Source organism: Apium graveolens, chromosome 9, assembly GCF_009905375.1.
Source record: "Apium graveolens cultivar Ventura chromosome 9, ASM990537v1, whole genome shotgun sequence".
In the NCBI taxonomy this organism is placed as follows: Eukaryota; Viridiplantae; Streptophyta; class Magnoliopsida; order Apiales; family Apiaceae; genus Apium; species Apium graveolens.
Genome location: NC_133655.1, coordinates 247,425,741 through 247,497,829, shown reverse-complemented (window position 1 = coordinate 247,497,829; position 72,089 = coordinate 247,425,741). Strand labels below are relative to the sequence as shown.

At 36.7% G+C, this 72,089-nt stretch overlaps 1 protein-coding gene and 1 non-coding gene across 2 annotated transcripts; one reads left to right on the top strand and one right to left on the bottom strand.

Annotated features, from left to right (window-relative positions):
- Nucleotides 1–55,197: 55,197 nt before the first annotated feature.
- Nucleotides 55,198–55,935, bottom strand: LOC141686122 (uncharacterized). The gene has a single exon (XM_074491177.1). It carries the CDS (start codon nucleotides 55,933–55,935, stop codon nucleotides 55,198–55,200), a length of 738 nt encoding a protein of 245 aa, XP_074347278.1.
- Nucleotides 55,936–70,622: 14,687 nt separating this feature from the next.
- On the top strand, nucleotides 70,623–70,727 carry LOC141688563 (small nucleolar RNA R71). Its single transcript, XR_012561997.1, has one exon. It is a non-coding gene; the product is annotated as a small nucleolar RNA R71 (small nucleolar RNA).
- Nucleotides 70,728–72,089: the final 1,362 nt, after the last annotated feature.

Genomic DNA, 72,089 nt, shown 5'->3' with positions numbered 1-72,089 from the left:
TTATTGAATGATCTGAGGTTTCAATATACCTATGATGTTGTGATATTCGCCTTACACTTTCTCATCAATCCTATCTTACAAACTCCTTATCGGATCTGTTAACCCTAATTCGCACTCAACTCAATTTATCCTGAATATGCCTAGGGTCTTTCCTATCTTGTATGACCTATCATTCCTATCTTACTCTCCCCTATTCTTATTTCAGTGACCAATAACTTGCAGCTCTGATGCCAAACTGTAACACCTCAAATCCGGGGTCAAGATTTGGTGTCACAAAACAATCTTTACATAAAATAAAAGAATATTCAATTAACCCCTTTTATCCGGATCGTTTACAGGTTATGGTATGAAACAAGAATCTAATCTTCTACAACTCTCAACAATTACAATACAAATGTAAATACCTTTGAACTAATGCTCTTGTCACATTCTTCTAACACCTTCAACCTCTCACAGCGGAAATTTCTCTAACTTCTGCTGACTATCAAAGCTATTCATTTTTATTTTCATCTGTTTCTGGCAGAAATAAGAATTGACAAAACAAGAGTGAGCCAAGAATGTCCAGCAAGTATATAATTTGAGTTTCAAACATTAATAACAAAAGAAAACTTCCGGACAAAATCTCAAAACAATTTTAAACAATTCGATTTTTAATGAGTGGAGCGAATAAACGTTGGATGTCACCAGCCTTTAACTAAAATCCAAAAATGACAAGTGATTTCCCAATTCATCTCCTGAATCAGGGTTTTGTCCGGTTTGGAATCATAAAACCTTTTAAAAGAGAATGCCGCTAATAGAGATCAACAACAAATTAGACTGGACACTAGTTCCAACATATGCACTATAACCTGCTGATCAGTCAGGATACAGTGCAGATCTATACCCAACTGCATAGACCCAACCAACATAAGGAGTACTCACGCAACTATGGCCTATTAATTAAAGGTCTAAGTAAAACCCAGCCCGTATTGTAACCATCCAGTCCGTGGAGTATTTTGATGTCAAATCATTTTGAAGTCAAAACATCCCAATCCAGGATTCGCAAATAACCCGAAAGAATGGGTATTTGCTCAAGAGAACAATCGAATTATCAGAACAAGAATAAATGAACATGCATAATATGAGTAATTGCAGTGAAATGTAAAACAGTTAACTATTCGGAACTTAGAATATGAGCGAATAATAATTGCAGTATTTAAAAGATAATTCATGAATACTTGCAGTATTTAAAGAAAATTTAGGAATACTTGCAGTATATAAAAGAATGTTCTGGAATACTTGCCTCAATAAGCTTTAACCGTTATTACTGGTTGACTTTGGTTCAACTTTGATCGTTTGGCTTTATCGTCAACCTACTATCCTATTCTCGATACAATCCCAATATTCAGACCCTTCGGTTGGAACTTCATTGATCTTGATGTCTAATCTCTAGATCATTCCTAGTCCGATGTCACGTCTCGGGTCTTCCGTCTAAAACCGGAGAGAGACAAGGGCGGCAAAGCAGAGGGAAAGAAATTAGGGAAGAGAAAGAGGGAGGGGAGAGGAGTCGCGAGAGAGAGACTGTGAGAGAGATTGAGAAGGAGAGAGACACCGAGAGAGAATGGAGAGATTAGAGAGATAGAGACGAGAGAGAGATTGCTGTGAGATGAGAGAGAAACGAGAGATGAGGGTCAAGAAACAATCTGATAAGAATTGTAATATTTATCTGCTTCTTCTCGATTATTATCTGTATCTGTCACCGTAAATTAATACCGTAATGAATAAATTACGGGAAAAATAACCCGACAATTCACAAGAATAATCTTAAAATTTTTGAAATAATTTAAAACTAATAATATACAATTCTCGAATTTTTTTTTAAATCATTTTTCGAATGCGCTGCAAACCCGCATTTTGCAAATTAACGAACTGATGTGCGGGTAAATAAAGTCCAGAAAATTTCCGAAACAATTCTAAAATTCTCGAAATATTTAAAAGTTAATAAAATAAAATTTTCCTGATTTTTGAAATATCTTGGAATTAAATATTGATTTTACAATTAAATGGAGTTAGAAAATCATTTTAAAATTAAATAATAAATAAAGTATTGATTTCTAAATTTTATAAATCCCTAAAAATAATAAATAAAATTATAGAACAACAAAAATAATTTTAGAAACAATTTTAGCATTTTTAGGAATAAATATTCAATAAAAATAGCTTTTTAAAATGAATTAAATGCATATAGCTCCATAATTAATTATAAAATTAATCTTCGCGTTCAACAAATCACAAACAATTAATACCACAACGACACATGGCTGAAAAAACCATTACATATTTTATTTATTTAATATTTTAATAATTATATTTACATATCGATCCGAAAATGGGTTACTTAGCCACTAAGTAACTAAAAGACGATACGATTTTAATACCAGAATTGGATAAGTATCAAAACAGAGACTCTTATAAAATACTTTATACGAAAATCAGGTAATAATATCTCGCCTTTTGGAAATACGGATTTTTTTATCGATCTATAGAATGATTTGCATATCGAAAACTTCACGCCGGGATCCGTACAGATCAAACCATACCCCGGATCGAAAAAGTCAAAACATGAAAAGTGTTCAGAATTATCAGATTAGGTTAGGAAGGAGTTTTCGGAAGAGTTCCGGGTTGAAAAAACGCAAAAACGATTGAAGTGGGACGATTTCTGATTCTGTAAGGATAATCATTATTAATTTTATAAATTCTTATAAAATCATATAATAATCCAAAAATTACCAGAAAAATACCAAAATTATCTAGATTTAATTCTGGGTAATTGGAAATTAAAATATCTCAATTTTATCAGAAATAAACATCCAAATATTATTATCCATCATCAAATAATTCACCAAAATTCACACAAAACTCACATAATAATTATTTATTGATAAAAATAATTACATAATATTTCTCAGGCGTTACACGAACCACATATCAAAATGAAGCTCGTAACATGAAATATCTAATCATGGCAATGGTCAAAACCTAACAGTGAGTTCACGGGTCCTGATGTTAAGAACAAAAGTAGTCTAAGGTAAATCGGGCATTACGACGGCTATGTTTACGCGATTACCAAAATTTATACCACTCCAATCAATCCACAAATCAACCAACAATCATTACTACAACCAAACTCCATCCATACTTTACTACAACAGCCCTAACATCTCAAGATTTCCAATTTATACTACTCTCAATCATGAACTAAAAGCTATACTTAAATTCATTAACCAATAATCAAGATTTACAACTTCAAACTTATTACACATCCAACCCACACTCTAATTATACAAGAATCATGCTTCTCATGAACCATACCAAACATTAAAACTCTAAATATACAAAAGTAGGGCTAGGGTATGAGATTATACCTTCCTTGGTGAGTAAAAGTAACTAATGAGCTTGGAATCACCCTTGAAAATCCTTACCAAAGCTATATCTAAACAAAAACACAAGATCAAAATTTTTAAGATCTTGAAAACACTATTCACCCTCTTCTTCCATGAATTATTGGAAGAGATTGTGAAGGAAATGGAAGCTTAGATTCATAGGATAGCTATATCTTTGCTTAAGAAACCTTGGATAATTACCTCACAAATTATTAAAGCTTGGAACTTGAATTTGGATTTTTTTCTTCTTGGAAAAGAGAAGAAGCCGAGAGCTTCTTGCTTGGAAATGAAAAGTCAACTTGTGTTTTTGTGTTATGAATTGTTTTGGCTTGGTTGCTTCCTTTTGTTGTTAATTAAATTGTTACCATGGTAAAAATTGTGTGGCTTACAATCAACCAACAAATCCTTCCCATTTTGTCATGCTTATGTCATCCACTTATGTCATCTTGTTACACTTGTCTTCCTCTTGTTGGTGTGATGACATCATCACCCAATAACCTCCTTGATTAACTCCTAATTACTTAGCTAATGAACCCTGATCTGTTATACGGTTCGCTTAACTTTTGTTCTCGTTTATCGTTTGAGGGATCATACCCGGGATTTTATTACTTGGGTTCCCTTAACTTTTCTCAATACATTATATTCCTTTTATGATCCTCTCTTATAATCCTTGAATTTATACCTTTTTTATCCTGTTACCTTATACTCAATTCTTTCTGTATCTTGTGGATTTTCGGGAAAAATCAAAGTGTTCGAATTTGGATTCTGACGATCTTTAAATACACTTATATACCATATAGAGTACTAATAAGATCTCAGAATAACAATAAAAGAACCCCTACATAGTGTGGCATGAAAAGTCTTCTTATTCAACATAATCAGCAAAATCACTATTCATAAGGGTTACAAAAAGTCCAAAATTTTGGGGTTATTACATTGAGGATTTCAATGATCATGATCAGCTGAGATTTGAGAATGAAACTTTATATTCTGATTCTGTAAATTCTGATAGTCTAAATCCTGATACTGCAAACTCTGATGGGTTAAACTTTGATGTTATTAAAACTGTGGTGACTTCGCCAAAGAAAAATGCACCTGTGCAGGGGGAGCATATTGAAGATCCAACCACATCTCAAGAAGCATCAGAACCTAGAACAGGCTCTTCAAGTTCTGATTCATCAAGTTCTGATGGGCCAAGTTCTGATAATTCTGGAAACTCAAATTCTGAAGGATCCAACTCAGAGAGCATAATTTCAGGGGGGAGCATCAGAAAATGTTGATGGAGACAGCATGGATCATGGGGGAGCTTCCAGTTCTAGAAATAATCTTCCATCTGCAAGGAAGTGGACTAAAGCACATACACCTGACTTGATTATTGGAGATCCTGAAGCAGGTTTAAGAACTAGAACAACAACATCAAATGAATGTCTCTATCACTCTTTTCTTTCTTAGGATGAACCAAAGAAAGTGGAAGAAGCTCTTCAAGATGCTGATTGGGTGCAAGCAATTCAGGAAGAGTTAAATGAATTTGAAAGAAATAAAGTCTGGACCCTAGTTCCAAGACCAAAGAACAGATTTGTTGTTGGTACAAAGTGGGTGTTCAGAAACAAAACTGATAGTGATGGCATAATTACATGAAATAAAGCAAGGCTGGTTGCAAAAGGATACTCTCAACAGGAGGGAATTGATTATGATGAAACATTTGCACCAGTTTCTAGATTGGAAGCCATAAGGATATTTTTGGCTTATGCTGCTCAGAAAAAGTTTACAGTCATTCAAATGGATGTAAAAAGTGTTTTTCTTAATGGAGAATTGGAAGAAGAAGTATATGTTGAACAACCTCCAGGTTTTGTAGATTCAAAATTTCCTAATCATGTCTACAGACTTGATAAAGCACTTTATGGCCTTAAGCAAGCTCCAAGAGCATGGTATGAGACATTACCTCAGTTTCTTCTAGAAAGTGGATTTAACAGAGGGACTATTGATAAAACCTTATTCTATCTCAACCATGGAAAGGACTTACTTTTGGTGCAGATATATGTTGATGATATCATTTTTGGTTCTACAAATGACAGACTTTGTAAAAGGTTTGCCAAGCTAATGCAGTCAAGATATCAAATGAGTATGATGGGAGAACTTAGCTATTTTCTGGGCCTTCAAGTCAAGCAGAATGAAGAAGGAACTTTTATTTGTCAATCTAAGTACACCAGAAATTTGTTGAAGAAATTTGGAATGCAAGACTGTTCAAGTGCATCCACTCTTATGGCCACTGCAACAAAATTGGATAAGGATATTGGTACATTAGTAGATATTACTGATTATAGAGGTATGATTGGCTCATTACTCTATCTAACTGCAAGTAGACCTGATATCATGTATGATACCTGTCTTTGTGCAAGATTTCAAGCAGATCCAAGAGAACCTCACTTAACAGCTGTGAAAAGAATTTTCAAGTACCTTAAGGGTACAGCTGATTTGGGATTGTGGTATCCTAGGGAATTAGACTTTAAGCTAATAGGTTACTCAGATGCAGATTTTGCAGGGTGCAAAATTGACAGGAAAAGCACAAGTGGAAGCTGCCAATTTCTTGGAGGCAGATTAGTTTCTTGGTTTAGCAAGAAACAAAAGTCAATTTCCACATCAACTACAGAGGCAGAGTATATTGTTGCAGGAAGCTGTTGTGCACAGATTCTTTGGATGAGGAATCAGCTATTGGATTATGGGTTAGAATTTTCTAAAATCCCTATTTACTGTGATAATCAAAGTGCTATTTCTATGACAGGTAATCCAGTTCAACACTCAATGACAAAGCACATCAGCATTATGTACCACTTCATAAGGGAGCATGTGATGGAAGGTACAGTGGAATTGCATTTTGTTCCAACAGATCAACAACTAGCAGATATCTTCACAAAACCACTATATGAAGCTACTTTTACAAGATTGGTAAATGAACTTGAAATGGTTTCAGGTTCTTTCTCTAAATTTGCTTAGTTTATGTTCTGATACATCAAACTTTATGATCAGTATTTACAGATATTACTATCTTTATGTAATTTGTACTTAAATTGAAATTTACCTAAGTGCTGATTGTTGTCTGATGTGAATTTCTAAACTCTGATAGTGATATGAATATTTCTGTGACTATTCAATCCAATGAGGATAACTCTGCTAGATGCTGACCTAGTAGTCTTTACTATACTAAAGATCCCATGTTTGAAGTAATTGTTTATGTGAAAATCTTTTAACACAAGCAAATTCTGATATTGAGCTTGGTTAGGTTTACTTTGTGTATCTTATTACTAAGTCAAAAACTAGAATAGTGCTTCTTATCTGTTAAGTTCTGATATTGGTAAATCTTATGGATGTACTAAGTGCTGATAAGCCTCACTTATCAAAAGAAAAAGAAAAGAAATAAATATCAGGTACTCCTTTGAGATCTAGAGAAAAATATATGTGGAAGGGAAGACCCAAGTGCATTGCTAGTATTAAGTAATATGCATTAGAAAAGCAAAATAAAATTTTCTTGTTGACTTTTCACATTCTCTGATTACTGGAGAAATACTCTGATAACCACATAAATTCTGATAAGCAGTCGTGACTCACTTACACTGAGAAGCCACTGTAAAAAGGAATTTCAAAAGATGCATAAAATGAGCACAAAACAGTTGAGGTGGACTCATGCATGAACTCATTCTAGAGTAGACTTCAGACTAATGACAGATTTTAAGCAAAGTTCTTAGTTATGTCATATTTCTAAGATGTACTGAAGTGAATCAGACTTTACTCTTTGTCTGATATTTAGCTTAATGCACACACTTACACTCCATATGAATGATGAAAATTACTGTGGTGATCAATGTTGTTTTAGATGAATAGTTTAAGTGTCAGTTGCATAAATACTGAGGACAAGTTCTGATGGAAGTTCTGATGATTAAGTTCTGTTGAAACCATATCAGTATTTGTGTGAAGAATTACAGAAATAAACATTCACTTTTTGAGTTAAGAAGCCATATTCTGATGACTTTTAAATTCTGATAATAATCAAGTTTTGATGCTTACGTGGCAATATTTATTTCCTTGATTTATTTTTAAGTCAATACTTGAACGGTTATATTTTATCAGAATATTGGTTTATGCGAGATAAAGACAGTAATAATCATTTGTTTAGTGGGAACAATTTTTTTTTTGAAAAACTGCATGTGCATAGTAATCATTACTTATTTCCCGTGCCCATTAACTACTGTCTTAACTGATGCATGCCTGACAGGTGTAACGTCTGTTCTCAATAACTGTTGTAACGTGGGGTGTCTATGTAAAAGAGATAAAAAAATTTCAAATCTTTTATTTATATTTCTATTCTATTTACTTTCTCTCTTTTTCTTACTCTCTCATATCTTCTGACGGTTTACAATACAGACATTTTATCAAACACTTTTCAAGCATTCTTCTTATCTATTTTCAATGGCAACCAAGGATATAATCTTTAATGGAGCAAAGTTCGTCCCCAACAACTATGCTGCCATTCTCACTAAGAGTGAAGCTCCTTCGGAACTTCATTTTGTATAAGATTTCTTAACTCATAGTGAGATTGGGTATGCTCTGACTCAACCTCAATCTATTTCTGGAAAACAAGTGCTGACGTTCTAGCGAACTGGGTTATATGATGATGGTGGTGTTGCTAGTTCTCCAAGCATAATTTTCACATCAGGCGATGTCGAGTATGTGGTTACCAAATTGACTGTTCGAAAAGCTCTCCATTTACCTGAAGACTGTACATTCTCAACAGTGGAGGAGCCTGTTTTACAGTAGTTTATGGCCAATTTGGGCTATGAGCAAAGTCTGGGAAAGCTGGGTCAATTGAAAAGATCACATATCAGAAAGGAATGGACTTATTTATTTGACTGCATCACCATGGCATTCACAAATAAATGCTCCAACTTTGATGCTATTCCCATTCTGAGTCAGCAAATCGGGTACGCTGTTATAAATCAAACTAATTTTGATTATGCAAGCGTTGTGCTAGGTTTTATAGGGGATAGGATGACAGAAGATAGGAATGTAGTATATTTTGCAAGATTCTGTCAGCTTATATATAGTTATTGTTGTGCTGAAGAACCCCAACTTTTCAGTGACTTAATTTCACCCTTTAAGTTTGCAAAAAGGGCCTTTAATGACCTGTTAAACTCTGATACCAAGAGAAGAGTGCTGAGACCTTTACAAATCCCTCAATCAGTAAAACAAGTCTTGGTAAATGCTGATCCAGAAACCTATACAATTGTATATCCTGATGTCCAACCCACCAACCTACAACAGCCATCAGTACCTACTCCTGTGACTCAACAACCACTCACATCAGATCATGCCAATCAACCATCAGCATCTATAGTGAAGCCTTCTTCTTCTAGAGCAAAGAGTACAAAGATTGTACCTTAGATACAACAAAAGAGAAGGATGATGATTCTGAGAGATGAATCAGAAGATGAGGCCCAGGTTCATATCAGAACATGTTGCTAAAGCAGCTGGGAAGTGTCTCCTTAGAAAATAAAGGAAACTGGGAGTTCTAGGCCCCTCAAAAGGCTTAGAAAGAGAAATTTTGATGACAAAGCTCCCAAAGTCTCTCCACCCTTGAAGAGATGGAAGAAACAAAGAGCTACCAGGGACACAGCTGAGTCAGATTCAGAGGATGTGGAAGCAGCAGCTAAGGAAGGGGATCAGGAATCTCTGATCCCAAAGGAGCCAATTGTGATTGAATCCCTTCCATCTACACAACCAGAATTTGCTGAAACCACTGCATCTACACCTCCACGGTCACCAATTCAAGCTGAAGACACTGCTCAAGACAGAGTGCTTACACCTCCTGTGTCTCCTATCCTTGAACAAGTACATGCTGAAGACCCAGGTACGAGTGCTGAAATAAAAGCCTGAGGTTCTGTACTTGGAAGCTCCAACCATTCCTCAACAAATACCACCAACAACACCAATTTTAGATGCTGATTTCAATGCAAATATTCCAACAACACCTCCTCTGAATCTAGATGATGAAGATCAGATATTAGGTGAGCATCAAAATTTGGATGTTGACCAGAACTTAGAGGATGATTTTAAAACCTCTATAGCCTCACACACTATCATTTTATCAGAGGAAGCTGATTCTGCAGGCTCTGTATGTTCTGATGCTGCAAATGTTGACACTACTGGTGAAGCTGCTATAAATGAAAATGCTGGCAGCTGGTCCTTCAGGACATGCACCTCTACTAGCAGTTAATAAAGCTGATTTGATTAAAAAGTTTGTGAGAGGGGATGCAGCAGTACCTTGGAGTGAAACTCCAAGAGGATGAGAATGGATCAAGGAGTGGAACAAAGTTGATTTTGTTCCTACTGTAAATATTCTTGCTGAGCACCTGACTAAATCTGATGAGATGCTGGTGAATGATGATTTCAAAGCACAGCTCAGAGTTACTACATTGAGTATAAGGCACCTTCAAGGTCAACACTCAATAACTCAAGCCAAGGTGAAGAAAATTCAAGGAACCCTAATTCAGCAAGACATGAATGTTAAACTGGATAAGAACAGGTTTTTTAAGCCTATCTTTAACAGAGTTGAGGCTATTGAGAAAGCTCAGGAGAAACAACAAGCTCTGATTGATGAAGTACTAAAGAATCAAGCTTCTCAACAAGTTCAACTAAATGAAATCCAATCTTCGGTGGAATTACTTCTCTCTCTCCTATTACCTGATGATGCCAAAAAGGGGGAGAAAGTGATTAAGTCCAAATGCAAATATGATTTAGCATTGAAGAAAAAGGATGATGGAAATGATGACCAGGGAAACTCTGAAAGGGGTAGAAGTCATGGTCAAGGCAAAGGCTCTTCATCTAGGAAAGCAGGAACTTCTACACAGAGATCAAGCTCTGATGCTGATAGAAGAAAAAGTTCTGATAAGCAAGTTCTGACTAAGTCTGATGTTCTGATACAGGGTGAAAGTCAAGAATTACAGAAGTTTATACAGACACTGAAGCTTAAGGGGAAGGAAACATCAGTATACTATCAAGACCCCAAGTTACAGAAGCTGGATGAAGAAATTTCAAAAAGACTATTTCTCAAAGACAATCCAGGAATGGACTTTGAAAGTTTGAAGAAAGAAGAAGCCAGATTTACAGCAGAAAATGACAAATTCAAGTCTAAAGCTTCTATTACTATAAAGAAACCTCCAAAGCCTAAGGGCATTGTGATTAAAGAGAAGACAAACTCTGAGGTAACCAAATCTGAATCCAAATCCAAATCACAAGTAGAGGTAGATCTAAGATTCAAGGGCAAAGCCAAAGTTGATGAACCTGTAAAGCTTTATATGCCAATTATGGATCTGGAAGTAAATTCTGATGAAGATACTAGTCTGATTTTGAAGAAGAAGATTATTCAAACAACCTCTGATAGAGCTCATGTTGTTCAAGATCAGGACTTAGTAAATTCTGATATGACAATGAAGCAAGCAACCTCTGACAGAGCTCAAGTTGGCTTGATATCAGAAGATAAAGAAAAGGAAACCTCTGACATTGCTCATGTTAAACCTTCAAAAATTCTACTACCTGGGTTTACTAAAGCTCAACAATCTACTCAACCTTTGAAGACTACATCAAGTGGTTTTGAAGCAAGAGTTATTCGAGGAAAGGAAGCTAGAGACAAATCAGGATTGGGTAGTTCTAAAGAAAAGAGAGTAAATAATACTACCTCTGATCCAACTTCTTTGAGTGAACCATGAGTGGGAACAACTCCTGAAAGATTGAATCAACTGGAGTCTGTACAAATGGTTTACCACTCTGTGCTAAAAGAAGATATCATGTTATACTTCTTGACAGATGGGAGGGAATTCTAGATTACAAAGAATGCTATTCGTTTGAAGTACTTTGAAGAATTGCAACATGTGCTATTTCTAATTCAAGTAAAAAAAAGGTCAACAGATGGTGCTGTCAGTTACTTAAAATCTGATATTCAAAGGCAGAAGAAACTTTACTCTGTAAAGTCACAGGCCATACTATCCTAAGTACAGAGCTCACAATGGTGATATAGTTGAGATGAAGCCTAATACCGCCAAAATCATCACTACATTTCTTGGTATTAAAGGTCTTGAATTCAATCTAGAGTCTGATAAAGCCTATGTCATCAGACTGGATCAGGATTAAGGAAAGCAAAAATAAATGATCTCAGGGCTGCTATCTTTCAAACAGGTGAAGATACAGTTGAACTTAAAGATGCAAAAAGGAGGATGCAGAATGAACTTGAATATGCTGAGAGAAGTCTATTGAAGAACTATCTCAGAACAACTCTTGACATTAAAGAGATTACACACTGAAGCCAAGTCAAGAACTACAGCTGATAAATTTTGAAGGATATATAGGCTAAAGCTGATATCAGACTTTAAGGATAGTAAAAGCTACAAGGACTGTGAGTTGTGGTTACTTAGTCAAATTCTCATATGCATTTGTACTTCTATATTATGCTAATTTACAAGTTGTATATTATGCTAATTTACAAGTTGGGGGAGATTGTTAAATATATTTGTGATGTCATGTCTAATAGTAATTTGTGTTTAGTTTTCAGATCTTAACTAACAGGACAAATCAGGACTTAACTGGATATCAGTACTTATACTGAATTCAGAACTTAAGATATCAGAACTTAAGTTATCAGAACTTAAGATATCAGAAGATATTTATCAGGAGATAATATCAGGACTTAAGAAGACGTTCAGATAAGTAAGGCGGCTGATTGAAGGAAAGAAGATTAAGACAAACACAAGAAGAGATATGCATGGAGAAGAATTCTATAAAGAATAGAATACTTGGAGGAAAAGATAACTAGTTGATATATTTTAGGATGTAGACTTATGTTCTATATCGATTAGAAGATTATCTTGTAACTGTGTGTCTATATAAACACAGCATAGGGCTTACACTATAAGTGTTATCATAATCGAGAATATTATTAATTATAACCCTAACAGCTCTCGTAATATTTGTTCATCACTGAGAGAGAACGGTTCCATTGTAATATTGTTTTATCAATAAGATTATTCTATGTTTCATATTTGTGTTCTTAATTCGATTTGATTGTAGTATACACTGTATTCAACCCCCTTCTACAGTGTGTGTGACCTAACACAAAAGCAAAATCTCTTTACATACATCTATTCCCAATATAAATACTAATGACAAATTTATCATGATTACTCAAAAAGAATAAGACAAATTTGTAACAATTAAAATCACAAAAGAAATGATGTTACCGTCCTTTTTAAGTAAAATTATGTTTTGTCTATCACGAGCCGAGATAAATTTTGCAATCTAAAATCAAGAATTTTAATCATGATTCTCCCCCTCAGCATTTGCATTAATGGATTTAATAGCAAAATCTAGAATCTATTCACCATTGATCAATCTGTCAGAAATTGACAAAGCATTAGTAATGTAATTACAACACTAGTTCCATGCAAGGCTCCCCATGTAATAGTGCTGTCAGTTCCTGATTGAATAGATTTACGTTGCTCCCCTTCAAATTGTGCATTATTACAAACTTGACATATGATCATCAGGATTTGCCTTCTTTCTTGATTTAAACTTTTTATCCACAAGTACAACCTTTTCATGAGCGCATTCTTTTCCAACTTTTATCTACTGATACTTTGGTTATCAAACAAGTTTTATGACCATCAGTATTTGCATAAAGTTTAGCTTCATAAATATTTCCATGTCTGTAAGCTTTGAAAACAATCTTCTTTATGATCTTATGAACTACTTCACAGTGAGTATCATAGAACACAACATAGAAACCTCTATCAGTAATTTGACTGATGCTCAACAAATTTTGCTTCAGTCCATCTACCAGAGCTACGTTTGAGATGATGACATTTCCAATAATTATATTGCCATATCCCAATGTTATTCTTACATTTCCATCACCATAGGAAATCGTTGGGCCAGCCTTCTCCTCATATTCTGATAACATGGATTTAGTTTCAGTCATATATGCTGACCAGCCACTGTCCAAGATAAACACATTCTTCTTGTTTCCCTATAATCAGAAATATGGAAATCAGTTAGAATTTTTAGGAACCCACACTTTTTGGGTCCTTTTGGACATCTTATATACTTTTTCAGTAGACGAATTTTTATCAGGATTTAATCCATTAGGAATTGCTCCATCAGGATTGATCTTGGCAGTTTTAACTCTATAAGATGTATGCACATTCAGTTTAGCAGTTCTATTTAAAACAATAATTTTATTGAATTTTGGTAAAGGATCATAATTATTGTGATACATACTATGATAATATTTATAACTGTAAATATAATGCCAATTGTTACCACAATGGGAACAAGGGTTCTATGGTTTGTAAAGTACTGATCTACCACTAATATAAGACTCGGGATTCTTAGTGACTTTCTTTTTAGGCTTCCTGCAATCAATAGCAATATGATTAGTATTATCACAGTTAAAATAAGCTTTCTTAGGAGCATCAAGAATGTACTTATAGCTGCTTTCCTTATTTATCCCTTATTTTTCATTTCTACCTCTCTTAGTCATAGATTTCGGAGTCCTAGAAGTTAACTCACAAATTTTCTTGTCTATCTGACTTTTAGAAATGAGTTCTATATTTTTTTTCTTTTCTTAGCTTGTATTTTAGGCTATTCTTTCCTTTTTATCAGAGACTCTAGGTTCAGCTTTCTTTTCATCATAATTCTTAGAGGTAGAACCAACTTCATAGACAGACTTCACTCCATTTTCATCAGTTCTTAGAAACTTAACAGGAGTAGTGTTATTAAAAACCTTATTGATATTTCTATCAGTAAATTTATTATAACCTAGAAATTCTTTCCAATTTTTATCACTGATGAAACTATAAACTTTTCTTTCTGAAGTCATCCATGTTCTAAATATTTCTCTTTCTTTCTCAAGAACTTTCTCTAGTCTGGCATATTGGATGTTTATCTGAGTTTCATTATGTTGTGCTTTCTTACATGCTTTTTCATTCTAATGCATGCATACTAACTCAGCTTCTAGGAAATCATTTCATTTTCTAAGCTTCTTATTATCAGTAATTAAATTATTACATTCAATAGTCTAACTTTTAAAAGTGACATGCAGGGAGTATAAGAAAGTTTTCAGTTCAGATAGATTATTAATATCAAAAGGGAATATAGCTGAAGGTACCTTATCAGTTCCTGAAGCATCCTCTCTATGAGTTGCCATGAGTGCATATCATTCATCATCATTATCAGTTACTGATGAGTCCATCCAGTCCTTGTTGGAGTTTGTTGTGACCAAAGCTTTACCAGTTGACTTGGGGCACTCACTAGCCAGATGTCCCCTTTCATTGCAGTTATAACAAGTCACCTTTGTTTTGTCAAACTTCCTTCCCTTGGTGTACTGCCCATCACTCTTTCTGAACTTGCCTTTGCCATCTCCAGAGAACTTTCTGTTAAAACCACCTTTTCTTTGTGGTTTTGCAAACCTCATCCTTCTAAAGCCTTTAACCAGCATTGTAGCCATTTCAACAACTTGAGGATCATCCAGATCAATCTCAGAATCCTCGTCAGTATTTATGTCAGGATCTAATGATTCATCGGTATCTGACTCTTCCATAATTTTCCTTCTTTTGGACCTCTCACTCATCTTTTATTTTCCTTTATGAGTCTCAACATTAAGAGCCACGGCCTTCATCTTCTGACCCTTTTTATTCTTCCTTTACTGGATCTCCATGTCATGAGTTTTTAGCATCCCATACACTTCATCCAGAGTCTTAAATCAAGATCATATTGATGTTTGATGTTTGAGGCTTGAGTATCCCAATCTTATGGAAGAGCTCTCATAAGCTTGGTGTTTGATTCTTCTTTATCATACTCTTTTCCAACCAATGATAGATCACTCAAGAGTGTCAGAAATCTATCATAGATGTCAGTAATTGACTCATCATCCTTGGCATCAAATTGCTCATATTCTTGCACAAGAACAGCTTTTCTTTTCTTCTTTATTGCCATTATACCTTGGCACTATATCTCCTAAACATCACATATCTCTTTTACAGTCTTGCAGGCAATCACCCTGTTGACATCATATTATCCAAACTATTGTGCAGAATATTCCTGACCTTTGCATCTTTAAGCATTGAAGCCTTTTCAGCCTCTGACCATTCTGATTTTTAACATCTGGTGTCAGGGGCACAAACTTCATAGGATAGGAAGGTCCAACTTTGATAATGTCAACATATGCATCATCAATAGCTTCTAGAAACATCAACACCTTTGCTTTCCATGTAGAGTAATTAGCTTTCTTTAGGATGGGAATTTTTATGCTTTCATACTTACTTCCACATATTGACCTTTCCAAATTAACAGTTAATTTGACCGCTATGATACCACTTGTTTCTCGGTAAAGTAATTGTCTAGGGGGGTGGATTCAATTACTAAACAAATCGATGTATTACAGAAGTAAAATAAGCACCTATGAATTAAATAACAGTTTATATTAATATTTTAATAAACTGTTACAAAACTCTCTCAAGAACAATATTCTTAAAAGTTGCTAGGTTATCGAATACTCGAGTTAAACACCACTTATAAAGTATTAACTTATTCTGTGTTTATATACTACACAGCTACAATCAATCCCTATCAATTACAAGATATGTTACAGTATAACTCATCTACTTTCTATACATATCTAAATCAACTACGATCCTATAAATCAGCACCTCCTGATTTATCTCGCAGAATTAACTTATCCACTCAGATCCTGACAATCTTCTTATCCTGGCGGCATGACATATCCTGACTATCAAACAAATCCTAATTGGCTTAACATATCCTGATTCCTCTTGTTAGATATATTTGATAATGTCATGTCTAATATTATTTATGTTTAGTTTTTCAGATCTTACTTAAACAGGACAAATCAGTACTTAACTGAAATCAACACTTATACAGAAGTCAGAACTTAAGTCATCAGTACTAAAGGTTCAGGAGATATTTATCAGAAGATAATATCAGGACTTAAAGGAAATATTCAGATAAGGAAAGCAGCTGATTTACAGGAAGAGAAGATCTAGACAAACGTAAGAAGAGATATGCATGAAGAAGGAATTCTGTGAAGAATGGAATACTTGGAAGAAAAGATATTTGATTGATATATTTTAGGAAGCAGAATTATATTCCATATCAATTAGCGATTATCTTGTAACTGTGTAGTATATAAACACAGACATAGGGTTTACACTATAAGTGTTATCATTATCGAGAAGATTATTCATTGTAACCCTAACAGCTCTCGTGATATTTGTTCATCACTGAGAGAGGACAGTTCCATACTGTAACAAAGTTTATTGTTTTGAATAAAGTTTGTTTTCTGTTACTTGAGTTATTAGAGTTCGATTTGATTGTGTTATACACTGTATTCACCCCCTCTATACTGTGTGTGACCTAACAAGTGGTATCAGAGCCTATCTGTTAACACACAAACAGTTTAAGATCCAAAAATAATCATGTCTAAAGTGGAAACTCCAACTAAGCCCACCAAAACTGAAGAACCTCCAAAGACACAAATCCATAGCCGATATGAGGCTATTAGAGTTCCCATATTGAGACCATCTGAATATCCCATATGGAAGGTGAGGATGACCATAATTCTGGAAGCTACAGATCCAGAATATCTTGATAGAATCAAGGAAGGGCCTCACAAACCAACCAAGCTCACTGTTGCAGTTGCAGGTGAAGCAGCAAAGTCAGTACCAAAGGAGAAGAGTGACTACATTGCTGAAGATATCGCATCAATTTCTAAGGATGCTAAGGTACGACACTTACTGCATAGTGCCATTGATAATGTAATGTCAAACAGGGTAATAAACTGCAAGACTGCAAAGGAGATATGGGATGCCTTGGTAACAAGATGTCAGGGAACTGATAAGATTAAGAAGAACATGAAGACAATACTCACTCAAGAGTATGAACACTTTCACTCAAAGGATAATGAGTCATTGACTGATTTATATGATAGATTTGTCAAACTCTTGAATGATTTGTCACTGGTTGATAAGGAGTATGATCTTGAAGATTCAAACCTTAAATTCTTGTTGGCTCTTCCTGAAAGCTGGGATTTGAAGGCAACAATAATAAGAGACAACTATAATCTTGATGAAATGACTCTTGATGAAATTTATGGGATGCTCAAGACTCATGAACTTGAGATGGAACAAAGAAGCAAGAGTAAAGGAGGAAAGTCAAGGATATTTTCTCTTAAGGCTGAAGAAGAATCCCCCAAGGCAGCTACCTCAAGGAAAGGCAAGGGTAAAGCTCTCTTCACAAAGTCTGATACTGAGTCATCAAGTTCTGATAGTGATGATGACTCAGAATCTGAAAGCTTACCAGAGACGGATGCTGATGAAGAGATGATGAAGCTGTGTGCCCTTATGATAAAAGGAATCACAAAGATTGCATACAGGAAGTTCAGGAAGGGAAAGAAGTTTTCCAGGAAAGGTGTAAGTTCTGATAAGAAGAATTTCAGAAAATATGAGGGAAAAGGAGGAAAGTCTGACAGAGGAGATTATACAAATGTCAAATGCTACAACTGTGGTGAGAAAGGCCACATATCTCCTGATTGCAATAAAGTGAAGAGTGACAATGGCAAGGCTCTTGTCACAAAGAACAAAAGCTGGACAGACACCTCAGATTCTGAAAGTGAGGAGAATTATGCATTGATGGCAAATGCTGATATGGCAAGTGTTGAAAGCAGTTCTGAAGCTGCTGAGTTAAAGGGCAACAGGAAAAACATCCTAGTTCTGGACAGTGGATGTTCAGGACATATGACTGAAAATAAAGCCCTGCTATCAGACTTTGTGGAGAAGGCTGGCCCAAGTGTTTCTTATGGAGATGGCAATATTGGAAAAACATTGGGATATGGCAATATCAATCTTGGGAATGTCATCATTAAAGAAGTAGCTCTAGTCTCAAGACTTAAACCCAATCTGCTGAGTGTTAGTCAAATCTGTGACAGAGGTTATCATGTGGATTTCTTTGAAGAACACTGTGAAGTTGTAAGTAAATCTACAGGCAAAGTTTTTCTGAAAGGATACAGGTGTGGTAACATTTATGAAGCCAAGCTTTCAACAAGTACTGATGGTTCTGCAATCTGTCTGATGAGTAGAGCATCAATTGAAGAAAGCTGGAATTGGCACAAGAAACTCTCTAATTTAAATTTCAACAATATAAATGAATTAGTCAAGAAAGATCTTGTGAGAGGACTTCCAAAGTCAGTATTTGCTCCTGATGGCCTTTGTGATTCTTGTCAGAAGGCTAAACAAAGGAAATCCTCATTCAAGAGCAAGACTGAATCATCAATTCTTGAGCCTTATCACCTACTACATGTTGATCTATTTGGTCCAGTAAATGTCATGTCTATTGCAAAGAAGAAATATGTTATGGTCATAGTGGATGAGTTCACCAGATACACATGGGTGTATTTCTTGCACACAAAAAGTGAAACTGCATCTATCTTTATTGATCATATCAGGCAACTGGATAAATTGGTCAAAGATTCTGTGAAGATAATAAGAAGTGATAATGGTACTGAATTTAAGAATTTGATAATGGAAGAGTTCTGCAAAAACCATGGAATCAAGCAGGAATTTTCTGCTCCTGGAACTCCACAGCAAAATGGAGTTGTTGAAAGAAAGAATAGAACTCTCATTGAAGCTGCATGTACAATGCTTGATGAAGCAAAGCTTCCAACCTATTTATGGGCTGAAGCTGTGCAGACTGCTTGTTTTACTCAGAATGCAACACTCATTAACAAGCAAGGAAAGACATCATATGAGATGGTGAAGAAAAAGAAGCTAAATCTGAAGTATTTTCATATATTTGGATGCAAATGTTTTGTTCTTAAGACACGCCCTGAACAGCTATCCAAATTTGATCTAAAAGCTGATGAAGGAATCTTTGTTGGATATCCACTTTCTACAAAAGCCTTCAGAGTCTATAACTTGAGAACAAGAGTGGTCATGGAATCTATCAATGTCTCTTTTGATGATAAGAAGATTACTGGACTTGAAGATTTCAATGATCATGATAAGCTGAGATTTGAAAATGAAGACTTAAATTCTGATACTGAAAATCCTGACAGTCTAAATCCTGATACTACAAACTCTGATGGATTAAACTCTGATGTTATTGAAACTGTGGTGACTACGTCAAAGGAAGATGCACCTATGCAGGGGGGCATAATCAAGATACAACCACATCTCAAGAAGCATCAGAACATACATCTGGCTCTTCAAGTTCTCATTCGTCAAGTTCTGATAAGCCAAGTTCTGATAATTCTGAAAACTTAAATTCTGAAGAATCCAACTCAGAGAGCATATGTAATATCCGGGATATATCGTGTAATTATTTTTTCTATTATATAATTATTATGTGTGTTCAGTATCTATTCTGTGAGCTAATTGTTAAGTGTTATCTGTACTTGAATATTCAAAAATAATATTAATTGAGTATTTTAATTTTTATATGTCCAAAATAAAATATAGATAATTGTCATATCTTCCTAATTATTTTTATGTTGGTTTATGGATTTATAAGAATCATATGAAATTTCTAAAATCTTTTTCCGGGTAATTAAAATCTATTTTATAAAAACGGGAACCAACCGACGTCAACCGTTGTTACGTTTTTGGAACCCGAAACTCTTTCGAGAACTCCTTCCTAACCTAATTGTAATATTCCGAGCATATTCCATGTTTCGACTTTTTCGATCCGGCGTACGGTTTGTCCTGCGCAGGTCCCGGCGCAACATTTTCGATACAATATTCGTTTCGGTAAATCAATAAAACCCGTATTTTCGATAAACGGGAGCTTTTTATTAAACTATCACAGTTATCACTTCGTAATACGTGTAACCAGGCGCTGAGACCAAGACCGCAATACAAATTGTACTGATTTGGATAATTATCCCGAAAACCGATACCGTTTGGATCAGTTTTTATAAATAAACGTACCTTTTTATATCCGGAATGATCCAACGGGATACAAATTTTCCGTAATTATAAATAGCCTTTTACCGTATTTTATTTCGTAGCAAAATCATTTGCAGATAGTTAATTATATAATTTTTAGAGAAAAGCCCTAATTTCCTAAAACTGTTCTAAGAATCAAACAACAAAACGAAGGCGTTACCGATCTCTGTTTTCAAAGCTTGAGTAACCAAAACGAGGGATTTGAAGTGTTCTATCAGATTCTGAGCTTTGTTTCACTGCAGAAATCAAGAAGAGGCAAGACGTAGGAAAGGGAAACAGGTAGTTGAGGAGTAAAACGGTTGTGATTGGAAGCGAGTGCAGTGTAGTAAGCTAATACCAGGCAAGTGTTCTGAACTTTCTCGAGATATTGTAGTACTTGATAATCCTGTGATATTGCAAGTGCTTTGAAGCACAGAAACCTAAATCCTGATTTCAGTTATTGTCCTTGAGCCATGAATCATATTCTTTCTAATCCATTGATTATTGTATACCCAAACAAGAACCACAAATCTACGATACTACTCTACAAATACATACAAACTAAATACCAAACACTGAAATGAACTATTATATACTCAACCCATGGTATCTTATACTTTGAAAGACCGAATCCTTGAAACCTTGAAACGTTGATTCCTTTGTTATCCAATTCTTTCATTACCCAGCATCCAAGCTTTTAAATTGCCTTATTGATCCTTACAAGGATTGAAACCCTTTCATTGTTAAACATTTATTGTTGTTAATGATTTCGGTTATTGTTTATTATTGCATACTCTGTTATTATGTTAGAATTGGATTGTTTTTATAAAATTATGGACCAGATTCGTGGTCAGACCATATAATGGTCAAGTTAGGCCAATGTGTGCCTTGGATCCAGTAGTTAGAGCAATGCTGTGTGCCTTGCTCGGGGTTAGTGCGTGACTGATCAGCAGCCTAACCTTGGTTTTTAAATTAAAAGTATAATATCCAATTCTAAATCATAATCCATTGTTCACTTGATATCATAACCATATTCACGTGATGATCATTATTCTCAGTTTTGTCATTGTGACTTGCTGAGCTAGTTAGCTCATTTGTGCGATGTTGTTTATATTATTTCCAGTTAAAAAGGAACCAGTTGGTAAAGAGGATCCCCAGTCCAGCGCGAGAGCTAGGGGTTCAGGTTGAGAAAGCTGAGCTAGTAGGCTTCTTTTGGAATAATTTAAGTTTGTAAAAGTTTGTAATAATGTTTAATACTCTGTTTGAATTTGAAATAGTTGGGATTTGAACGGTTTGTAATATATTAGTGTGTTTGGCTTGTGTGCATACTTTAACCTGTTGCGGTCCGTGGTGGTTGGTAAGTAGGGTCATTGCATATATTATTATTATCTTTATTATTGTTATAAGCAGGTTATAATTAAGGTGTGTGTGTGGACCCCAAACTTCTGACCCGGGTTTGGAGGGCGCCACATCATAGTTTCAGGTGGAGCATCAGAAAATGTTGATGAAGATAGCATGGATCATGGGGGAGCATCAAGTTCTAGAGAAAACCTTCCATCGGCAAGGAAGTGGACTAAATCACATACACCTGACTTAATAATTAGAAATCCTGATGCAGGTGTCAGAACTAGAACAGCTACTTCAAGTGAATGTCTCTACAATTCTTTTCTTTCTTAGACTGAACGAAAGAAAGTGGAAGAAGCTCTTCAAGATGCTGATTGGGTGCAAGCAATGCAGGAAGAGTTAAATGAATTTGAAAGAAACAAAGTCTGGACCCAAGTGCCAAGACCAAAGAATAGGTCTGTTGTTGGTACAAAGTGGGTATTCAGAAACAAAACTGATAGTGATGGCATAATTACAAGGAACAAGGCAAGGTTGGTTGCAAAAGGATATTCTCAACAGGAGGGAATTGATTATGATGAAACATTTGCACCAGTTGCTAGATTGGAAGCCATAAGGATATTTTTGGCTTATGCTGCTCACAAAAAGTTTACTGTCTTTCAAATGGATGTGAAAAGTGCTTTTCTCAATGGAGAATTGGAGGAGGAAGTATATGTTGAACAACCTCCAGGCTTTGTAGATCCCAAATATCCTAATCATGTCTACAGGCTTGATAAAGCACTTTATGGCCTTAAGCAAGCTCTAAGAGCATGGTATGAGATATTAGCTCAGTTTCTTCTGGAAAGTGGATTTAACAGAGGAACTATAGACAAAACACTGTTCTACCTCAACCATGGAAAGGACTTACTTCTGGTTCAGAAATATGTTGATGATATCATCTTTGGTTCTACAAATGACAGACTTTGCAAGAAGTTTGCCAAACTGATGCAGTCAAGATATCAAATGAGTATGATGGGGGAACTTAGCTATTTTCTGGGCCTTCAAGTCAAGCAGAATGAAGAAGGCACTTTTATTTGTCAAACTAAGTACACCAGAAATTTGCTGAAGAAATTTGGAATACAAGATTATTCAAGTGCATCCACTCCCATGGCCACTGCAACAAAACTGGATAAGGATACTGGTAAATCAGTAGATATTACTGATTATAGAGGTATGATTGGCTCTCTACTCTATCTAACTGCTAGTAGACCTGATATCATGTATGCTACCTATCTTTGTGCAAGATTTTAAGCAGATCCAAGAGAACCTCACTTAACAGCTGTGAAAAGAATTTTCAAGTATCTTAAAGGAACAGCTGATCTGGGATTGTGGTATCCCAGAGGATCAGATTTTAAACTAATAGGTTACTCAGATGCAGATTTTCCAGGTTGCAAAATTGACAGGAAAAGCACAAGTGGAAGCTGCCAATTTCTTGGAGGCAGATTGGTTTCTTGGTTTAGCAAGAAACAAAAGTCAATTTCCACATCAATTGCAGAAGCAGAGTACATTGCTGCAGGAAGTTGTTGTGCACAGATTCTTTGGATGAAGAATCAGTTACTGGATTATGGGTTAACATATTTTAAAATCCCTATTTACTGTGATAATCAAAGTGCTATTGCTATGACAGGTAATCCAGTTCAACACTCAAAGACAAAGCATATCAGTAGTAGGTACCATTTCATAAGGGAACATGTGGATGAAGGTACAGTGGAATTGCACTTTGTTCCAACAGATCAACAACTAGCAGATATCTTCACAAAACCACTATGTGAAGCTACTTTTACAAGATTGGTAAATGAACTTGGAATGGTTTCAGGTTCTTTCTCTAAATTTGATTAGCTCTTGTTCTGATGCATCAGACTTTATGATCAGTATTTACAGAAATTACTCTCTTTGTATTACGTGCTTGATTGAAAATTGTTTAAGTACTGATTGTTGTCTGATGTGAATTTCTAAACTCTGATAGTGATATGACTGTTTTTGTGACTATTTAATCCTATGAGGATAACTATGCAAGATGCTGACCTAGTAGTCTTTAATATACTAGAGATCCCACATTAGAAGTAATTATTTATGTAGAAATATATTGACACAAGCAAATTCTGATATTGAGCTTAGTTAAGTTTACTTTGTCTATAAGTCAAAAACTAGAATAATGCTTCTCATCTGTTAATTACTGATGTTAGTAAATCTGTTGAATGTACTAAGTGCTGATAAACCTCACTTATCAAAAGAAAAAGGAAAAGAAACAAGGAATAAAAATCAGGTACTCCTTTGAGATCTAGAGTAAAAATGTGGAAGGTACGACCCAAGTGCATTGTTGGTATTAAGTAATATGCATCAGAAAAAGCAAAAATAAATATTTTTCTTGGTGACTTTTCACACTCTATGATTACTGGAGAAATACTTTGATAATAGCATAAATTCTGATAAGCAGTCGTAACTCACTTACACTGAGAAGCCACTGTAAAATGGAATTTCAAAATATGGATAAAATAAGCACAACAACAGTTGAGGTAGACTCATGCATGAACTCATTCAAAAGTAGGCTTCAGAATAATGACAGATTTTAAGTAAAGTTCTAAGTTATGCCTTATTTCTAAGATATACTGAAGTGAATCAGACTTTACTCTTTGTCTGATATTTTGCTTAATGCACACATTTACACTCCATATGAATGATGAAAATTACTGTGGCGTTCAATGTTGTTTTAGATGAACCGTTTATGTGTCAAATTGCATAAATTCTGAGGACAAGTTCTAATGGAAGTTCTGATGATTAAGTTCTGAAGAATCAACATCATAATTTGTGTGAAGAATTACGGAGATAGGCATTCACTTTTTGAGTTAAGAAATCATGTTCTGATGACTGTTAAGTTCTGATATAAGTCTAAGTGCTGATATTAAATTCTTATTCTTTACTTGACTTATTTGTGGTTAAAATCTGCAACAGTCTTATTTTAATTTAGAATATGTTTGGGTGGAATATTAACAGTTAATATAATTAGGGTTAGTGGAACACGTCCATGCACAGTAATATTTACTTGTTTCTTGTGCGCATTAAACCCTGTTTTACACTTCTAATGACTGTTTTTCTTCTTTCCAGTCTAGGGAGACGAGGTAGAATTATTTATACCTGTCTGCATTAAATTATCCTCGCGTCTCCTGGCATTCTATTGCCTATATAAATCATCACCTCACATCAGCCTACACATCATTTCTTTTCTCACATACTCACTCTCTTTTCCTTCATACCAACACAATCATGGTTAACTACAATAAGTTTTTAAACTATGAGACCTTCAACATGGAGTTGAGCTGTGATGACTGGCAGCAGGAATGGCACGTAACTGTCATTCCTGATGAGATTTGGGACTCGGTTCCCCAGGAGGTTCTCACATACCTCCTGTTCTTTTACATGGACTACCATCGTCATCTGGAGCGATTGGAAGAAGAAAGGCTGGAAGCTCTTCACCAACAAGAGCGAATCATTCGACTCGCTATTCTCTTTGTAGAGAGTCGGAAGAAGAAATAATTTGTTTTCTTCTTCCTGTTTTTCTTCATCGTCAGCTTTGTCCGGCTTCTTAGCCAAGGACAAAACCTGTTGATGTTAGGTTTAGTAGCTTAGGACAGTCTTGTAATGTTCTGATATAAATTTCAATTTCATGAATGTATTCTCTTAATATATTAATGGAATTTTATAATTTTGCAAGATTTTGTCTCTGAGATGTTTTGCAATTCTACTGCATTGTTAAATCCTGATATATCCATATTCTGATGACCATTTTAATTGCTGATATAAATTAAGTCCTGATTCTAAAATATCGGTAATTGTTTACTTGATTTATTTTTTGGTCATTCTCACACTTTATATTTTTCCAGAAAATGGGTTTTGCAGTAAAAATGATTAAAAAAAGAGTGGGAACAGTTTAAATTTTGAATTAAAACTGACTTACCTCAATTAATGGGATTCCTTGGTAAGTGGAACGGTTTTTTCCTTGAAAATTGTATGTGATAAGTAATGATTACTGTTTTCCTGTGCCCATTAACTATTCATTATTGCTGCATGTCTGATAGGTGTCCAACGGTTATTTTTTTTAACCATGTATAAGTAAGAGAGAGAGAAGATTATACAATCTTTTATTTACTTTTACACTTTATCTCTCTTTCTTTACTTTTACTCTCTCTCATCTGACGTTGGTTTTCCTACAGACATTTTATCAAATACCTTACAGGCAACCTTAATTCTCAGCTTTTTCTCATGGCACTTAAGGATTTGATCATAGATGGAGCCAAGTTCGTTCCCAACAACTATGCTGCAATCCTAAATCATGATGAAGCTCCATCTGAGTTGCATTTTATGTAAGATCTTCTTGCACACAGTGAAATTGGGTATGCATTAACCCAGCCTTCAGTCTTTTCAAGCCAACAAGTTCTGACATTTTGGCGGACTGGGCATTTTGATAATGGTGGTGCAACTGGTACTCCCAGTATTATTTTGAAGTCAATGATGATGAGCATGTGGTAACTCCTGGAACAGTTCACAAGGCATTACATTTACCAGAAGGCTGCATTTTCTCAACACCGCAGGAACCAGCTCTACAGCAGCTCATGGCCAATTTGGGGTATGAGCAGAGTTTGGCTAAGCTTGGACAGTTGAAACGAGCACATATCAGAAAGGAATGGAGTTTTTTCTTCGACTGCATCACTAAAGCCATCGGGAATAAGTGTTCCAACTTTGATGCCATTCCAATAATGAGTCAGCACATCGGGTATGCTATAATTAACCAAACTCATTTTGATTTTTCAAGTGCTGTGCTAGGTTTTATAAGGGATATGATGACAGAGGATAGGAATATTGTCTACTTTGCTAGACTCTATCAGCTTATATATAATTTATGTTGTGCTGATGAACCCCAACCTACCACTGACTTATTTCCACCCTTTAAACTTGCAAAACGGGCTTTTAATGACATGGTAAATGCTGACCTTAAGAAAATGGTGGTTAGACCTTTACAGATTCCTCAGTCTGTAAAACAGATCCTGGTAAATGTTGATCCTCAAACCTATAGATCTGTTTATCCTGATGTTCAACCTACCACCACATCCTAAACACCACACCAACCATCAGAACATACCACACATACATCTATACCTCAACCCTCTCTCAGAACATATCTCAAAACTTATCTCACACCTTCACAGACAACTCAACCTTCATCCTCAGCACCTACTGTGAAGCCTTCATCTTCCAAGCCCAAGAGGACAAAGACTGTTCCTCAGACACCACAGAAGATAAGGATGATTGTTCTGAGAGATGAGTCAGACAGTGAGGAATAGGTTTCTGCATCAGAACCTGTTGTTAAAGAAGCAGAGAAGGTCCCTTCTTAGAAGGATTCTGGAATTGGGCAATCTAAGCTTCTCAAAAGGCTTAGAAGAATGAATTCTGCTGAACTTCCCAAGGAATCCCCACCTTCAAAGAGATACAAGAAACAGAGAGCTAAAAGGCCAGCTTCAGATGATAAGGAAGCAGCAGCTAAGGAAGGAGATCAGGAATCTCTGATCTCAAAAGAACCAGAATTTGCTGAAGCTACTGCATCTCCCTCTTCATTGTCCCCAATTCAGGAAGCTGCTACAGATAAGGCAAACACACCATCTATGTCTCCTGTACATGAAACTGTATCTCCTGTAGACCCAGGCACAAGTGCTGAAATTGATATTCACAACCTGGTTATGCCTGAGGTTCTCTACTTAGAAGGTCCAACAATAATTAATCTGTCAACAACACCTTTTCCTGATGCTACTCAAACTCCAGAATTATCTACAACACCTTCTCTGCATCTAGATGTTGATGATCAGAATATAGGTGAGCATCAGGATATGGCTGTTGATCAGAACTTGGAAACAGATCAGCACTTAGAGGATGATGTTGAAGCCTCAATTGCTTCGCATATTGTTATTTTATCAGAAGATGCTGATTCTGTCAATTCTGATGCTTCAAATGCTGATGATACTGGTGATGCTGCTATTAATACAGATGCTGATGAAGCTGGTCCTTCAGGACATGCATCTCAACAAACTATTCATAAATCTGAACTAGTTAAGAAGTTTGTTACAAGAGCAGCACCAGTACCTTGGAGTGAAACTCCTAGAGGACAGGAGTGGACTAAGGAATGGAACTCGGTTACCTTTGTTCCATCTGAAAAGATTCTTGCTGAGCACTTGGCAAAAGCTGATGAAATGTTAATTAATGATGATTTCAAGACACAGCTTCGAGTCACTGCATTGAGTACTAGACATCTTCAAGGTCTCCATTGAACAACTCATGCAGAGTTACATAAAATTCAGGAAGAATTGCTCAAGCAAGAAATGACTCAGAAAATTGATAAGAAAAAATTCTTCCAACCTACCTTTGACAGAGTTGCTTACATTGAGAAGACCCAAGAGAAGCAACAGTCTCAGATTGATGATATTTTGAAAAATCAAGCTTCTCAGCAATCTCAACTCGATGAAATGCAAGCCTCAGTGGAATTGCTTGTCTCTCTTCTCTTACCTGCTGATGCCAAAAAGGGGGAGAAAGTAATTAAGTCCAAATGCAAAACAGTTAAGACACTGAAGGGGAAGGATAATGAAAAAGATGACCAGGGAAACTCTTGAATGGGTGGAGGTCATGGTCAAGGTAGAAGTTTCTCATCAAGAAGAGCTGAAATTACAAGTCACAGGACAAGTTCTGATGCTGGAAAAAGAATTACTTCTGCTACTGGTTAAAGGATAAGTTCTGATGAACTTTTGGATCTTGATGAAGAAATATCAAGACAGTTATTTCTGAAAGAAAATCCAGGAATGGACTTGGAAAGTGTGATGGAAGAAGAAGCTAGACTTAAGTCAGAAAAAGTCAATTCTAAATCTGAAGCTTCTGTTAGTAAAAAGAAACTTCCAAAGGCCAAAGGCATTGTGATAAAAGAAAGAATAAATCCTGAAGCAACCAAGGCTAAATCACAATTGCAGATAGATCCAAGGTCCAAGGGCAAAGAGAAAGTTGGTGAACCTATCAAGGTTTATGTGCCTCCTGTGGATGAAGAAATTACTGTTAAAGATGCTGATCTTGCTCTGACTTCAAGAAAAATTTCTAAGACAACCTCTGACATGGCTCAAGTTGTTCAGAGTAAAGATATAGTTAGTTTTGATATTTCAAAGAAGCAAGTAACCTCTAACATAGCTCAAGTTAACTTGATATCAGAAGATAAATCAAAGGAAACCTCTGACATTGCTCATGTTAAACCTTCAAAGATACTCCTACCAAGATTCACCAAAGCCAAACAGACTCAACCTTTGAAGACTGTTGCAAGTGGTTTTGAAGCAAGAGTGGTTACTGGAAAGGAAGCAAGAGATAAATCTGGATTGGGTAGTGTTGATGAAAGAAGAATACAGAACACAACCAATGATCCAACTTCCTTAAGTGAACCAGGTATTGGAGCAACTCCTGAAAGATTGAATCAACTAGAATCTGTACAGATGGTTTATCATACCTACTTGAAAGAACACATCTTGTTGTACTTCATGACAGATGGTAGGGTTTATCATATAAGGGAAAATGCCATTCCACTGAAGTATTTTGAAGAATTGGAACATGTATTATTCTTACTTCAAGTGAATGACAAAATAACAGAAAGTGCTGCAAACTGTTTGAAGAGTTAAATTCAGAGACAGAAAAGGCTTTATTATGTTAAGTCTGACAGCATATATCTTTCAAAGTACAGAGATCACAAGGGTGATATTGTTGAGATGAAGCCTAACTCTGCTAAGATTATAACTACTTTTCTGGGTTACAAGGCTGTGGAATTCAATCTTGAGTCTGACAAGGCATATTTGATTAGACTGGATCAGGACATAAGGAAAGCTAAAATTAATGATCTCAGGGCTGCAATCTTTCAAACTGGTGAAGATTCTGCAGAACTTAAAGATGCTAAAAGGAGGATGATTGATGAACTCAGATATGCTGAGAGATGTTTGTTAAAGAATTATCTCAGAACAACTCCTGACATCAGAGAGATCAGAAAGTGAAGCCAAGTCAAGATCTACAACTGCTCAAATTCTGATATGTATACAGACTGAAGTTGTTATCAGAAGTTAAAGTTGGTAAAGCTTTATGGACTGTAAGTTGTAGCTATCTAGTCAAATTCTCATACATTTGTACTTAATGTTTTTGACATCATCAAATATCTGTTAAACTTGTATATTATGCTAATTTACAAGTTGGGGGAGATTGTTAGATATATTTGATAATGTCATGTCTAATATGATTTATGTTTAGTTTTTCAGATCTTACTTAAACAAGACAAATCAGTACTTAACTGAAATCAGCACTTATACTGAAGTCAGAACTTAAGTCATCAGTACTAAGGGTTCAGGAGATATTTATCAGAAGATAATATCAGGACTTAAAGGAAATATTCAGATAAGGAAAGCAGCTGATTTACAGGAAGAGAAGATCTAGACAAACGTAAGAAGAGATATGCATGACGAAGGAATTTCGTGAAGAATGGAATACTTGGAAGAAAAGATATCTGATTGATATATTTTAGGAAGCAGAATTATATTCCATATCAATTAGCGATTATCTTGTAACTGTGTAGTATATAAACACAGACATAGGGTTTACACTATAAGTGTTATCATTATCGAGAAGATTATTCATTATAACCCAAGCAGCTCTCGTGATATTTGTTCATCACTGAGAGAGGACAGTTCCATACCGTAACAGAGTTTATTGTTTTGAATAAAGTTTGTTTTCTGTTACTTGAGTTATTAGAGTTTGATTTGATTGTGCTATACATTGTATTCACCCCCCTCTACAGTGTGTGTGACCTAACACCTCTATTAGATGCTGACGCCTTGATAAATCTTGATTCTTGACATAGACAGTTCCTACCATGGAAATAGAAAAAGGTTGCTTTAGAAAAGAGTTTAATACATTTTAGTGCAAGTCTTGTAAACCCGTGCTGCTAGTGTATAAAGCATGTACTGGTCTTTAGTTTAATTGTAACAAATAAATTCACATTTTCTTGTATTCTCTCAAGGAAGAAGCTGAGTTCTTATATTTTTAAGAACATATAATTTGTAGCAAGACAAACTTAATAAATACAAAATAAGTGAGTTTTGAAATATTGTGCTTATTGTTTATTTTTGTTAAGACAATATCTCTGCAAGTTAGAAATTGTTTTGTTCACCAAATATCCAAGCTATTTAAAAAGGCTAAAAATCCAAAGAAACACATTCACCCCCCCCCCCATGTTGTATTTAATATCTAACAAGTGGTATCAGATCAAAATCTGAAAGTAAACAGATAAAGATCTTGGAAGTATGAGTGCATAAAAAATAAGCAGTATCAAGATTCCAGCCTTTGATAAAATCAACAATACACTTTGGAAAAAGAAGAGATGTTGTTCATAAGGATGGCCAGCCCACTATATATCCAGATTCTCAAGAATGGCCCTTTTACTCCCATGGAAAGGGTTGAGGAATCTACTGATGGAGACATGGTCATCCCCGCTCATTATGCTCTTAATGACCTCTCAAAATACACTGAATTTAAAAAGGAAAAAGTCTTTCTGGATAATGGCTTGTAATTAATTCTGATAGAGTCACTTGACAATATCATGTAGAATAATATTTTCATCTGTGTCACAGCCAAACAGATCTGGGAAAAGATTGAGATTCCGTATGAGGGTATAGAGGAAGTAAGATCAAATCATAGGAGAGTACTGGTGTCTCGTGATGAGGGTTTCATGTCAAAGCCAAAAGAAGGAATTGTTGAAGTGTTTGAAAGGTTTAACAAATTGATAAATGACTTTTAACTTCATGAAAAATGTTATGAAGCTGAGGAGGTTAAACTAAAGTTCTTACTAGCTCTTCCTGACCACCTTGAACAGAAAATATCAGCTATTAGAGAAGGAAGAGACTTGAGCAGAATGACACTGGAAGTGTTATATGGGATCTTGAAAAATTACGAGCTTGAAATGTTATAAATAAATTCATTAAAGGCAAACCAAAGACATGTGGTTGATGATTTCGGTGCCTTAGTTGTTAATGACAGTGAAGCAAGTGAAGATGAACAAGATGCTCAAGCTCCAGTTACTCATGTTGTGGAACAAAAGAACAAAGGACCTCAGAAACAAGTTGTTTTGGAGCTAGAGGAAGATGAATTATAAACCCTTGATGAGCTAGATGAGATGGACCAATGTATGGATTACTTGGCTAGAAATTTTTCTAACATAAGGGTCAAAAAGCCAAGATTTTTCAAGAATAAGGGACAGTCTTCCAACAGCAACAATTGGAAATCAAAATCTCAGTATATCTCAGTTAGCAAAGGTGGCTACAAGACTGAATCTATTGACAGATCAAATATAAGGTGCTTCAACTGTGATGAGTTGGGTCATTTAGCTACTGAGTGCAGAATGCCAAAGAAAGTGAAGAATGATAAAGCCTATTTAGAATTGGAGGCAAAGTATGAAGCTCTCTTGAAGAAATAACAAGGAAAGGCTTACATAGCTAAAGGCAAGAGTTTGGATGATATTGATGAAGAAGATGAGAATGAAGAGTTTGGAAACTATGCACTTATGGCTCTTGAGCAAGGAGAATCATCCTCATCAAAATCAGAGGTACCAACTCTAACTACCATTGATTTAAATACAAGCCAATATAAAGAAACTGTTAAAAAGATGAGTGTGGAGATGTTTCATATCCACACAAGCATGGTTGTAATGTCTGAAAAATATTATGTAAATTATCAATAAATAATTAATATATGATTATTATTTGAATTTTGGTGAATTATTTGATGATTGATGTTAATATTTGGTGTGTTGATATCTGATAAAATTAGGATGTTTTAATTTCTAATTATCGAGAATTAAATATAGATAATTTTGGTATTTTTCTGGTAATTTTTGGATTATTATATGATTTTATAAGAATTTATAGAATTAATGATGATTATTTTACATAATTATAAAATTTCTTTTTAGAATCAGAAATCGTCTCACTTCAATCATTTTTGCGGTTTTACACCCCGAAACTCTTCTGAAAACTCCTTCCTAACCGAATTTGGTAATTCTAAACACTTTCTGTGTTTCGACTTTTTCAATCCGGAATAGGTTTGACCTGTGCGAGTCCCAGCGTGAAATTTTCGATACGTTAATCATTTTATAGATCGATAAAAATCTGTATTTCCAAAAGGCGAGATATTATCACCTTATTTTAGTATAAAATGTTTCATAGGAAGCTCTGTTTTGATAATTATCCAAGTCTGGTATTAAAATCATATTGTTATATAGTTACTTAGCGGCTAAGTAACCTATTTTAATATCTGATATGTAAATGTAATTATCGAATTAATAAATAAATAAAATACTTGATGGGTCTGTCAGCTGTGCGTTGCTTTATTATTAATTGTGTGTGATTTGTTGGGTACAAAGATTAATTGTATAATTAATTATTGAGTTGTACGAACTGTTTTGCTTTTAAAATAATTTTATTGCATATTTATTTGTATGAATGCTAAAATTGTTTTTAAAATTATTTTTGTTGTTTGATAATTTTATTTATTATTTTTAGGAGTTTATAAAATTTAGAAATCAATATTTTATTAATTATTTATCTCTAAATGATTTCCTGATTGCATTAAATTGTAAAATCAGTATTTAATTTTTGAATGCTTCAAATATCATGAAAATTTTAAATATTTCGAGAATTTCAAAATTATTCCGGCAATTTTCTGGATTTTATTCACCCGTACGTTTGTTCGTTAATTCGTTAAATGCGGGTTTGATGCGCGTTCCAAAATTTATTTAAAAAGAAAATTATGAAAATTTTATTTTGATAACTTTTGAATATTCTGATATTTCTGGAATGTAATTGGTAAATTGTTTTCCGAAAAATTTTGACACAAAGTTACTTCGTTAATTTGTAAAAAATGAGTTAGTAATTAATAAAAAAACAAGATAACAATGGAAGTAAAATAAAAAAAGAAAAGGAAAAAAATAAATAAATATAAACCTAATCCTACCCCCAATTTCCCCCACCCCCTGTTGTCTCTCTCGCCCCTCTCGGCTCTCTCCCCTCTTTGTTCTTCTCGACTCTCTCTCTTAATCTCTCCACATACTTCTCTCTCTCCTTCTATTTCACTCTGTTCTCGCCTATTCCTTCCCTGGTTTTGCCCCTTCGGTTTTCTGTGATTCCGCAGCCGCCGCTTAGTCCGGTAAGGCATGATGGTTCCTATCGGTTTCAATTGATTATGCATATGTATATATACAGACGTATATATGTGTTTGTTGCTATGTGTGTTTCACTTCCTGTAGTTCCTTGTCACTGCTATTGCTTTGTTGTGCCGCCTGGTACGGTTGTTTCCGACCGTCCTTTTTGTTCCGGTTGTGTGATATGTTTAGCAGCGCGTATGCGCGTGATGATACCCTGTGATTTTTATTTTATTGTTGGACTGAATTTCTTTTATTAATTTTTTTTTTTGCAGAAAATGAATATATAAAATTTCTGAATATTAATAAATTATTCGGATGAGAATAATTTATATTAATCGGTGAAGTTCGCGTTAGATGTCCGATATGAACGGAAACCCGCAAATTTTACCGCCGACGGTGGACAATGATGATTAATTCTGAGTCCTAAATTATAATTAAATAAAATTAGTTGATAAAATGAATTTCGAAATGAAAAATATGAATAAAAATATAAACACACGGATGATAATAATAATTAATAATTAAATTTGTATCGGTGATTGGGATTGGTGCATTGGTTGTGAATTGGATGATTGCATTGTGTTGTGATTGTTGATTGTGATTAACGTCGAATTGATTCAACGGGTAGGCTGATAAACAAAGGAGACGCTGCCCGATTTTCGAGAAAATTAATTCCGAAAATACGGGAAACGTACCCTATAATTATCGGAGACGTCAAACAAAGATATATAATTATTTATACGAACCTAATTATGTGTTGTGATAAAATATTTTATAAATACCTGATCACCCAATTTTCCAAAATGACGAGTGTACGTACTTTCTGAAAATAAATACCGAACCGAACTTCAAAGATGTGGACCATAATTTCTATGTGTATTTCAACAATACATATAAATACGAATCAGATTATGAAATCGTATGGGTAGAAGTGATAGCGATTTGATGTTAAGCTTAAGCGATTATCTGAATTAGGGTATTTCAACTCTGTAGGTCCTAGACGGAAAACCCGAGTATCGACATCGGACTTGGAATGATCTAGTGATTAGACGTCGAGCTCAACGAAGTTCCAATCGAAGGGTCTGAGTGTTGGGATCGTATCCAAAATGGGATAGTAGTTTGACGATAAAGCCGAACGTTCAAGTCGAACCAAAGTCAACTAGTAATAACGATTAAAGCCTATTGAGGTAAGTATTCCTGAACTTTCTTTTAAAATACTGCAATTATTTCTTCGCTCCTATTCTAAGTTCAGAATAGTTAAATGTTTTATATTTCATTGCAATTACTCTAATTATGCATGCTATTTTTATTATTGTTCCTATAATTCGATTGCTCTCTTGAGCAAATACCAATTCTTTTGGGTTATTTGCGAACCCTGAATTGGGATGTTTTGAAATCAAAATGATTTGACATCAAAATACTCCACGGGCTGGATGGTTATTATGAGGACCAGTGATGAGCTGGATCCTATTGGCCGGGGATGGACCGGACCCTTGGGCGATAATGCCTAGGTACCTGAATGGATCTATACGATGGGGCATAGATCTGCACCGTATCCTGACTGATCAACAGAATATAGGTGCGAACTAGTGTCCAGTCTAATTTGTTGTTGATCGCCATTAACGACATTCTCTCTCGAAAGTTTTATGATTCCAAAAACTGGACAAAACCCTGAATCAGGAGATGTATTGGGAATCGCTTATCATTTTTGGATTTATAATTCAAGGCTGGTAACAACCAACGTTTATTCGCTCAACTCCTTCAAATAAATAGAATTGTTTAAAATTGTTTAAAGATTTGTCCGAAAGTTTTCCTTTGATATTAATGCTTGAAACTCAATTATATACTTGCTGGGCAATTTTGACTCACTCTTGCTTTGTAAATTCTTATTTCTTTCAGAAGCAGATAAGGATAAAAGTGAATAGCTTTCGTTAGACAGCTGAAGTTAGAGAGATCTCCACTGCGAAAGAACGAAGATGTTAGAAAAATATGACAAGGACATTAGCATAAAGGTATTTACACTCGTATTGTAGTTGTTGTGAATTGTAGAAGGTTAGATTCTTGTTTCATATCATAACCTGTAAATGATCCGGACTCAAGTGGTTAATTGAATATTCTTTTATTTTATATAAAGATTGTTTAATGACACCAAATCTTGACCCCGGATTTGGGTTGTTACAATGGTGGCAGCTACTGAGGAAGTGAGTAGACTGTCAAAGATAAATGAAAAGCTTGAGATTGAGAAGCAAGATTTAGAACTGCAGCTTGTTGAGCTTGAAACTGTCAAGCAATAAAATGAATATTTGAAGAACAAGCTAAAGTGTACAAGTGAAATAAAAGTTGTGTTGAGGGAAAACTGAATTCTTTCATAAATGCATCTCAGTTGGTTGGACAGTACCGTGAGAAAAACAAACTATGTGCTAACATAGATATTTGTTTGGATTATGATTCCTTGAACAACAATAAGAAAAATAAAGGTGACAAAGGTAAAGCAATTGTAAATCAAGATGTCCCAGTTATGCTGAGAAAAGTTGATGCACCTTTGATCAAGGCATGTGAAGTCAATTTCAGTGAAGAAGAGTTGGTCATCAAGAAAGAACTTGCAGATGAAGATACTGAAAAGAAAAATAAAGAAACCACTTCTACTGCTGAAATTAAAAAGAAGCCCATGGTCAACCAAGTTTCTAAGACACCAATCAAAGAAATCAAGACTGAGAATGCAGGAAAGAAAAAGAAGAACATGAATGGGAAGATTGGAGTAAACAAGAGCAACAACTTTGCATTTGTTGCAGATTCTCCCAGGAAACAATGTCAAAAGTGTGGCTCTACAAGTCATCTAACTCACCTTTATAAAAAGGCTGTTAGTGAGCCAAAAGTGGGAGCCTGCAGATACAACGAAGCAAAGGCTGAAGATCCCTATTTCTTTTGTGACAAATTTGATTGCATTCCTTGTAATATAAAAGTGATGACTAGTTATCATAGACTAAGAGTAAATCTAAAAAATGCTAAACTTGATTCTATAGCTAAGAAGGAAACTGTAAATCAAAATTTGAACACTGTTCATTCTGAATCATCAAACTCTACTTCTGCAACTTCTGTTAAATTGAAGAAACTACCCAACACGGCTTGGGTAGCTAAACACACTTAATTCTCATTGTGTACAGGGCAAAGTAAAGAAGGTCATATAGATCATTGACAGTGGATGCTCCAGGTATATGACAGTTGATAAGGCCCTGCTATCACAATTTGAGGAGATGGCTGGCCCACTGGTGACTTTTGGAGACAACAACGAAGGATTCACAACGGGATATGGCAAATTAGTTTCGGGAAATATTGTCATTGAAGATGTAGTACTGGTAGCTGGTCTTGAGATAAATCACTTGAGTGTCAGTCAATTCACAGATATAGAATTCCAGGTTTTATTTGACAAAGGAGAATGCTCAATAATCAGCAAAAAGACTGGTGAAGTTACTTTGAATGGAGCAAGAAAAGGAAGCTTATTTGTTGCAGATTTACACTCAGTAAATAAGGATGGAATACGTTACTTCTACACCAAGGCATCTATTGAGCAAAGGAAGATGTGGCACAAGAAGCTCTCTCACCTGAATTACAAAGCAATCAATACCTTGGTGAAAAAGGAGTTAGTGAGAGACATTCCAAATCTGGAGTTTGCTCAAAATGAAGTTTGTGAGGCTTGTCAAAAAGGCAAAATGAAAAGGTCTAGTCAAAAAAGCAAAGCTGTAAATTCCATAAGTGCACCTTTGCAAATTATTCACATGGACCTGTTTTGATTAGTTAATGTCTTATCAATTTGAAGGAAGAAATATGCACTAGTAATGGTGGATAACTACTCAAGGTACACATGGGTAGATTTTATGCATTCAAAGGATAAAACTCCACACATTTTTATTTAGCACATCAAGAAAATTGAGAAGCAGACTGAAGATCAGAATTGTATGAAAAGATTGAGGAGTGACAGTGACACAAAATTCAGAAATGTAATCTTAAATTAATTCTGCAAAGACAAGGGTATTTTTCAAGAGTTCTCAGTTATAAGAACACCTCATCAAGATGGGTAGTTGAAAGGAAGAATATAACCTTGATTGAGGCTAATAGAACAATGTTGCAAGATGCCAATTTTCCAACAAGTTTTTGGGAAGAAGCTGTCAATATTGTATTCTACACTCAAAACAGATATCTCATCAACAAAAATCTTGGTAAATCACCCTACTCAATCTTTTTAAAAAGGAAGCCTACTATGAATCATCTGCATGTGTTTGGAAGCAAGTGTTATATTCTAAAAGACAACTCTGAATATGTGGGAAAATTTGACTCTAAAGTTTTTGAAGCAATTTTTCTGGGATACTCATTGGAAAGAACTTCCTACAGAGTTTATGTGCTTCAAAAAAAAGAAAATTATGGAAAGCACATACATGACTTTTGATGATTACAAGTGTCCATGTTTGGAATGCCTTAATGAAGATGAAGCTGAAGCCCTTAAGTTTGAAAATCTCAAAATTGACAGTGATTCTGAAGATGAAACTGTGATCAACACAAGCAATAGAATGAATGAAGATTCTACTGAGCAAGTGAATCATGAGAATGGAAGCTCATCTCAAACACCTGAATTTGATAGCATAAACTCAGGGGGGAAAGAGAAGAAGGTTCTGCAAGTCATGCCAATAGTGAAGCAAATGCAGAAAATTCAAGTCAATAAAATCAAATCTGAAAATGGGACAGGAGTCACACAAGAGATGCAATTATTGGTGACCCAAATGATGGTGTGAGGACTAGAAGTGCAACTCCTAATGAATGTTTACATGCATGCTTTCTTTCATAAATTAAACCTAAGAAACTGAGAAAGCTCTACTTGATCCTGACTGGATATCTGCTATGCAAGAAGAGCTAAATCAATTTGAAAGAAACAAGTTTTGGAAGTTGGTTCCTGGACCAAAGAACATAAGTATAATTGGAAAAGTGGGTGTATAAGAACAAAATGGATGAAAATGGAATTGTAATAAGAAACAAAGCAAGGTTGGTTGCAAAAGGCTGCTCACAGGAAGAAGGAATCGATTATAATGAAACTTTTGCTCCAGTTGCAAGTCTTGAAGAAATAAAGATCTTTCTTGCATTCGTTGCACACTCAAACTTTAAAGTGTATCAAATGAATGTAAAGAGTGCACTCCTTAATGGTGAGCTAGAAGAAGAAGTTTATATGCGACAACCACATGGCTTTGAAGATCCTGAATTTCTAGATTTTATTTAAAAGCTCTCTGTGGACTAAAGCAAGCACCTAGAGCTTGGTATGACACATTGTCAGAATTTCTTCTAAAACATGGATTCACAAGAGGAACAATTGACAAGACTCTATTCTATAAATAATATGGTGGTGATATGATCCTAGTTCAAATCTATGTGAATGATATCATTTTGGTTCTAGTAATGAAAAACTATGTCAAAGATTCTCAAAACTCATGCAGAGTGAATATGAAATGAGCATGATGGGAGAATTAAGTTACTTTCTTAGACTTCAAGTCAGTCAAAGAAGTGATGGAATCTTCATCAGCCAAACCAAATATGTTAAAGATTTATTGAAGAAATTTGGAATGGTTGATTGTTCACCTGCATCAACACCTATGTCTACAGCTATAAAGTTGGATGAAGATAAGAAAGAAAAAAGTGTAGACATTTCAGCTTATAGAGGAATGATTGGATTTTAGTTGTATTTGGCTGCCAGTAGACCAGACATTATGTTTGTAACTTGTTTTGTGCAAGATTTCAAGCCAATCCAAAGGAATCACATGTGATGGTTGTGAAGAGAATTTTCAGATACTTGAAGGGAACACCAAACTTGGGATTGTGGTATCCTAAAGGAACTGGATTTGAAGTTGTTGGATACACAGATACAGATTTTGTTGGATGCAGTATTGACAGGAAGAGCACTAGTGGAAGCTGTCAATTTCTTGGACAAAGACTTTTATCCTGGTATTGTAAGAAACAACAATCTGTGTCAACTTTCACAGCTGAGGCTGAATACATAGCTGCTAGAAGTTGTTGTGCTCAAGTGCTTTGGATTAGAAATCAACTAATGGACTATGACCTACTGATACACAAAATTCCAATTATGTGTGACAATACTAGTGCTATTTCTATTATTGCTAATCCAGTTAATCATTCTAGAACAAAGCATATTGATGTAAGGTACCATTTTATTTGAGAATATGCTGTAAAAAGTACTATCGAGCTAATTTTTGTTACAACAGAAAAACAATTAGCTGATATTTTCACTATACCTTTGGATGAAACAACTTTCACTAGACTTATTAGTGAAATTGAAATATTAAATTCTTCATCCTAAAGGAAAGAACTCAGCTAATATGTTGCAGCAGATTAATTTCTAGTAAATCAAAATTTATTTTATTTAATTAGAAATTAACTGGAATATGAGTTATAAATATTTCAGAATTCTATGTATGTTTATTTTTCAAAATTCGAAATTTAGCTTGGAATTTTTCAAATTCTAAGAAAACTGTCTAAATATTAATTTACCTTTTCAATTTGTGAACTTAACATAAGACATAACTAAAAAGAACAAAAGCATGTAGATAACTGAGTTCTCGATAAGTCAAATTGACTTCTAGACAAGTCATTTTGAGACTTCTCGATAGAGTTCTCGATAAGTATTTTTCTAGAACTCTCGAAGGACTTTTCGACAAGCCTCATTATGACTTCTTGATAAGTCTTGTAGAGATCTCGATATGTTAATTCATAGAGTTCTCTACAAGTATCAATTTTTAGACTTCTCTATAAGTTAGAAATGAAATAATTTAATTTAATAAATTAATTTAGTAAAATGCTTTTGATATAAAATCATTCAAATTTATTTAGATTTAATTAAATAAAAATTGGAAATATTCAGTCCATTCAGGATAAACTGGGTATTTATTTGACATCTCGATAATTCACTATCTAGTTCTCGATAAGAGTCAGGAAAGTGACATATCAATATGTATCTATTTTCTCACGTGCTTCTCGATAAGCAAAACCCAAATGTTTATTTCTTCTCCTCGACAAGTCACTTACCTTTTTTATAAATACCCATACATCTCGACATAACCCCTCTTTAAGCTTTCGAGATCTCAAGTAACCCAGATTTTACAAATCTTAATCGTTCTCTCTCATTTCAAACTCTTTCTCTTTCAAATCTCTTACCCACTCAAATTTAAACACTTCAAATGGCATCAAACATTGTTAGAGTTGTTATTCCCAATGATGGAACCAACTACCTAGCTTTCACGGATTCTAACCAAGCTTTTGACAGTTTTAAGAGCTTTGTCAAGTTTTTATCCGAGACATACTTTGCAGGTGCTCTAACTGCAAATCATATTCTGTACATGGATGTTCTCAATGATTTCTGGAACTCAGTTGTGGTTAGGACAGTGGTGCATGAGAATCTAGCTATATCCATGGTGGTTAACTACTAAATCAAAGGCCAATAGGTGGAATTTACTGAGAATGATGTCAACCTGGCTCTGGGAATTCCTACTGATAAGATGGTGGAGGCACCTACACAACAGGAGCTAGCTAAGTTTATGGACTTCATCAACTACAGTGAAAGGATCAACCTTGCTAGCTTAAACCAAAAACATCTAAGGAGGGAATGGTCATTCCTGTTTGATTCAATTGTGAGATCCTTGTAAAAATATTTCAAGTGTTGTTCAGAAGCTGGTGTTCTCCATGACTCACAACAGACACATAAATGTGGGGCTCTTGATTCTGGAGGAACTCAACACAAGGCTCACAATGCCTTTGGCCACAAGAGGTAAGAAAATTTTCTTTCCTAGGTTTATTATATCTACTTTAAATCATAAAGTTCAAGATATACATTTACTTAAGATAGAACAAAGATATGCAATTGTAAACATGTGTCTAAACTACTATTTGGGTCACTTATTACAAAGAATAAGGTACTTGTGAGTCTGAGAATCACTAACATCAGGTTAGAAAGATTCATGACATACCCTTACCCTATGCCTGGCATTAGCTCAAATATAACATCTAGTAAAGTTATGGCTCCTGTGCCTGTGGAAGTACAAACACAGGAACACCAACGGGGGCCTTCCATAAATGTTCCTTCTTTACCATTAGAAACTAGGAAACCAAAGGTGAGTAAAAAGAAGAGAAAGAATGCACTCTTAACAGTAATAACTGAGAGTGGTGAGGAACATAAAGAACCCGAGTCTCACCTGGTCAGAAGCCAAAGAAGACCAAGAAATTTGAGTTGACCACGCAATTGGTCACCTCTGCATCTTCCCAAATGGATGCAGTTGTAAAAGAGGGATCAAAATAGACTCTAGAGGCATCCTCTCAACAGGGTGTCTCTATTGAACAAATCACTCTCTTTAATGCATCCTGTAAAGAGTCTGCACCCCAACTTGAGCACTCTCAAGTTGGTGAAAGAAGAAATTTGGTAGGCGCACACATTGAGAGCACATCTTCTGAAGCTCGCTCATCTATTCAGGGGGAGCTGCCAACACTCAATTCTCAAATCACTAATCTTATTTCTCAAATTTCTTCTACCTATAATGAAACACTTGAATCCACTTCTTAAGTGTTGTCAAAATTAAGTGACACAGTTCAAGAGACTGTGCTCACCACCCAGAAACCACATTCAGTTGGGGAAAGGCTACACTCTGGGGTAGACCTTGATGACACCAACAAAAATATAGGGGTTTCATCAGTTTTTACTGAAGACCCTGTGGTAGTACCAAATGCATCTTCATGTGCAAATCAATCTTCACAAATTGAAAGGTTTGAGGGTAGTACTCTTGAGGGGGAGCTATCTAAATCCTCTCCAATTCAATTAGAGGTTCCTCATGTAGGAACAACTCCCCTCAAAACCCTAGCTGAAATTACTTTGTCAATTGAAGCTAGGAGTCCAATTGTCAATGATCCGACCATTGGGGAAAAAAGTCAAGCACATTCAAGTGCCAGTTCTTTGTAAGAAGAACAAGGGTTTGAGGCCATGGTACATGACAGTAACCTGGTAAAATCCCCTCCAATTCAAATGGAGGTTCCCATTACTGGTGAACAACACACTGTCACAACCACAGTTTCTAATGTGATTCCAATCACAGGGTTACCTACCACCTCTCAACCCTCCACCTCAAACCAAACAAACATCACATCTAACTCCAACCCCACTCAACAACCTTCACACTTCATCTCACAATGGCTGTAGGATGCTCAAACTCAGCCAATTACAATAAATGATCTTCTTGTGGACCAACTATCTGGCCTTGCAAACATTACTCAATAGCTACTCACAACTGACATGTCCAATCAGGATTATCATACAATCTTGTTGTCATATAAAGAAGATATTGGAATACAGCAACAGAAGATTGTTAATGAAGCTGAGCAGGATGGGAATGTGGATGATTGGCTATCAAAGGATTTCAGCTTAGAAATGGATGAGGTCTTGGCTAGATTCAAAGAAGAATATGACATCATCCTAGGAAGCAATTCCAAGACTCTTAGTCCATAGGAAGTTTATGATGATATTACAGAAGTCTATAAGGCACAACTCAAAGCTTTTCACCTTATTGGTAAAGCACTACAACAGACACTGAATAGTCGTCAAGACATGATCAGAAGATTGGTGAAAGATAAACTAGATGACCTTGTGCTAACTCAGGTAGAAATCAAAAATAAACTCAACAAGTTTGCTGAGCAAATGGCTAGGTTTGATGTCACTAGTATGGAGAAAAACATCAAGAACTTAAAGCAATCATTTATGGCTCTTCATGAAGTTGTCCAAAATCAAATCACAAACAACAATGACACAAGAGTCAAGTTGGACCAACTCCACCAAGCCAGATATGAACCCTCAATATTATTGATGGGGGGAATCAAGGAATCCGTTCAAGCCACCTTTGGTGCTCCTCTCTCCTCAAGCTCACAACAACCAATCTTCACCTCAAAAAATCTCCATATCCAGTCTCTCCAACAACAAGTCTCCAATATGTAAGCCTCCAATGATTCACTTACAGCACAGGTCACTGCTCTCACTACCTTAGTACAGAATCTGCAAAATGATATAAGGTCCCTAGTAGACTCCCACAAACATCTCCAGATACAGAATTCTGTCTCCTTGGGAGCTATTATGGGAGCCTTGAAGATTCCACTACTTGTCTTGCCTGAAACTGTTAGGCCAGAAATTTCAACTCCTCTACTCCTGCCTGCTACCAAGACTAAGGGGGAGATAAAAACTAGAATTCAATAATCTAAAGAAGCTGGACTATAATCAAAGGAAGCTAGAAAATCTACATCCCACTCTGGCCAAAGCTCTACATAGGTCAAAATCTCTCAAGATGTTAGTAAAGACAGACTCCAGAAAGCTGCAGAAGGACCCTGTCAAGACAAGGAGTTCAATGAGCTACTAGTTGTGCTAAGAGTCTCTATTCACAACAACTACATCACTTACAAGAGAGCTTTGGTCAACAACATCAACTTTCTGAGAATGGTGATTGTAAAAAATGAAAACTTCCTAGAGAAAAGGATAGTGTCAAATGTAAATGATTGTTGTTTGGACAGGTGTCTACATGTGTCTCTCTCAAATATTCAATCCAAGAGAGCATCTGAGATGGATGTCATAATTGACAGAGTTAATCCAGTTATTCCAGAGGACACCCAATTTTTCAATAAACTTAAAAAGGACCAGATAACTGCTTTTCCTGAAGCCTATCTCCATCCAAACAAGGGGTGGCCTACATCTGTCCATAAACCAAAAGTGTAAATATTTTACAATCCCCAAAAATTGTGTTAGAGGTAATCTAAGATTAATCATGACATTAGAAACTGATCTCAAGACCAAGAAGACCAAGACAACTGAAGATGAGGAGGTGATCAGGATTTTGGGAAGATATCTATAGAATGCTGAAACCATGTTGCCAACTATTCAACTCAATCCCAAAGATGTCATGGATGATGATGAGCAGAAAAATAATGAGAAAAAACCTTCTAGCTCAAATCCAAGTCAACCTTCTAGGGAAACATGCAGCAAGATGTATGAGAAGAAGAAGGGAAGAGAAGAGAAGAAAGAAAAGGGAAGGAAGAGCATAAGAAGTGGTGAAGGGGAATCAAAGAAACATGTCTAACAAATCCAAATCTCTCAAACTCAAACCACCAAACCTAGCCAAATACAATCTCAATCAAACCTACCTCAAAAGCCTAAATTCTTGTATAAACTAACTGCAAACACCTTACTCTAGATACCAATCAGATCAAGCCATGTCACACTAAAGAAAATCATAAACCTACCTTCATTCAAGCCTCCAACCATAACTCACTTCAAGTATGTTGGAAGAAAAACTAAGAAAATGCAAGCTAATGTTGGTATCATCTGGAACTGCTTCAATCAAAGTGACTTCCTGCCTCTAAATATATGCATCACAAATGATGACTTTTTCCAACAACTATATGAAGAAATTATCAAAGTCTGTGTTGTCTCCTTAGCAGAAATTTCCATGTTGGATATGATGTTGGTATCATCATGGACCTCATTCTCAGGCCTGCTTGGCGAGCCTATCACATAGCTGATATTAGGCCGTGGGCTACAAGACTCACTTTGGGTCGTGGCCGTTTCAGTCTACCCGGATTATAAAAACTCATATTGGGACGTGACCTTGACGACCTACTTTAGGCCGCGACGTCACGGGTTTGACCAGTCAATTTTAGGACAATATTAATTCAACATTAATTATGTCTTTATGGATTACTTTCCATCCATATCATTTCCCCCAACTTCCGGGAAAACTTCTCGAGTTTTTGTGGAAATTATATTGGTCTATTCGTGACTCAGAGGTAATTTCATCCCTTCTTGGGTTCGGTCATATTATGAAGTTTGGAGCGACCTACATATTCACAGTGACTTATACATTTTCAAGTGATATTTTACTTTTTAGGCCTTTACGAGGCTAATTGAATAGCGTTTAATGCTAAATGCCCTAATCGGGGCTACATGTCATACGTTGATAACCTCTTAACCTTCTTTAAGGTTAATTATAAGGTGAAAGCCACTACTACACCCTAATCGATGCTACTTGGCCTTAAACGTAGCTAATCGGCCATAATCGGGGCTGATTTCAAGCTAACACTATTAACCAGGCTTAACATAGCCTAATTGTGAGCTAAAATATGTTAATTGGCTTTAATTGTGGCTAATTGGCCCTAATCGGGGCTAATTATCGAGCATAAATTACTAATTATCCTTTATATGGGCTAGTTATAAGCTATATTATACTAATTTGCCTTAATTGAGGCTAATTGGTCCTAATTGAGGCTAATTTCCGTTTAATTTTCACTAATTTGGGTTAAACAGGGCCAATTAGAAAAGCTGAAATTTTCAATTTTTTGGCAATTTTTTTTTCGACGCCGTCTAGGCGACGGTGGACGAGGGGCTCCTCTAGAGGCCACTCGGCCAGAGCCACTCGACCAGGGATGGCCACCATGCCCCCTTGGCTGAAAATTTTTGCCCTTTTTTTTGCCTCACCGTTTAGGCGACGGTGGCCGGAGGGCTCCCCTGGAGGCCACTCGGCTAAGGCTACTCGGCCAGGGGTGGCCATCATGCCCCCTTTGGCTGAAAATTTTCACCCTTTTTTCGACTCCGTCTAGGCGACGATGGACGAGGGGCTCCCCTGGAGGCCATTCGGCCAGGGGGTGCTTCATGCCCCCCAACTCGGCTAGGGGTGTGATCATGGCTTCCTTGACCGATTTTTCAAAAAATTCTTATACTTTTATTCGATGGTCATCTCTAACTAGGCTGAAAAGCCTTCAAATATAATCTTACTCTTCTGATTCCACTCTTCCAAGAGTGGTCGCGGTGACTATCATGGATGAAAAGCCTTCAAATGTAATCTTACTTTTTCGACTCCACTCTTTCAAGAGTGGTCGCGATGACTACCATGGCTGAAAAGCCTTCAAATATAATCTTACTCTTTAGAGTCCACTCTTCTGAGAGTGCTCGCGGTGACTACCACGGCTGAAAATGTAATAACCCCAATTTTTGGAATTTTTGAAACCCTTATGAATAGTGTTTTGCTGATTTTGCTGAATAAAAAAACTTTTCATGCCACACTATGTAGGGGTTCTTTTATTGATCTTCTGGGATATTATTAGTACTCTATGTGGTATATAAGTGTATGTAAAGATCGTCAGAATCCAAATCCGAACACTTTGATTTTTCCCAAAAATCTACCAGATATAGAAAGAATTGAGTATAAGGTAACAGAATAAAAAGGATTTAAATTCAAGGATTATAAGAGAGGATCATAAAAAGGAAAATAATGTATTGAGAAAGGTTAAGGAAACCTAAGTAATAAGATCCCTCAAACGAAAACGAGAACGAAAGTTAAGCGAACCGTATAACAGATCAGCGGTCATTAGGCAAACAATTAGGAGTTAATCAAGGAGGTTAGGGATGATGAGTTCATCCAACCAATAAGAAGAGGGCAAGTGACGGAGGATGACATCACAAGGTGACATAAGCATGACATAAGGGGAAGGAGGTGTGGTTGATTTAAAACCACACAAAGTTCAAGGTTAAAAAGGTAATTAACCAAAAACAAATCAAAAGCAACCAAGCTAGGCAAAACAACTCACAAACACAAAAATCATTTCACTTCTTTATCAAGAAGCTCTCGGCTTTTCTCTTCATTTCAAGGAGGAAAATTCAAAATTCAAGTTCCAAGCTTCCTTAATTAGTAAGGTAATTATCTAATACTCCTTATGCATAGATATGGCTATCCTATAAGTTTAAGCCTCCAATTCATTCTCGATCTCTTCCAAGAAATCAATGAAGAAGATAATGAATAGTGATTTCAAGATTTTTAATTGATTTTCTTTGTTTTTCCTTTAAGATCCAAGCATCCCTAAGATATCTCAAGGCTTCTTAAGGCTTCCTAGCTACTCAAATCACTTCAAGGAAGGTATAACATCTCCAAACCCTAACTTTACTTTGTATATTAGGATGGTTTTGATTGTTATGGTAAAAGAGAAGCTTGATGCTTGTATGTTTAGAGTTTGGGAGGGAGTTGTAGTGAATTGGATGTTGAAATATTGTTGATTAGTTAAAGGACTTAAGTATAGTTTTAAATTCAAGTTTAAGAATAAGTATAAATTGTTAATGTTGAGTTGTTGGGGCTGTTATGATGAAGTATGGAGGGAGTTTTGATTGGGTTGTGATTGTGGATTGATTGTGGGTTGATTTGGAATGGTATAAATTTGGAAAATCGCGTAAACATAGCCGTCGTAATGTCTGATTTACTTTAGGCTGTTTTGTTCTTAACATTAGGACCCGAGAACTCCCTGCTAGGTTTTGACCATTGCCATTATTAGATAGTTCATATTACGAGCTTCGTTTTGATATGTGGTTCGTTTGATTCCGATGTACGGTTTAGGAGAAACGACCGTTTTAAGTAACGGCGTTTCGCAAACGAACATTACCCCTCGCCTTACTTTGAAACTTAGGTTAAAGACCTTAAAGACTAATTGGAGTATGAAACATTTATCTAAAGTGTAATAGGCAGTTGGTAAGACACTCGCGAAAGAATCGCCTTAAAACTCGTAATGGTTAATTTATTAAAAATGATGGAGCCGAGGGTACTCGAGCGACTTAAGTGAATCGTTAAGCGCAAAGCGAGCGTTAGAGTCTAAATTGGTTAAAGTATAGATTTATAAGTGACTTTGGTTTAATTCCAACTTATATGTTGTTCATAGGTTACCAGACTCGTCCCAAGCCATTTGTAACCCCCAGTCGCTCAGGCAAGTTTTCTACCCGTATAACTGTTGTTGTGATGTATATGTGTATATGCATGAACTTGTGATAAATGCATATTGTTATTAGCAAATTCTTGCGATATATTGGAGCATGTGATATGGTATATATGCATGCCTGTTTTGTATTCTTGATTGATATATTTGTTGGTTCAAATGCTTATTAGTTGCATAATACCTATGCTAGAGATAAGCAGTAGTTGCGTATACCCTGAGTATAGGGGACCCAAAGGTGAACCCTTTTCTAAAACCGGGAGTAGATGTTCCCGAGTATATGATATATATATATATATATTTATATATATATATATATATATATATATTGATATGATTTTTAAAAACTATTAATCGAATAAGGTTTATTCGATAACTTTATATTATTTAATGAATATTACTTGAATATTCATTCGAGGACTTATGACTCACTTTATATTATTTATTAAATATTATTTGAATATTCATTTGAGGTCCTATGACTCCGATTATTTATTGAAATATATTCTTTATTTTATTAAAGAATAAGGTGTCGATAATCAAACTTATTTTTGATTATTCAAATAAAGATAGTACTTTCGTATAAGTATATCTTTGTTTATTTAATACTCATTTCAAGTATAAGTTTTACAACTTCTACTTCAAGTTATTTATATAGAGATTATCCTTATGGAAATATTATTTAATAATATTCAGATATTTTCTAATATATCGGGACTGATTTATTTCATTAAATCAGCATTTCTCCAAACATTCTTAAAAATATTTTCGAGTCTTCAAAATGATTTTTAAAGGTTAGAGCGGATCCCAAAAACTCATTTTTTTATTTAAGATCTTCCTTTCAAGAGGATTTAAATACTCGCTCAAAACCTGAGGGATCCGGCTCTGTGGTGTATTTTATATTCGCAACGTGGTTGCTGTTTTGAGACAACAATTTGATTACTTGCCCAATGTTCGGGAAGTAAGTCCATCTGATTGAGTCGGCATAAGCGACAAGCCGGGGTACGGTCTATGAAGGTGTAAGAGGCTGGGTGACAATCCATCCACGCGTGAGTGGCCGGGTAACGGTCTAGCGCGAGGTCCGAATGCGGCCAGGGTGATGACCGGCGAGGAATTCATCCATCTACAGTAGAAAAGGTTACTTATTGGTATTTTTGCCTGATCAGCAAGATATCAGGTTTATGCCATGGTTTTCTCCTTTCCAAAATTCATTGGATATTGCAACTCTGTTTATAATTTTCATAACAGAGGTTTTTAAGGAGTGTATGAAATGTATATATATATATAGGTGTATATATATATCGGGACTTAATGAAGTATCTCGTAACTTCATTATTTATAATGATATTTCAAGGATTGAATCTATTCAAGTCTTATCTTATAGTCTCATCTGGGTGATGAACTTTTGAAACTGATTATAACTTGAACGGTGGTAGTTCAAGTAGTATTCGGATATAAGTATATGGGAGTATCTTGTAACTTCATCTTTTAAACCTATATCTAGTAAATGATTATCTTGTGCATGTCAAAGATTTTCGGAAAAATGTTGAGACAAGGTTAGATATATGAGATCACCTTGCAACGATATTTTATACAGTTATAAACGGGAACTCTGTGTATATTATACATGTCAGAGGATTTCAAAGATTGTGAAAAGTATATATGTACGTATATACTGAATATTTTGCGACTTGGTCGCGGTAAGATATCAAACTTGGTTCATTTCTTCTTGACCAAGACTTTCATGAGTACTATGAGAATGCTCATATATTGTAAATCATTATACATATTATTTTGGTGGGCTTGTTGCTCACCCTTGCTTTCTTCTTTCATCACGTAACATCAGCTAGACAAGATGAACAGGACCAAGCTTCCAATTCGCAAGCGGTTAGAAAATGTTCCGCAGTTTTCTGGAAGCGATGATGCCACCGTAGGTGAGGTAGGAGCTACCAATAGGCTAGGTTTTCAACTATTGATGAACCAGATTTATGTATATTTATGAATTATAATAATGGCAAAGAAATGTAAATTTATTCAGAAACCCTTTTAAGGTGTATTGGCATATAATTGTGGAATAAAACGACTCGTGATTATTTTTTTGGATATTCATCTCTGAGACTATAACTTGTGGTGTGTGTGTTTATGGTGGGGTCACAGTATAGAATAGTTGATTATTTATTAAGATTGGGTGTTATTAAGGGAAATGGAACTCGTGACAACCTGGATCCCCGACCCCGGATTTGGGGGTTTTACAGAAAAGCCTTCAAATTTAATCTTAATCATCCGACTCCACTCATCCAAGAGTGGTCGCGGTGACTATCACGGCTGAAAAGCCTTCAAATATAATATTACTCTTCCGAGTCCACTCTTCTAAGAGTGGCTGCAGTGACTACCATGGATGAAAAGCCTTCAAATGTAAGCTTACTCTTCTGAGTCCACTCTTCCAAGAGTGGTCGCGGTGAATACCACGGCTGAAAAGCCTTCAAATGTTGGGAATCAGTTATTTTAGAAGTTTATTTCCAAGTTTTCCTAATTCATTTGCTTGATTAGGGAGATTAGCGTCGGTAATCCTAATTAGAGACTAATCATTGATCTTAGCTTTAATTAAGCGTACTTAGGACTCCCTTCTTGAATTCAGCTATTTCCCTATTAGATTTTGCCATGTTGGAGTTTTTATTTGTTAGTTAGATGTTTTTTCTATTTTCTTCGGGAAGTTTTAGTCATTTGTAGCCATCTAACCTGTAAACAACCTACAAACGTGAACCAACCTGAGTGGTGACCTACTTTAGCAGATACCCTTTTTTCTTATAAAATAAGGGGGAAACACTCATTTTCATTCACTTCTCTTTTCCCGACTTCTCAAGTTCTCTCTATTTTTATCTTCTTAAAGTTTTTCAAGCTTTAGTGAAGCTCTCCTCAAAGATGTCTGAAGGACACATCGGTTCTTCTTACGATGGCAATGGCGGGAATGATGGTGGGAATAACGGTCCTTCTCCTTCCGTTCCTGAGATGCTTGCTTGTCGAGTCAAGGCAAGTTCACAACGAGGTATGCTTCTTAACTATTCTATATCTTTGAAACCTTGCTCGACAGGTTTTAGCTCATTAAATATGTTCCAAGACTTGGCCGAGGAATCCCCATCTAGTGTTTACCTTGATGCTTTTAGCCACATTAGTGAGCACAAGAAGAGAGAATTCAGGTATATCAAACAGACATATAGTTTCACTCCCGGGATGAAAGCTCGTATGGCTCGTGATAACAACCAGACTTGTCACCGGAGTCTAACTCATTTATGTGTGTTCAGGAGTTCTATCCTCGCGAGACCAAGGTTTCCTGTCCATCCTTTTATCATGGAGCTGCTCTCAGAGATAAGAGCTCATCGCTGTCAACTCTATTCAAATGGATAAACTTTGATCATTGTGTACATATTGAGATGCCATTAATTGGGGATTCACTTAAGCACCACCACTTTCAGGAGCATTTTCTTGTTCAAGAAGTCTCCCTTGGTGAGGGCTGATGGGTTCAAATTAATCATATACCCAGAGTATACAACATTATCAACTCACTTTCACTCCCGGATTCTTATCATGGCTGGAACAAGAAATTCTTCATTCTTGAACTAGAAGACGGCGACTGGGGAGACATTTTTATGCCTGGATTTGGAAATATAGTTGATCATCCCGATCATATTTTGAAACTTACTATTTTCAAGTGTTATGCCCGAGATGCTCTTATTAGCTACAAGGGTCGGACTCACCTTTGACATGTTTTGACCGAGAGAGCGCTAGTCAAAGCTGGACTTAGTGGTCTTTCACTTGAGGGTATTTTACTTGTTCATTCTTCAATTTTGAACAAGTTTGTTCTTATACCAATATTTTCCTTGTTTTGTATCAGCTGTTGATGCTATAGACGCAGAGTTTGCGAAGAAGAGGATCAAGCATACTCGGAGAATGCTTAATCAAGCTGCTAAGGAAGCATACTGTCTTCTAAGGGTCCCGTTTTCTTGGAAAAGTCCTCTAGAGGGAAGAAGAAGGTCAAGGGTTCCGATGGGAACAGCAAGACTCCTTTTGAACCGGGTTGGGGGATATGTGTCTAAGACTTTATGATCGGGAGTCTGGAACTTGCTCTAGACTGGTCTAGGTGTGCCATCACAGCTCCTGACTTGATCGAGGTCACCACCCATGACAAGATTCTAGAAGCAGATATGCTGGGGGCTCATGTCTTATACCAAGTATGCTAAAATTCTTTAGCATGTTTAAACTTTATGGTCTATTTTAGGGCTCTTCTTGAACTTACTCTAATTGGTTCAATCAGCTTCACTAACTCATTGATGTTTGCCCATTCTCTTTCAGGCCAATGCTTATTTTAACGCCTTAGCTCTTCAAGGCCGCAATTTGATGACACAGAACATTTCCTTAGAGAAAGCAAAGAACAAGTAGGAGAGAGAATCCCATGAGTAGAAGTCATGGGCTGTGGTGGTTGAGGACAGGAAAGCTGCACTCCAGAATCCCATGGTTAATCTCTACCATCAGACTGATGACTTCCTTCAGCTGATGAATCAGCATGATAACGAGATGCATCCAATGAACATGTCATTTGGTTGGAATTCGGTCGTTACTAAGGTCCATGGTATTTATCCTGATGTTTTTCAGCCAGAAGACTTCCCTAGTCCTTGGGCTTCATCCGACACTACCATGGTCATCCAAGTACTCAGGGCCAATTGTGGATCCTCAACATTCCGGCCCCAGCTCAAGTCATTCGAGCTCCAGGGGGAAAGAGCATGTCCATGACAAAGCCAAAGAAAGACCTTTCTAGAGGAAGGACAAGTGGGAAACCTTTGTCCAAAGGTCTTATATATGGGAAGGTTCATGAGCTTGTTCAAGGAAAGAGGATTTAAAATGAGGCTTCCTCCTCGTCCTCTTCGGGGGGCTTTGATAGCGAGACCAGTGGAGATGAAGATGACAGAGAGGTCACCAAGACGGTGCAGAATGGGAGTGAGGAAGAAGAAGGCTCCTATGAGGAGTAATCTCCCGGCCTTGTATGGCCTAGATCGCCTCTTGTGACTTTGATTTAAGACTTATTTATTTGTGGCCCTGTGTGGCCTTAAGATATTTTGTATTTGTTTCCTAATTGTCCTTTGGGGCTGACTTGTGATCCTTCGGGGTATTTTATCTTTTATGCAGTATTAGCTTGTTTATTTACTTATCTTTTATTTTTGGTGTTTGGCCTTTCATGGATTGCACTTATACAATAATGATACATAAATAATTAATAAACAAGATGATAAAGTAAACTTGCATAGAAGATAATATTTTGAAAAATGGGTTTAACCTTTACATAGAATAGAAATGGTTTCATCGACCTTATTACTACGTATATTACTAAGTACTAGAAATATAAGTTGTTTGTGCTAGAAATGATAAACCCTTAGGCTTGATGCGTGCCAGGTTCGGGGAACCTCATCTCGGCACAAAGTCTTCAACTTGTGGGATTCTAGTGTCTTTTTGAACTTGTAAGCTCCTTCCTAATTCAGGGCTAGCTTCCCTTTCTTGCCAACTCCGGATGCCTCAATCTTCCTCAAAACCAAGTCTCCATCCTGGAAAAACATCTATTTAACCCTCCTATTATAGTAGAGGGAGGGTTTGCGCTGATGCTCTGTATTACGGGCGTTGGCTTTGTCTCAAACTTCATCATTGAGGTCGAGAACGAGCCTCATGCCTTCTTCATTAGTTTCAGTTTCATATTCTTCAACCCTTGGTGATCCATGGGTGATCTCAAGGGGCACCACTCCCTCGTCTTCGTAGACCAACATAAATGGGGTAGCTTCAGTTGTAACTTTGCAGGTAGTACGATATGCCCAGAGTATTGGTAGTAACTTATCCACCCAAGTGTTTCTTGAGTGTTCAACCTTCTTCTTGAGTCCATCAAGAATGATTCGATTAGCGACCTATGCTTGCCCATTTGCTTGAGGATGGGCAACTAAGGTAAATTGAAGTTCTATGTTGTTGTCATTACAATACTCCTTGAACTCTTCATTATTGAACTATCTCCCATTATCCAAAACGAGGATGCGTGAGATTCCAAACCGACATATCATATTCTCCAAGTGGTTATCTTGGCCAGTTCCTTGGACTCAATCCACTTAGTGAAGTAGTCAATGGCGACCACGATGAACTTTTTTTGTCCCGATGCTACGAAAAAGGGACCTAGTATGTCCATTCCCCACATCGCGAAGGGGATAGGGGAGCTAATGGATGTAAGCCTTTCTGGGGGATGTCAAACTACAGGAGTGTACCTCTGGAATCTGTCATACTTCTTCACGTAAGCCTTTGCATCGGCTAGCATTGTCGGCCAGTAGAACCCCAGCTGGGTTATTTTATGAGCGAGGGCCCTGCCTCCTGGGTGTTGTCTACAAATCCCTTCATGATCTTTCTTCAGTGCATCCTCTTCCTCGTGAGGTCTTAAGCACTTCAAATATGGGATTATGAAAGACCTTTTGTATAAAAGGCCTTCATTTAGAGAGTACCTCAACGCTCTTATTGATAACTTGCGCTCCTCTTGGACATCATCTGGGAGCCAACCCGTCTCAACGTGGTTCTTGATGGGGTCAATCCAATAGCTATTCAAGCCAACTGGTGCTATTAAGTTTATGACATGAATTGTCGGTGTCCTCAAGACTTGGAAGTAGAAATATCTTGGATAGTTCTCTATTTCAGATGAGGCGAACTTGGAAAGGGCATCGACTGTAGTGTTCTCCTCCCTCAGAACATGTTCTGCGTACCATTCATCAAATTGAATCAGTATTCCTTTCATGACCCTTAGGTACTTGTCCATGGCATCATCTTTGGCCTCAAACTCCCCATTAACTTGGGCAACAATGAGCCTTGAGTCTCCACAGATTTTAAGATTCTTGGCTCCCACAGCTCTAGCCAATCCTAACCCGGCTATCAAAGCCTCATACTCTACTTCACTGGTTATAGTTGGGAAGTCTAACTTCAAAGCATATTCGATCATGAACCCTTCAGGGCTTTGCAAGACTAGGCTTGTACCACTAGATTTTGTTTGGACGCTCCATCAAAATGGAGAACCCAATACTCTTTTAGAGTCGAGTCTTCTTCTTTATCTTTCTCTCCTCCTTCTAGAGTTACTATCTATTTCCCCCAGACTTCTTGGTCGTTAATGGTGCATTTGACCATGAAGTCTGCTAATTCTTGAGCCTTGATGGTTGTCCAAGGCTTATACTTGATATCAAATTCTCCCAACTCAATCGTCCATTTGATTAGCCTTCCACTCGCTTTAGGGCTGTGAAGAATGCTCCTCAAGGATTGGTCTGTCAGTAATTCTACTTTATGTACCTAGAAGTATTGTCATAGCTTCTTGGAGGTTGTTATGAGAATGAGTACAAACTTCTCGGTGGTGGAGTAGTTCTCGGCTCCATGGAGCACTTTGTTTACATAATACACAGGCTTTTGAACCTTTTGTTCTTCCTTCACTAAAATTGCATTCACAACCTACTCAGAGACCGCAAGATACTGGTAAAGAATGTCCTCTGGAATTGGTTTGGCCAATAACGGGGCTTGACTCATGTACTGCTTCAGCTGTTCAAAGGCCTTTTGGCTTTCAATATTCCATTCATAATTCTTCACAAGTTTTGAAAAATGGTAGACACTTATCTCCCGAATTCAAAATGGACCTTCCTACGGCCGCGATCCACTCCGTCAATTTTTTAACATCTTTTATAGAATAGGGTGGCTCCATGTCTTGGATAGTTTTTATTTTTTTGGGGTTTGCCTATATTTCTCTCTTCGAGACCATGTGACCCAAGAACTTTCTATACTCAACACCAAAGGCGCACTTAGCAAGGTTCAACATCATCTTGTGGTGCCTCAATACTTCGAAAGCCTCTTTGAGGTGATCAATGTGATCGGCCGTATCTAGGCTTTTGACCAACATGTCATCGACATAGACCTTCATGATTATTTTCGATTAAATGAGCGAATATCGTATTCACCAATCTTTGATAGGTAGCTCCTGCATTCTTTAACCCAAAAACCATAACAAGATAGCAAAACACACCAAACTCAGTAATGAAAGATACCTTGCGGGTGTCATCTTTGTGTATTTTAATCTGATTATAACCGATGAAGCCATCCATGAAGCTTTAGCATCTCGTGCCCTGCAGTAGTATCGATCAGGGTGTCAATCCTTGATAGAGGGTAGCAATCCTTAGGGCATGCATCGTTGAGGTTGGTGAAGTTGATGCATATCCTCCACTTCCCGTTGGCTTTCTTGACCATAACAGGGTTAGCCAACCATTCGAGAAATTGTACTTTCTCGATAATCTAGCCTAAAGGAGCTTCTCAACCTTCTACTTAATGGCTTCCGGCCTATTTGGTGCATAGGTTCTCCCTTCTGTTGTATGGACTTCTGAGTTGGGTCGAAGCTCAGCTTGTGAGTTATAAGGTTAGGGTCGATCCCAGGCATGTCGGACGTTGTCCAAGAAAACACATCATTGTTCTCTTTTGTAGGAACTTTGTCAATTGGTCCTTCAGGGGTTTCCCCAAGGATGCCTTGATGTAGTTGACCTTATCAAGCTCCAGCGAGTCTAAGTGAATTGGGACCAAGTCTTCAGCTGGCTTTCCTCAATGCTCACGTTCTCTCAGACATCCATGTCTTCTATTGGGAGGACCTTCCCCCCGGTTCTATTAGGCCTAAGTGCTACTACATAGAATCTTCGGGCCATTTTCTGATCTCCTTTCTCTTCTCTGACACCGTTTCTGGTTGGGAACTTGAGTATCACATGATAGGTCGAGGGCACAGCCTTAAATGTATGGATCTATGTTCTTTCCATGATTGTATTGTAGGTAGAGGCTACCTTGATGACCTGGAAGTTTAGCATCTGTGTGGCCTCTCTGGGATCTTCTCCAATAGTTACGGGGAATCGTATTTCCCCTTCTACTTGACATTCCACTTGGTTAAATCCGTAAATGGGTGCATCGGAGGGGGTCAGTTGGGAGTCAGTGTACCCCATTCTTAGAAACGTGTCATAGAACAGAATGTCCATGGAAGCTTTATTGTCAATGTTACGATGAAAACATGCGCTAATATTCACACAAGTATACGTGATTGCAAGTAATATAGAATTAATTCTAGTTCGTTCCTACAGAGACTGGTTTAGGTTAATTTCAATTAATGTACTTATGCAACAATGGTATGGTTATTATTCAATGCTAAGACGAATAACAAATTGGTTTTGTTTATAACTAAGATTATTAACTAACATGCGATTAACTAAGAGATTAAGAGGTTAATTTACTTATATAACACAAACATGGGATTCTAACTTCATTACTACTTCATTCAATAGCCTTTTTGTTCTTAACCTTAAGATGCAATGGTGATGACACTAATCAGACAACACGAAACTAGTAAATGCCAACTTTCGTTGTACGAATACCCTACTACCAGACATCCACAAAAGAGATAGAAGTTGAATAGACACCAATTATATTATGACCCTATATGTCTATAGAATTTGACAACATAACGGTTTAACGAACAAGTTATCTATCGTGATTACATAGGACAAGTGAGATGGTTAAAATTACCTACGAATCATGCATAATAAATACATGAACCTATGCTAGCAGGGCAAGTTCTAAACCACTAAATTTATTGTCGCTTCATTGGAGATTAACACGCTATCTTATAAGTTTGCGATGCTCATAAGACGAATAAGCACAACCAATACTAGGATATCATACAATCACCACACAATAAGGTATCAAAATAATTAGCCCATAAAGATTAGCCCATAACCGAACTCATCATCATCGTGGGTTCCGATGAAAGCATGGTATAATAAATTAGGTCTTTATAAAATGAATAATAAATAAAGTACGTAATACAGAGTATTAGGTTCAACAAAACAAGAAACGAGCATCCAAGATTACAACTTAAAACAAAGAATCACAAGAATAAACTGGATCTTCTTCGCCTAGGTTGTATTTGTGCTATAGGTCTTTTCGCTGCCTTCTCCTTAAGCTCTGTTGTGAAAAAAGTCTTTAAGTCATCATTATATAGCAGCCCAATCAGAAGAGAAGTCCAAAAAATCACTCCTGTACTTGAAATAGGATTCTGAATTCTCGACCCGTCACGGCCACGCGCTTTACCAGCGGGGGCGCGCTGACCTTTCGGAAAACTTCTTCTGCTTGATTTTTCTGGCTGGTTTGAGATGGCGATCCATGAGCTTTTATTCAAGACACCTTTCTAACACCATTTTAGCATCATTGCAATGCTAAACCTCCTGATTCCTCCAACTATGCATGAAATACAAAAACACTACAAAACACATCAAATACATAAAATACTTAAGCATAAAACACCAATCCATACTTAAGCATAAAAAACCAATCCATGCCTTTATAGAGCATTCTATGTGGACATAAATGCCACTTAACACACCTCCAAACTTGAAACCGATGTTTGTCCTCAAGCATAAATAGACTCAAAGAACAAGAAATAAAAATGCATGAATGCAAGCTACTTGAATGCAACGATCCCCTCAGAATAACTAAACCAACCAGTAAGCAACATCTCAACAAATGCAGTTATTCGCACAAAGATCAATCAAATCCAATAATTCAACTTACAAGCCAGAAAAGTGCATGTGTGCAGATGCTTAAAAGATACACTAATGTAACTAGATCAATAATCATGACTCACTACTCATCAAGGCAATCACAAGGTTATAAATATAATAAAAGCTAAACTCAAAATGACCGACACCACTTCAATTCTTTTATTGGAGTTATTACACGGAGTCATGCTTTTATTCACAACACATAAACAATCATAAATATGCTTATTTGACCGTGCAATGAGTGAGGTCCACAAAAGACTATGCAATAATACCCATGTAGCGAGCGTTAGGTTAGTGGATCCCAGACTATAAAAGCCTTAGGTCACTAGGCACAAAGTCCCCTAAGAACTTAATAACTCGAGTATTAAAGAGCCCACTCGTGATCAATTATGCATAACACATATAATTTTTTTTCTTTTTTTTCTATTTTTTTTTCTTTTTTTTCACAAATTTCTGAACGAGTGTGTTTCACTCCATCTCGCTCAACCCTAGACTACTCATATAAAATATGAGCTGGCTACTAGCCATTTGACACCTAGCCATAACAACTAGCAATGAAATCCAATGTTTTCTCCTATTAATAAATATCCATGTTCTGTTGTCATTAAGAGAATATCCTAAATTCTAAATATAAACAAGCGATTGAACCTCGACAAACAAATAAGACATGACCATGATCTAGCACTCAAGTAACCTATAAGTCTTAGTGAATTTTTTTGTTTCTAGCATGCAACTCAACTCTATAGGACTTAACATCACTATACACGACATCACTACACTAGCATCAATATCACAAATCAGTCGGAAAAGTAAACTTAAGGGATCATGTTATAATGCAAATGCATGAACTATATGCAACATACTAACATGCAAAATAAAAAAAAATAAAAAAAACTATATGATAACTATGCAATTATATGAACTAAACTATCATGAATATGCAAACTATATGGACACACACAAACATATATATTCCTTAACTACCACCCCCAAACTTAAAATATTCACTGTACTAAGTGAAGGTAATAGTAAGGAATCAGGCATACCTACTCGGAACCAGGATCATCACCCTCAACGGGTGGAGTGTCAGGAGGCGCGTACACAGAGTCCTCACCAAATACTGGCCACTGGATATCAACTCATGTGGCTCTGAATGTAGTCCCCAGCGCCTGGGTGAGATCATGTGCAAACCTACTATGGATGTCATGCATCGCATCCATCCTCATCATCAAACGCTTATACTGCACTGAACCCAAATCAGCACTATCCTGTATTTCCTCCTGCTACTGCTGCTATGACCGCGAAGGACTGACCTCACCCAACTCAGCTCTCCAAGCTGCTCTACTCGCCTGAGTCGTACCACCCGCATATCCCTGAGGTGCTGGACTTCCACCTGGAAAGTGGTCATAAGAATAACCAAGCCCCTTCGGATCAGGATTACCACCGTACCACTCCTGCATACTCAATAACGTCGAACTATCAATCAGGGCACTAGGAAGTTGCAGCTGCTCGTGTGTGGGACAATAAAATCCAACTACCACACACAGTTTCATCATAATGGACGCATAGGGAATATAATCCGTAGTGCTGCCTCGCAGAAACCTCAAAATACCCTGATAAATCACCATCTCGAGATCCACATAATCACCCTGAAGAATCCCCCACAATAACTGTGCACGCTCCACAGTAACATCATACACGTGAGAAGATGGCATGATGTTGGCATAAATAAAGGAATTTCATGCACGTGCAAACCTGTTCATGCACGAGGCAGGAAAAGTGGCATACTCGTTCATGCCCTTCTTGAACTTCCAGTCAGTACTTGGAACACAGAGCGTAGCAACAATAAGGTCTAAGTCAAAATCCTCACCGGTCTTAGCATTCCAATCCTCCTGCTCTGGCCTCCTCTCGAGCTGATTGATCACCCTCCGAATAGCCTCAGCACTGTACTCCATAGTCAACCCCCTCACCACAGTAAAATCATTCTTATCCGCCTTTGCATTTGCGTAAAACTCGCGAACCACACTCATAGGCACCGCAGCTAGTGTCTCACAAAAAGCAATCCAACCCATCTCCACAATCATCTCCAATAACTTACCATCCCTCTCTGATGGCAGAAAACCTCGCTCCTTGGCTATGGGCTTCGAAAGCAGTCTTGTATACTCCGCCTCAGCCTCCGGAGTTGCAAACCTGGGTCTCACACCCCCAACACTAAAAAAATCGGTGGTGCTGCTGCTAACTTGGGTTCTTTGTCTTTTGGGTGCCATTGAATTGAAAACGAGAGAGTAAGAGATGTGTATAAGAGAGATGTATGATTTTGAGAATTAAAAAATGATGGAGAGATTTGTGTATAAGTGTGTGTGTATATAGGAATATAATTAAGTTTAGAATAGAAGTGGGATTTTATTAAGGGAATAATGAGAGTAATGGGGTATTTGAAACTGAATTGGAGAGGAAAATATGGAAGGTGGGAGGAAGAAATTCGGTTGTGAATTGATTTTGTATTTGATTTTCAATTTTTTGATTTTTTTCAGGACCAGAGAGCCAGTGCGGCCGCCCCGCCTGGCAGCGGGCGCGCCATGCGACTGGAATTTCAGCGCGGCTGCCCCGCTTCTCAGCGCGGGCACGCCGTGCTTCTGTAGTTGGCACTGGATTTTTTTCTTTTTTTGTAGTTTTTTCCTTGTTTTCTTTTTCTCTATCTACTAATGTACAACAAACTTGGGTTGCCTCCCAAGAAGCGCTTGCTTTACGTCTCTAGCTTGACGTAGAATCTCGAGATCAAGTTGATAATAAAATGGCACTAGCCACCTCATGGTTTACCGTATCCCCATAGTAATGCTTCAAGCTCTGTCCATTCACCTTGAATGCTTGACCTGGATCATTCTCAAAAATCTCCACCTCTCCATGTCGAAACACATTTTTGACAACAAACGGCCTTGACCACCTCGACTTCAACTTACCAGGAAAAGACGGAGATGAGAGTTGAATAAAAGAACTTGTTACCCCGGAACAAATGATTTGAGCACTAGACCCCTATCGTGCCACTTCTTGACTTTCTCCTTATTTTTTGTTGCTCTCATACGCTTGAAGCTGAAACTCGTCGAGTTCATTCAATTGAAGCATTCTTTTCTTACCAGCTGCATCCATATCAAGGTTCAACTTCTTCAAACCCCAATACGCTTTATGCTCTAACTCCACAGGTAAATGACATCCCTTACCATAAACCAACTGAAACAGTGATATGCCTAGCGGAGTCTTGTATGCTGTTCTATACGCCCAAACAGCTTCATTCAGCTTTAAAGACCAATCCTTCCTCGATGGACACACAACTTTCTATAAAATACGCTTGATCTCTCTGTTAGATACCCCAGCTTGACCATTAATCTGAGGATGGTAGGCTGTAGCAATGCGATGATTCACATTATATCTATGCATCATGGTAGTGAACTTGCGATTGCAGAAATCCGATCCCTCGTCACTGATTATGATTCTTGGAGTCCCAGATCTTGTGGATATCTGCTTATGAAGAAAATTAAGCATCACATTCGCATCATTCATCGATAAAGCCTTGACTCCAACCCATTTCGAGACATAATCAACTTCCAACAAGATATATTGATTATTGCAAGATGAGACAAATGGCCTCATGAAGTCAATTCCCCAAACATCGAAGACTTCAATCTCGAGACTGATGTGCATCCTTAAACAATGCAGGCCAGAAGAATCCTGCTTGAAGGATACGAGCTGCTGTCTTCTCTCCACCATAGTGGCCTCTATAAACAGTCGAATGACAGTCTCGCAAGATTCCACCCCCCCCCCCCGTTTCGCTGTACGGAATACATCTCCTGATGATTTGGTTAGCTCCTTGCCTAAACAGAAACGGCTCATCCCACATGTACCACTTCACCTCATGAAGAAACTTCTTCCTTTGAGAAAATGACAAGTTGGGGGTATAATGTTGCTCACAAGGTAGTTCGCAATTTCTGCGAACTACGGTTCTTCCTCTTGTACCCCAAACAACTACTCATCGAGGAAAAACTCATTAATCAATGTCTTATCTTGTGAAGTTGCACTTGGATCTTCTAAACGAGAGAGACGATCAGTGACTTGATTCTCAGTACCTTTCATGTACTTGATCTCTAACTCAAATTCCTGAAGTAAAAGAACCCATCGAATCAGTCTAGGCTTCGAGTCCTTCTTCGAGATGAGATAGCGAATCGTAGCGTGATCAGTGAAAACTATCACCTTCGTCCCAAACAAATAAGATCGAAACTTCTCAAAACCATAGACAATAGCCAAAAGCTCTTTCTCAGTAGTGGTATAGTACAAATGAGCACCATTGAGGGTCTTACTAGCATAGTAGACCACATGAAATATGTTGTTCTTCCTCTGCCCAAGAACTGCTCCAACTGCATAGTCACTTGCATCGTACATCATCTCAAAAGGCTCATTCCAATCAGGTGCAGTTATGACAGGTGCCATTATCAAACTCTTCTTTAAGCTCTCAAAAGCAGCTAGGCACTCGTCATCTTGAACGGGACATCTTTCTCCAGAAGATTACACAAGGGTTTAGAGATTTTAGAGAAGTCCTTGATGAAACGCCGATAGAAACTCGCATGACCAAGAAAGCTGCGGACTCCCTTAACAGAAATTGGTGGAGGAAGGTTTTCAATTACCCCCACCTTGGCTTTATCCACCTCGAGACCTTTACTAGAGACCTTGTACCCAAGAATGATGCCCTGTTGCACCATAAAATGACATTTTTCCCAGTTGAGAACTAGATTGGTCTCAACACACCTTTCAAAGACGATGCCAAGATTTTGCAAGCACTCGTCAAAAGAATCACTGAAAGAAGAGAAATTGTTCATGAACACCTCCACATTGTGACCAATAATATCGGAGAAAATGGCCTTTATGCATCTCTGAAATGTGGCAGGTGCTCCACACAAACCAAAAGAAACTCGTCTGAAGGCAAAAGTACCAAATGGACAAGTGAAAGTAGTATTTTCCTGATCTTCTGGAGCAATCCAAATCTGATTATAACCCGAATAGTCGTCCAGAAGACAATAGTATTCATGCCCAACCAACATGTCAAGCATCTGATCAATAAACGGAAGAGGGAAGTGATCCTTCCTTGTGGCTTTGTTTATGTAACAACCCAAATACGGGGTCAAGATTTGGTGTCACCAAACAATCTTTACATAAAATAAAAGAATATTCAATTAACCCCTTGAATCCGGATCGTTTACAGGTAATGGTATGAAACAAGAATCTAACCTTTTACAACTCACAATGACTAGAATACAAGTTTAAACACATTTATGCTAATGCCTGTGTCTTATTTTCTCACATCTTCGTCCTTTCGCAGCGGAGATCTCTCTAACTTCTGCTGTCTAACGAAAGCTATTCACTTTTATCTTTCTCTGCTTCTGAAAGAAATAAGAGTTTACAAAGCAAGAGTGAGCCAAAAATGCCCAGCAAGTATAGAATTTTTGAGTTCCAAATATTAATAATAAAGGAAAAATTCCCGGACAAAATCTTTAAACAATTTTAAACAGTTTTATTTATTTGAGGGAGTTGAGCGACTAAACCTTGGCTGTTACCAGCTCTTAGTTATAAATCTAAAAGTGACAAGCGATTCCCAGATTCATTTCCCGAATCAGGGTTTTTTCCGGTTTTGGAATCATAGAACCTTTCGAGAGAGAATGACATTAATGGCGATCAACAACAAATTAGACTGGAGACTAGTTCACACTTATATCCTGCTGATCAGTCAGGATACAGTGCAGATCTATACCTACCTCTATAGATCCAGTCGGGTCCCCAGGCTCTACGGCCCATCTCAAGGTACCGGTCATGTCCCGGTCCTTAGGATTAAGTAAAACTTAATCCCACACATCATCATCATCCAGCCCATGGAGTATTTTGATGTCAAATCATTTTGAATTCAAAACATCCCAACTCAGGCTTCACAAATAACCCGAAAGAATGGGTATTTGCTCAAGAGAGCAATCGAATTATAGGAACAATAATGAAAAGAACATGCATAATAAGAGTAATTGCAGCGAAATATAAAACATTTAACTATTCTGAACTTAGAATAGGAACGAAGAAATAATTGTAGTATTTTTAAAAGAAAGTTCAGGAATACTTGCCTTAATAAGCATTAATCGTTATTACTAGTTGACTTTGGTTTGATTTGGACGTTCAGCTTTATCGTCAACTACTATCCCATTCTGTATACGATCCCAACATTCTGGCCCTTCAATTGGAACTTCGTTGATCTCGACGTACGATCTAATCATTAGATCGTTCCTAGTCTTATGTCGATACTCAGGTTTTCCGTCTAGGACCTACAGGGTTAAAATACCCTAATTCAGATAATCGTTTCGCTTAACATAACACCACTACCCTATTCTACCCATACGATTTCATAACCCACTCATATTTATATGTATTATTGAAATACACATAGCAATTATGGTTCACATCTTCGAAACTCGGTTCGGTATTTATTTTCGGAAAGTACGTATATTCGTTGTTTGAAAATAATAAGGTAATTGATTATAAAATATTTTTGTCACAACACACAACTAGGTTCGTATGATATAATTATTTATTTTCATTCGACGTCTCCGATAATTATAGGTTACGTTCCCGTATTTTCGGAATTAATTTCCCGAAAATTGGGCAGCGTCTCCTTTGTTTATCGACCTACCCGTCGAAATAATTAGACGTCAAATTCACAATAACAATCCAATCACAACCAATTCCACAAATCCCAAACTCCGATTTAGTTAATTATTATTATTACTTATATTTTACATTTTTATTCATATTTTTATTTAATTAATAACGTAGGAATCAGATAAAAATCATCATCGCCCACCGTCTGCTCGTATAATGCATTGCGGACGGTGGCAAAATTTATTGGTGCCTGAAAATATTCAGGTGTCCGAATAAATTTCACTGATTAAAATTTTGGAATAATCCAAAGCTTAAAATTAAAATTTGAGATATCACAGAATTTTTCATTTGAATTTTTCACCGAAAATGAATTAATAATTCGAACAACAGCAACACGAATCACAAGAAGCAGAACCCACGCGCCTACGCGCTGCTACCGGAGCCGCCACACCTCTCAGAAGTCCGAGAGGTGGCAACAAACACAGGAAACGCACTCTCCATCGAAACACACAGACACAATCACGAATACACACACAAGTACGAACACACACGCACACACACACGAACATAGTTGCACACGCGCCACCATACCCGCCGGGAAAGCAAGGCAGGCGGCGACGGAACACAGAGGCGGCGGCCAAAAAACACGGCGGGAGAACAGGGGAAACTTACCTAAAACGGAAGAATAAGAAGAAATCGATGGACAGAGGTAGGAGAATACAGGATTAAGAGAGAGATAGAGAGTTGAGAGAGAGAAGAGAACTGTCGAGGGAGGAGAGAGGAGACAGTCGGTGATGTTGAAAAAAACAGGGGATAAAAGGGAAAGGAAATGAATTGATAAAATCTGTAGTCTTTATCTGTTTGCTAAGCCGATTTGACACCCAAAATTAACGGATTAACGAGCAATTTACGGGTAAAGATAACCCGAAACTTTCATGAAAATAACTTTAAAATTTTCGGGGTAATTAAATACTAATAAAATAAAATATTCAAAAATTTATAAACCATTTTTGGGATCGCATATCAGACCCGCATTTTATGAGTTAACGAATACAAGTGCAATTAAATAAAAGTCAGAAAATTTCCGGAATAATTTTAAAATTCTCAAAATATTCAAGAGTTAATAAAATAAAAATTTCATGATTTTTGAAGCATTCTGGAATTAAATACTGATTTTACAATTAAATGAAATCAGAAAATCATTTAGAGATAAATAATGAATAAAATATTAATTTTTAAATTTTATAAACTCCTAAAAATAATAAATAAAATTGTGAAACAAAAAAATAATTTTAGAAACAATTTTAGCATTTATGAGAATAAATATTCAATAAAATCATTTTAAAAACAAAATAATACCATACAGTTCAATAATAAGGTTCGTATCCAACAATTACCCAAAATTAACAAAAAGGTAACACACAGCTAACAAACCCATCACATATTTCATTTATTTAATAATTCGATAATTACATTTACATATTAGATCCGAAAATAGGTTACTTAGCAGCTAAGTAACTAAAGAGACAATACGATTTTAATACCAAATTTGGATACTTATCAAAACAGAGTTTCCTATAAATTACTTTATACAAAAATACGGTAATAATGTCTCGTCTTTTGAGAATATGGATTTTTATCGATATATAAAATAATTTGCGTATCAAAAATTTTACGCCGGGACTCATGCAGGTCAAACCGTATCCCAGATCGAAAAAGTCAAAACACGAAAAGTGTTCAGAATTATCAGATTAGGTTAGGAAGGAGTTTTCGGAAGAGTTTCGGGTTGTAAAACGTAAAAACGGTTGAAGTGGGACGATTTCTGATTCTAAAAATTAATTTTTATAATTACGTAAAAGTAATCATTAATAATTATATAAATTCTTATAAAATCATATAATAATCCAAAAATTACCAGAAAAATACTAAAATTATCTATATGTAGTTCTGGATAATTAAAAATTAAAATATCCTAATTTTATCAGAAATAAACATCCAAATATTAATATCAATCATGAAATAATTCACCAAAATTCACATAAAAATCACATAATAATTATTTATTGATAAAAATAATTACTTAATATTTCTCAGACGTTACAGTTTAGCTTCCTGTAATCCATGTAAAATCTCCACCCCGTGACTGTTCGAGTAGGAATGAGCTCATTTTCTCATTAGCAACAACCGTGATGCCTCCTTTCTTTGGCACACACTGAACTGAACTCACCCAATAAATGTCAGAAATAGGATAGATGATCCCTGCATCTAGCCACTTGAGAATTTCCTTCTTCACAAGTTCTTTCATTATCGGATTCAGCCTTCTATGTTGCTCAACAGTAGGCTTGCTACCTTCATCTAGAAGAATTTTATGCATACAATAAGAAAGGACGATTCCCTTGATATATGCTATAGTCCATCCAATTGCCGACTTGAACTCTCTCAAAATTCTTAAGAGCTTTTCCTCATTACTACCTGAAAGGTCAGATACAATAATAACAGGCAAAGTAGATGCATCACCTAAAAAAGCATACCTTAAGTGTTCAGGCAATGGTTTAAGCTCAAGTGTAGGAGCTTACTCAATTAATGGCTTGAGGCGCTTTGGAGATTTTTCAGCTCCTCCAATCCAAGAGATTCAAAAGGGATATCCAGCCTTCGCTTCCACGGAGAAGCATTCAAATACTGCAACTGTTCATCACCTTCATTGTCTTCACTATCTGAATTCCCCAACAAGGCCTTCTCTAAGGCATCAGACCGTAGCATTTGATCAAGTTCTAAAGTAACCATAGAATCGACCAACTCCACTTTTAAGCACTCCTCATTATCAGTAGGGAATTTCATGGCATTGAATATCGAACATCACATCCTGATCCAATACTCTCATAGTGAGCTCACCCTTCTGCACATCAATCAAGGTTCGGCCAGTAGCCAAGAATGGTCTTCCCAAGATTATGGGAATCTTCTTATCCTCCTCGAAATCAAGAATTACAAAATCAGCAGGAAATATGAGTTTATCCACCTTGACCAAAACATCCTCAACAATACCTCGTGGATATGTAATAGAACGATCGGCCAACAACAAAGACATATAAGTAGGCTTTGGATCAGGTAAGTCCAACTTCTTGAAGATAGAAAAAGGCATTAGATTGATGCTAGCTCCCAAGTCATATAAGCATTTGTCAAATGATACTTTTCCAATGGTACAAGGAATAATGAAGCTTCCGAGATCCTTAAGTTTCGGAAGCAACTTCTGTTGCAGCACAGCACTACATTCCTCTGTGAGAGCAACTGTCTCTATTTCATCGAGCTTCACTTTCCGAAAGAGAATACCTTTCATAAACTTTGCATAGCTAGGCATCTGTTCAAGAGTTTCAGCAAAAGGTATGTTGATATGAAGTTTCTTGAAAACTTCCAAGAACTTAGCAAATTGCTTATCTAGCTTTTTCTTACGCAACTTCTTAGGAAAAGGAGGTGGAGGATAGACCTGTTTTTCCCCTGTATTACCCTTAGGAGGAGTGTTGACAACAGTTGTCTTCCTTGGTTCCACTTCTGCTTCCTTCTGCACTTCTTCTTTAGCCACAACTTCAACTTCTAGAACTGGAAATTCTTCGGGAATTGTAACCTTCCCAGACCTCAATGTGATTGCCTTAACCTTCTCTTTAGCTTCCCTTCCTTGGTTCCACTAGGGAGTGTACCAGTTGTCGATTCAGTAAGGCATTGACAATCTGCCCAATTTGATTCTCCAAGGTCTTGATATAAACCGCTTGGCTCTTGCACATGAGCCTCAACTCCTCCAATTCAGATTTTTCATTAGATTGTGGTAACTACTGAAGTTGGAGTTGTTATCTTGGTGCATATTGCGGTTGTTGAAAACCAGGAGGGTTGAATTGCTTAGCTGCATACTGCTGATAAGGCTGTTACACCGCATTCTAAGTGTTGCTCCAACTGAAGTTAGGATGATTGCGGTTGCTGGGATGATAGGTGGCTGGAGCTGGTTGCTGCAATATCTGAAAGTTGCTCACGAACTAAGCTGATTCACTAGAAATGGCACACTGCTCCGTCTCATATGCACCAGCACAAAGCTCACAGACACTTGTGATCTGATTAACTCCAAAATTAGCCAAAGAATCTACCTTCATCGTCAAAGCCTGAAGTTGAGCAGCTATAGCAGTAGTTGTGTCCATTTCCGGAATCCTTGCCTTGAGGCATTCTCTGAGTTGGGTTCTGATATTCATTAGCAGCCATCAGTTCAATCAATTCATAAGCTTCATCATAACTTTTAGTCCATAAGGCTCCTCCTGATGCTGCATCAAACATGGGTCTAGAAGTTGCACCCAACCCCTTGTAAAAGCAGTTAATGATCATCCAGTCAGGCATCCCATGATGAGGACACTTTCTAAGCATCTCTTTGTAATGATCCCAAGCTTCACACAGAGATTCTCCAGGTTGCTGCGCAAATTGTGTAAGAGCATTCCTGGTTGCAGCAGTCTTTGCCATAAGGAAGAATTTAGTGAGAAACTTTTGAGCAATATCCTCCCAAGTAGTAATTGAGCCTGATGGTAGAGAATGTAACCAACACTTAGCCTTATCCCTCAGAGAGAATGGGAAAAGCCTCAGCTTAACCGCATCTTCTATAACTCCAATAAACTTGAAAATGTCACAGATCTCGATGAAATCCCTGATGTGCATGTTGGGATCTTCTATAGGAGAACCCCCAAACTGAACTGAGTTCTGTATCATCTAAATCGTGCTCGACTTGATTTCAAAGGTGTTAGCCGCGATGGCTGGCCTAATAATGCTAGACCGAATATCATTGATCTTCGGCTTAGAATAGTCCATCAAAGCCTTAGGATTTGCTGCTTGATCTCCCATTATGACTAGAGCTTCTTCTTAAACTTTCTCCTCAACAAAAACTTCTTCAACCTTCTCTTCAAGAAGAACTTATTCAACTACTTCCTCCACTTTATCCAGTGTTCTCTTGCGAGATCAAGAACGCGTATGCATAAACGCTCTGTAGAGTACCTGAAATACAACAAGTACCCAAGTAAATAACAATATCTGAGTCAATGAACTTTAACGACCACTGATGACAAACATATTTATAAAAATTAACACCGAGTCCCCGGCAGCGGCGCCAAAAACTTGTTAGGACGAAAACACGCGCTAATATTCACGCAAGTATACGCGATCGCAAGTAATATAGAATTAATTCTAGTTCTTTCCCACAGAGACCGGTTTAGGTTAATTTCAATTAATGTACTTATGCAACAATGGTATGCTTATTATTCAATGCTAAGACGAATAACAAATTGGTTTTGTTTATAACTAAGATTATTACTAACATGCGATTAACTAAGAGATTAAGAGGTTGATTTAATTATATAACACAAACATGTGATTCTAACTTCATTACTATTTCATTCAATAACCTTTTTGTTCTTAACCTTAGCATGCAATGGTGATGACACTAATCAGACAACACGAAACTAGTAAACGCCAACTTCATTGTACTAATACCCTACTACCAGACATCCACAAAAGAGATAGAAGCTGAATAGACACCAATTATATTGAGACCCTATATGTCTATAGAATTTGACAACATAACGGTTTAATGAACAAGTTATCTATCGTGATTAGATAGGGCAAGTAAGATGGTTAAAATTACCTATTAATCATGCATAACAAATACATGAACCTATGATAGCATGGCAAGTTCTAAACCTCTAAATTCACTGTCGCTTCATTAGAGATTAACACGCTATCTTATAAGTTCACGACGCACATAAGACGAATAAGCACAACCAATACTAGGATATCATACAATCACCACACACTAAGT

Coding starts and splice junctions, on each gene's coding strand:
- LOC141686122 (XM_074491177.1), bottom strand. CDS start 55,935: ATGATCGAATATGCTTTGAAGTTAGACTTCCCAACTATAACCAGTGAA.